This window comes from Microtus pennsylvanicus, chromosome 11 (assembly GCF_037038515.1).
Source record: "Microtus pennsylvanicus isolate mMicPen1 chromosome 11, mMicPen1.hap1, whole genome shotgun sequence".
NCBI lineage: Eukaryota > Metazoa > Chordata > Mammalia > Rodentia > Cricetidae > Microtus > Microtus pennsylvanicus.
The window spans coordinates 102219874-102291962 of record NC_134589.1 but is presented as its reverse complement, the minus strand read 5'-3'; the positions used below and the strand labels follow the sequence as shown (position 1 = coordinate 102291962).

At 45.9% G+C, this 72089-nt stretch overlaps 1 protein-coding gene across 2 annotated transcripts; it reads right to left on the bottom strand.

Annotated features, from left to right (window-relative positions):
- Window positions 1-40291: 40291 nt before the first annotated feature.
- Window positions 40292-68652, bottom strand: Ercc4 (ERCC excision repair 4, endonuclease catalytic subunit). 2 transcript variants are annotated; one of them, XM_075942063.1, is made up of 12 exons: window positions 68410-68541; window positions 67335-67461; window positions 66862-67042; window positions 57792-57987; window positions 56812-57019; window positions 54787-54967; window positions 53740-53868; window positions 52835-52945; window positions 49547-50144; window positions 47581-47673; window positions 43581-43693; window positions 40292-42035 (listed from the first exon to the last, which is right to left on the bottom strand). In XM_075942063.1, exons 2-12 carry the CDS (start codon window positions 67374-67376, stop codon window positions 41302-41304), a joined length of 2586 nt encoding a protein of 861 aa, XP_075798178.1. In that variant the 5' UTR covers window positions 67377-67461; window positions 68410-68541; the 3' UTR covers window positions 40292-41301. The 2 variants fall into 2 exon arrangements, with proteins under 2 accessions (XP_075798178.1, XP_075798177.1); XM_075942062.1 differs by lacking the exon at window positions 67335-67461 and having other exon boundaries at window positions 68410-68652.
- Window positions 68653-72089: the final 3437 nt, after the last annotated feature.

Below are 72089 nucleotides of genomic sequence, written 5' to 3'. Positions count from 1 at the left end.
CAAGGCTCCTTGAAAGCAACTCAGAAAAAGTTGCAAGCAGATCCTGATGTAAACGGATCTGGCGCAATAACACCAAGCTAACCTTTGCTAAGGCAAGGTGGAAAAGCCCTTGCAATACATTATAAAAATACCCGACCTATTTATATTTGGGGTCGAGGATATGTTTATGCTTTTTTCACAGAAAGAAAATAAAAGCTGGATCTGATGCTGTCGAGGCTGGAGACATCCCACAGAGGAGTTCCAGAGGAGACTGGGGAGAGGTCCTTGGTCCGGCCTTTCCTGCCCCAAGGAGAGGAGTGCCTGATAACAGAACCTGCTACACCACTCTGCAGGGTGTCAATTCTGCCCCTAGAGAGTCCAGGGAGACCCGCCTGGGATAAGTGCCAGGATGAGCTTCACATAGCTGAATCCAGCTCACCTCACTCAGGAATCCCACCTGCCCTAAAGCACAAATGCTGAGCTGTTTCTGATGCGGACTAAACATCAGACAGTTTTAATCTTTGGGACACAAAACTCATTTTAATTAAAATATTAACCTCTCTTCACTTAAGAAGGGGGAAGATTAGGGTTCCTGTCACTGTTGCTCAGAGACTGGAACTGGTGGTATTTGGTAACAACAATGTATGTCATTGTGCTCTTACTGCAATTGATCTAATGATACTTATAACTGCTTATAGATGTTGGGAAAAGTTTGACACACGCTGTAAAATGTTTGGGTTTAATGCATATGTTAAAAAATTTTAGATTTAGATCCCTTTTACACTGCCCTAATTATTGGCAGGCAGCACTCATAATCTTATTGTGGAGTAGGCATTTAGGAAGGAGGATACCTAAGGCCAGATAAAAAGGTGAATACTGGGTTTGGAAAATGCCCTTTCTTCTTGTCTGGAAGATGGAGTTATTGGTGCCCAAAATTATATCATTATATTTTGTTTGAGGAGCTCCTCATCCTCACAGTCTTTTCATTGGTGATAGACACAGGGGCCCAATGACGGGAGTTAGTGTGGACTCTCGCCTGAACAGCACACCATACAGAGGCTGTACTGGCCGGCTCAACATGGCATGGTGCCAGGCACGAGGAGTGCCCTTCACATGGCCTAAGACAGGGTGACCTGTGATCTGTTTATTTTAAATCTCTCTAGATACCTTTCATTTGAGGAGCTCCAAGGACGGGTGACTTGTGGCAGGAAATCCCCCAACCTAAGACAGGATACTGGGAATCCTAAGAAGGGTAAGGGGGATAAAGACCTGGTCCCCACTAGACCTAAGAATCATAAGGCACCCCTCTGTTCCCAGGAGAGGTAAATTGCTTCACCATTCGAGAGGAGGGTCTCTCCTTGTCCCAGTCCCTTCTCCTTTAGATCTGACACCATGGTTGGACTCTGACCTGATGCCCTTCACTTAATAGCTGCCTGTCTTTATAAAAGAAAGGGGGATCTGTCAGGAGCCAATTTCCTCCTAAAATCATTGCAGGAACCATCACCCTGGGGAGTCTGCAGAGAACCCCACACCCCTAATTGTGTTAAGAATGGTTCTATTGACAAAGCCTACCCTACACCCAAATTGGCTGTTAATGAGAGCTATCTGTTAGCGGAACCCACCCCACATTCCAAACTATCTAGGGAGATAGGTGTGTCAACTTCCAGGCCTACAGTGACCTGACCGAAGGTAACCTGGCTACGTGATCAACGAGAACCATGTGACCAACGTGAACCACGTGGCAAGAGCCCAGAACCCTGTGCCCATTCCCCAACTCTTTACTCTATATAAGTTGTCCCCCATCTGTAATAAACGGAGGCTTTGACAAACTTTGCATGGCCTTCTTCCTGTCTCCTAGCCCATATCTTCCAGGTAGTGCCTCTCCGTGACCCTGGAATAACTGAACTGCCAGGCGGGCTACTAACCCTAGACTAAGTGGCCCGCCAAGGCAATCGACAGAGACCACTTCTTGAACAGAACACCAGTCTTACAGGCACTAAGATCAACAATAAATGGAACCTCATGAAACTGAAAAGCTTCTGTAAGGCAAAAGGCAACATCAGAAGGACAAAATGGCAGCCCACACAATGGGAAGATCTTCACCAACTCCACATCCAACAGAGGGCTGATTTCCAATATATATATATAAAAACCTCAAAAACTTAGACATCAACAAACAAAATAATACAATTAAAAATTGGGGTATAGATCTAAACAGAGAATTCTCAACAGAGGAATCTCAAATGGCCAATAAGCACTAAAAGAAATGCTGAATACCCCAGTGGTGGTGGCACACGCCTTTCATCCCAGCACTCAAGAAGGAAAGGCACATGGATTTCAGTGAGTTCAAAGCTAGCTTCATCTACAAAGTGAGTTCCAGGACAGCCAGTACTGTTGCACAGAGAAATTCTGTCTGGAAAACAAAACAAACACCCCAAACAAACAAACAAAACACCCCAAACAAACAAACAAACATCCATAGCCATTAAGGAAATGAAAATCAAAACAACTTTGAGGTTCCATCTTACTTCAAAAAGACAAGCTCTACTGGAGAGGATGTGGAGCAAGGGAAACACCCTCCATTGATGGTGCAAACTTGTACAGCCACTTTGGAAATCAACATGGCAGTTTTTCAGAAAATTGAGAAACTGCAAGACCCAGCTATACCACTCCTGGGCATATACCCAAAAGAAGCTCTACCATACCACAGAGACACTTGCTCAACCGTACTCATAGCAGCTTTACTTGTAATAACCAGACCCTGGAAACAACCTAGATGTCCATCAGCTGAAGAATGGATAAAAAAAATGTACACTTACACAATGGAGTATTACTCAGCTGTTAAAAACAATAACACCATGAAATTTGCAGGCAATGGATGGAACTAGAAAGATCATCCTGAGTGAATATTAACCATAAAGTAAAGAATAATCATGCTCCAATCCATAGACCCAAAGAAGCTATGTGACAAGGAGGGCTTGAGTGGGGGAAAGAATGAATCTCATTGTGAAGTGGAAATAGAATAATCATCACAAGCAGGCAGGGATGGGGCTGGTAGGTGGGGGTGGGGAAGGGTCTGGAGGGTGGTGTGTGAGCATGGGAACAGGAGGGACCAGGTGAGGGGAGGATGGAGGGAGAGTACTGGGAAAGACATTTGGAATCAGGAGCATCTCTAGGATGAACTAGAAACCCAGTGGAATGGAAATTCCCAGGAATCTACGAGAGTGACCCTAGAGAAGATTCCTTGTAATGGGGAGATACAGAGCCTGAACCCACCATCTCCTGTAACCAGGCAAGACTTTTAGTACTAGGATGGGACACCAACCCAGCCACAGAATCTTTGACCTACAATTTGCCCTGCCTACAAGATATACTGTGAAAAGGTGGCACAGAAATTTTGTGAGTGACCAACCAATGACTGGTCCAGCTTAAGATCCCTGCTGTGAGCGGGAGCCCACCCTGATACCAACCAGAGAACCAGGACTCCGAGGCTGGATGGCCCAGAGACCTAGGCGAGACCCAAACATGACTGGAATAAAAAGTCAATGAAATGATACCCTGCTTCACTCAGCGCCTACCTAGCCCAGCTGTCAACACAGAGGCTTCTTCCAGCAACTGATGGGAGTAGACGAGAGACTCAGAGCCAAACATTAGGCAGAATTTGGGGAATCCTGTTGAAGACGGGGAGGAAGGATTATGGAAGTCAGAGGGGCCAAGGACACCACAAGAAAACCCACAGAATCAAGTACCCTGAGTTCATAGAGGCTCACAGAGACTGACGGCCAAGCAGGGAGCCTGCGTGGGACCGACATAGGTCCTCTACACATATATTATAGTTGTGTGTCTTGGTCTTCTTGTGGGACTCCTAACAGTGGGAGACGGGGCTGTCTCTGACTCTGTGACTTGCTTTTGGGACTCTTTCCTCCTACTGGGTCACCTTGTCCAGCTTTAAAAGGGGAGGCAGTGCCTAGTCTTACTGCAACTTGACATACCATGACTGGATGATATCCTAAAAGCTTTCCCTTTTCTGAAGAAAAAGGAGGAGGAATGGATGGGAGTGGGAATTGGGGTAAGGACTGGGAAGAGAGGAGGAAGGGAGGGGAAACTGTGATTGGGCTGGGAAAAAATTAATTAATAAAAGAAAACCCATGGTTATCTTGACTATAGCAGTATTTGTGGAAGAAAAAGGCATAGAAAACTATATCTAAATGGATATGTGACTCTTCTGCCCATAGGACAAGCTCTAGAAAAAAAACCCAGACAATATCAGGTAATAGTAATGATATAGAGAAGCCTGAATCCTTGTGCATTGGTGCTGGGACTATAAAATTGGGTATGGTCACTGTGCAAAAGATTGACAGTTTATTTAAAAGTTAAATGTAAGTTAATTATACAATCTAATAATTTTGCTCAGAGGTTTCTATCCAGAAGTGAAAACACATACCCACACAAACACTTTAAGGCAAATACTTACAGTAACATTGTTCATAATAATTAAAAAATTAAAATGATCCAAATGTTCATCAGTTTATGAATGAATCCACAATGAGATATATTACTCAACAACAAAAATAGTTTAAATACTGATACATTCTACTACATGAATGAACCTCAAAACCAGTCTACCAAGTGAAAGAACCCAACATGGATACAAAATACTATATGTTACATAATTAAATCTCTATGAATTTTCCCATGATGATAAATATGTAGAGAGGGAAGACAGATGGACGACTGCCTGGAGTTGAGAGTGGGCTATGGGAGTAATGACAAACAGGCCTACGGGAGCGTGGGGAGGTGGTGACGTAATCTAAAATCAGACTATGGAAATAGCTGCCCTACTAACTATACAATTCTTTCTGAAAATCAGTGAATCAGACATTTATTGATTGTTTTTTTGAGAAAGTGTCTCTCTACAGAGCCCAGGCTGTTCTGAGGCTTGCTATATAGACCAGGCTGGTTTCTAACTCACAGAGACCCACCTGCCTCTGCCTCCCAAGTGCTAAGATTAAAGGCGTGCGCCACTACACCCAGCCTGAATCAGATATTTGTAATGGGTCAATGTTATGGTATGTGACTTCTATTTCAATAAATCCATTTAAAAAGAATACAAACACATTGTTTGGTACATATTAAAAGCCCCATGAATATGGAATTAGTTTGGAAATGAGGTAAAACTGAGGATGATTTTGCAATGATTGCTTAAAAGTGAAGCTTCAAGTGTTCAGAGATGACCTGGAGTTTAAACTGCTTTTCCCACAAGCAAGAGACCTGAGTTTGGGTCACCACGACCCGTGTAGATGCTGGGTGGGCATCATGACTCAGTCCTCATCCCAGCTCTAGTCTTCAAGCAAGCTGGCTAACAAGATTAGCCATGTTAGCGAGCTCTGGGTGTGGAGGAAAGGAAGGCTCTACCACAGTGGAAAAAGCGGAGAACAATTGAGGAAGACGCTGGACATCAACCTGAGGTCTCCATATGAACACACGTGTGTCCACACATACAAACACACACACTACACATGCTGCAACACACAACATGTGTATGTATTCGAAGAAGAAAGTAAACTAAAAATCTACCTTCTATAATACACAGATGCCTAGTTACGGGGATTGGCAAATTCCCTGTCTCCACCCACCAGATTTGAATTCCCTTTATGCTGCCTTCCATTAAAAAGAGGCCAGTGGACAGTCACATCATCTTGAATGGGTTCTATTTAGAGGCTGGGGGTCAGGAGGTCCCAGCATGGCTCCAAAGAGGGCCTCCCAAAGCTCCCGCCACACTTTGGCTGCTCAGGCTGAACGTGGGTGCTGCTTCACTTCCCACCCCATCCCCAATCCTATCCTGACAGGGACCATGTAACATTTCCCCCTGCTTTTGTAAAACTGTCTGAGTAAGGGGTATGGGGACAGCTTTTCCAGGCAAGTTTGACAGTTTAATAATTTCAGCCAACTCCCATCAACTCCTCCTCTTCTTTCTCTTCCCCTTCCTCTTCTCACTTCCCCTCCCTCTCTTCTTTCTCTTTCTTCTTCTATTTCTCTTCCTCCTTTGTTTTTGACAGGACCTCGCTCTGCAGACCACTCTCGACCTCATGCTCCTGCCTCAGCCTCCCAAACCCTGGAACTGTGTGTGTGTGTGTGCCACCCTACCTGACTGGTAAACCTCCTTTATGCTCCTCAGTGAGACTCTTGCATAGCTTGACCAGGTGCAGGGGTGAGGAGGGACAGCTGGGAAAGTTCAGGGAAGGTTCCACATGCACAAGTGTGATCAGTCCTGTAAGAAACAGGCGATTAGTAAGGTTGCCTGCCATTTACAGTCATGTCGTGCTCAGGCTGCTTCTGAAAATCCCCAGACAATGTCACATTAGCCCCATGTTCCCTCAAACAGGAAACCATCTGGAACGAGATACACATGGAAGGGCCGGTGTGTCCACGGCTGCTGGGAAGATGGAGGCGTGCCTCCCAGTGCAGCTCTGGCTTTGCCATCACCCACTGGAGGATCTCAGGTGATACACACCTCTGTGTCATCTGTGCTCCTCCAGAAGCAGTTCCAACACACGCACTGCTTTGCCAAGCTGGATTCTGGTATACTTATTACTTTGGGCTGCTTCCAGCACCCTATCTGGGGTGAGTGGACATTTATGTCACATCTCCCCATGAAAAGTCTCACTCACAGCTGTTCACTGGAGCTAGCCACCTTGGCTTTGTGCTTAAGGAGGCAAGAGCTAAAAGGGGTGGTTTAATCTGAAAAACTGGCATGTAGGTGCACAGCCAGGTCCCCTAGGGGACGTCTCTTCTACAGTCTTCTCAGGCACCATTACAATGGCAAATATATGGTAGAGAAATGGAAGAGAAAGAGAAACATGGTTCATGCTGTGGAGACAGGTGGAACTGAAAAGGCTAAGGTGGCGAGGAAGAGGCTGATGCGACTGGCCTGTGCAGCCACCAGGGCCATGGTGACATCCAGACCTCGGCTGTTGCCGAGGACCATGTCTGGGTCTGTGTGAATGTCCGTGGCTTCCGTTACCACTCAAGGCCACATGGATGCCTAGGGACTAGGCTGCCACCTGAGGCCAAGTTGGTGTGTGAGGGCCATGCTGCCACCATGCCATGCTAATAAGTGGTCTGTGTTGCCACCCAGGGCCATGGTGACATCTGGGCCCAAGCTGTTGCTGGGGGCCATGTTTGGTTCTGTGGTCCTGCCACAGCTGGGATCTGTGTTGATGCCTGTTACCTGTGTTACAACCAGGGGCCATACAAAGCATGTGTGTTCAAATCCAAGGACTGTGCTGAGCTGGCATTACCTTTGCTGACCCTGGGAGATCTGGTCCTGCTCTTCATGCATGGGAGAACTGGCTCTGAACTCTGGAGAGCTGGACCCAGCCCTCACCACAGTTGTGGAAGAGCTGACCCCCCTCTCGTGGGCACAGGAGACCTGGCTCCACCACTTGCCTGAAGTAGGTGGTACTGGTAGAGGCCGGGACTGATAACTCAGCTACCACCAGGCCCACATTCACTGCCCTGAGTTGGCCCACCCCAGCATCTACCCTATCTGTGAGATGCTAGAATGTGTAAAAGCACTGGTCCTGGGGAGCAATAGCGCCATGACTCAGAGCAGCAGCAGGATGTCTTGAGAGGAGTTTCGGTCCAGTATGGATGGTGTACCGGAAGCCAAGACCTTGAACCAAACCATTAACTCATTACAATGAACACTTGCAAGTAGAGCCACGTGGACAAAGGGTCTACTGCATGCCACATTGCAGCTCCCAGTGCTGCTGAGATGAAGGGAGAGGTGGGAAAGATGGAGGAGGGGAGTGAGCTTTTTCTTTTTATTAATATTTTTACTTTTAAATTTTTCTTTTGTGGGGTCCTGCAAGGGTGAGGGGCAGATATGGAGGGAATGAAAATGAGTGGGATTGGAATGCTTGATGTGAAATTCCCAAAGAATCAATAATAAAAAATATATTGAAAAATGGAGATGGTAACAGATGGTAGAAGTGAAAAAGTGAACGATAAAGAGAGCAAAGTAAGCTGGAAACCAGAAAGTTGCTGAATTGATAAGATAAACCAAAGAGCAGCAAGCTCTTCTAAAAAAACAACAACAACAAAAAAAAACAATAAAAGGAACAGACCTTTACAAGGTCACCCATGAAAAGAAAAGTAGGACTAAATAATGCTAGAATTCAAAAGGGCTTCCAAACAGCTGGCACTTGAAAAATGGAGGCAGTAGTTCATGTTCATTTTGGACTATATTTGAGACCCTGACTCAAAAAACAAAACAAAAACTCAGAGCAGGAAGTGGGTGGACAAACCCCTCACATAAAGGGAGTAAACATTTTCTCACGGGGTTAATCAGTTTCAGAGTATAAAGAAAATAAAACTGTTCTAATTAACTTTGTAAAACAAACTCTACCCTGGTAATCAAATGTCAAGGAACAGAGAAAGGCAAACACGAACAGTACCTACTCAGGACTAAAGTGGTGAGTTAAGGAGTGTCCCCACAAGTCCACGTCCATCTGACCTTCAGGCTATGGCTGCATTTGGAAATAGGATCTCCGTAGATGTAAATATGAGGAAGACATCCTCTAGGAACAAGACAAGGCTGTCCACTTTCTCTACACCTGTCAGAGACAATGGAAATATACAACACATGGCAGTTGACAATTCAGGTGTCGACCCACCAGACTCTGAAGGAGATAATCCTGTCTGGCAAGGCTTACAGAACCACTGGCCCTGAGAACCGGTTGCCTGTGTCATAATTTCTCTGATGAGTCACTCCATTTCTTCCTCAAGAGTAGCTTTGGGTGTATTCCCACTGTTTTGTGTTTATCTCATGAAAATATTCCATCTGCTGGGAATGTGTACCTGTGAGTGGTCAAAGGGGTTACTTTTCTTCTAGCTACATAGTTTTGATATGTAGAATATATACTGGGACAAGCTTTATAACTGGATCTATTTGTCCCACAAGAACTGTGGACACTTATCAAACTGCTTGTTCTTTTGCTCAAACTAACCACACATAATTAACTCACTTTTACCTCAGAGCAAGTTCAGACTAGACTAAAGACTTTCTGTAAATAAATCTTAAGTTTAAAACCCTACAGCTGTGTATAGAGCCTCAGATGTCCAACCAAGGTTACTAAGAAAAGCATGCCAATTCTTCACTTGTCAGTCTACTACAATGGATCTGTGACTCAAAGTTGTCATTGGGCACTGTGTCCCCCAATCTGGCCATGGTTTTCCTCCTACGGCCTTGGGACCTTATGTTGCCATGGCAATGGCTCAGCTCTCTAAACATTTATCTTAAAAACGTGCTTCTGACCAATGAAAAGGTGGCTCTTGTAATTTCTTTATTATTCAAGACTGCTGTAGAAGAAGTTTGAAGAGAGGAAGAAGTGAGAAGTAGGTAGGAAGAATTATAAGTTGCAATTATTATTAGAATAGAAGCAGAACAATAAAGAGACTGGCATGAAAAAGTACACCCTCTTGCTTGATGTAGCATGCTCTCTGAACCCTTAGAGAGAACTGAGGCAGGTACTCAATAGCCCTTGCTATGTACCTATTCAATCTAGTACTTGAAGTTCTAGCTAGAGCAGTATGACAACAAAAGGAGATCAAGTTGATACATATTGGAAAGGAAGAAGTCAAACTTGTGCTATTTGCTGATGATATAATAGTATACATAAGTGATCCCAAGAATTCTACCAGGGAACTCCTACATCTAATAAACACCTTCAGTAATGTGGCAGGATACAAGATTAACTCAAAAAAAAAATCAGAAACCCTCCTATATACAAATGATAAATGGGCTAAGAAAAAAAATCAGAGAAACATCACTCTTTACAATAGCCAGTAATATAAAATATCTTAGAGTAACTCTAACCGAACAAGTGAATGAACTGTATGACAAGAACTGTAGTCTTTGAAGAAAGAAACTGAAGAATATATGAGAAAATGGAAAGATTACCCATGCTCTTGGATAGGTAGGATCAACATAACAAAGATGACAATCTTACCAAAAGCAATCTACAGATTCAATGCAATCCTGATCAAAATCCCAACATAATTCTTCACAGACCTCAAAAGAGCAATACTCAACTTCATATGAAAAAACAAAAAAACCAGGATAGCCAAAACAATACTGTACCGTAAAGGAACTTCTGGAGGCATCACCATCCCTGATTTCATACTCTACTACAAAGCCATAGTCATAAAAACAGGTTGCTATTGACATAGAAACAGACACATGAACCAAGGAAATCGAATTGGAGACCCTGACATTACCAACACACCTATGGACACCTGATTTTTGATAAGAAGCCAAAACTGTACAATGGAAAAAAAGAAAACATCTTCAACAAATGGTGCTGGCATAATTGGTTGTCAACATGTAGAAGATTACAAATAGATCCGTATCTATCACCATGCACAAAACTCCAATCCATGTGGATCAAAGACTTCAACATACATCCAGATACACTGAACCTGGTAGAAGAGAAAGTGGGAAGTAGCCTTGAACATGTTGGCACAGGAGGCCCACTTCCTAAATATAACACTGAGAGCAACAATCAATAAATTGAACCTCCTGAAACTGAGAAGCTTCTGTAAGGCAAAAGACACAGTGCCGGGCAGTGGTGGTGCACATCTTTAATCCCAGCACTCGGGAGGCAGAGGCAGGTGGATCTCTGTGAGTTCGAGGCCAGCCTGGTCTACAAAGAGCTAGTTCCAGGACAGGAACCAAAAAGCTATGGAGAAACCCTGTCTCGAAAAATTTTTAAAAAAAGACACAGTAAATAAGACAAAATGGCAGACTACAGAGTGGGAAAATATGTCCACCAACCCCACATCTAACAGAGGGCTGATCTCCAAATGTATAAAGAACTCAAGAAACTAGACATTAAAATACCAAATCATCCAAATAAAAAATGGGGTGTAGTTCTAAACAGAGAAATCTCACATGTAAGGAATTGCTCAACATCCTTAGCCATCGGGGAAATGCAGATCAAAATGACTCTGAGGGGGCTGGAAATATGGCTCAGTGGTTAAGAGCATTGCCTGCTCTTCCAAAGGTCCTGAGTTCAATTCCCAGCAACCACATAGTGGCTCACAACCATCTGGAATGAGGTCTTGTGCCCTCTTCTGGCCTGCAGGCATACACACAGACAGAATATTGTATACATAATAAATAAATATTTAAAAAAATTACTCTGAGATACCATCTTACCTCTGTCAGAATGGCTAAGATCAAACCACGACTACAGCTTATGTTGGAGAGGATGTGGAGTAAGGGAAACACTTGTCCAGTGCTGGTGGGAATGCAAACTTACACAGCCACTTTGGAAATCAGTATAATAGTTTCTCAGAAAATTGAGAATCAGTTTATCTCAAGACCTAGCAATACCACTCTTGGGCATATACCCAAAGGATATTTAATCATACTACAAGGAAACTTGCTCAACTATGTTCATAGCAGCATTATTTGTCATAGCCAGAATCTGGAAACAACCAGATGCCCCTCAATGGAAGAATGGATAAAGAAAAGGTGGTACATTTAACAATGGAGCATTACTTAGCTGTTAAAATTTCAATGACATCTTGAAATTTATAGGCAAATGGATGGAACTAGAAAAAAATCATTCTGAGTGAGGTAACCTAGACCCAGAAAGACAAACATGGTGTGTACTCACTCATAAGTAAAACAAAGGATAACTAGACCACATCCACACCTCCATAGAAGCTTGGTAAAAAGGAGGACCCTAAGAGGGGCACATGGATCACTCTGAGAAGAGGAAACAGATGAGACCTTCTTGTAAACTGGGGGTGGGGCAGTAAAGTGAAGGGGAGAGGGGATGAGAACCTGAGGGAGGGAATGGGATGGCTGAGTAGGGGAGGGATGGAGTGAGAGAGCTAGGGAGTAACCTGATGCTAAGGAAATTCCCAGAAATCCACAAGGGATGACCCCAGCTAAGACCCCTACCAACAGTGGAGAGGGTGCCTGAACTGGCCTTCTCCTGTAAACAGATTGATGAGTTCCTTAGTTGTCATCAATGAACCTTCATTTAGTAACTGATGGAAGCAGATGCAGAGACCCACATGCAATCGGCAGGTGGAGCTATGGGAGTCTAGTCAAAGAGAGGGAGGAGGGACTAAATGAACAAGGGTGGCTTCAAAATCATGACAGACAAACCCACAGAGACAAACCTGTGGGAGCTTAGGGACTCTTAGCAGCCTGCATGGGACCAAACTAGGTCCTTTGTATGTGGGTGACAGTTGTGTAGCCTGATCTGTCTGTGGGACCACTGGCAGTGGGATCAAGATCTATCCCTGATATGAGCCCACACCATAGGGTGGGGTGCTTTGCTCAGTCTTGATGTGAGGTGGGGTGGAGGGACTTGGTCCTGCCTTAACTGAATGTGCCAGGCTTTGTTGACTCCCCATGAGAGGCCTTGCCCTTTCTGAGGAGTGGAAATGGGTGGGCTGGGGAGAGGCGGGGAAGGGAGCAGGAGGTGGATAGGAGGGGAACTGTGGTTGATATGTAAACTGAATAAAAGAGCACTGGCTGCTCTTCTGGAGGTCCTGAGTTCAATTCCAGCAACCACATGGTGCTGACAGCCATCCATTATGAGTTCGGGTGCCCTCTTCTGGCCTGCAAGCATATATATAGATGGGTACACCCACTGAAACAGCTTACCTGAGCTAACAGGAGCCCATCAACTCTGGCCTGACAGTGAGGGAACCAGCATAGGACCAAACTAGCCCTCTGAATGTGGGTGACAGTTGTATGGCTGGGGCAGACTCTGGAGCCACCGACAGTGGGACCAGGATTTATCCCTACTACTTGTTCTGGCTTTTTGGAACCCATTCTCTTTGGAGGGATACATTGATCAGCCTATAAATAGGGAGAAGGGCCTTGGACCTGCCTCAAAGCAATGTGCTAGGCTTTGTTGACTTCCCATGTGAAGCCTTAACCTCTCTGAGAAGTGGATGGGGGGAGGTAAAAATTAAAAAATTATATTTTTTTTAAAAAAAGAACACTGTACACATAATAACAAGTAGAATAAATGTTTAAGGAGGCCCAGTTAACTAATAGGAACTTGAAGGCTATTGTGATATAGAGCGGTCTCTCCTCAGCCAATGATTCACATTTATTGCGGATGCTTAGCTTTGTCAACTCGGCTAGAGTCATCTGGAAAGACAGTCTTAGGGAGGGACTGTCTACATTGGGTTGGCCTCTGGGCATGTCTTAACCCAGCCTGCAGCAAGTGGCGCTATTCCCGAGGTAGGGGTGTCTTGAACTGTATACAGGCGGAGAAGTTGGGACTGGAGAGCAGGCTCAATGGTTAAGAGCACTGGCTGCTCTTCTAGAGCACCCAAGTTTGATTCCTAGCACCCACATGGCTGCTAACAACCATCTGTAACTCCAGTTCCAGGAGATCTGATGCCCTTTTGGTACCAGGCACACAGTGGTGCAGAGACATACCTGCAGACAAAATACACATAAAATAATCTTCAAAGCAGAATTTTTAAGAAGTGAATATGTGTAGCTGAGCACAAACAAGTGAGCGTGTGAGCGTCGCTTTCCTGTGCTCGGGACTCAGGGTGCCTTAACGACTGATCCTAGCTCCTGCAAGTGCTTCCTTACATGGTAGACTTTGAGAACCAGTCTGAAATCAACTCTTGCTCACCTGGCTTGTTTTTGTCAGGTTGTACCTATCACAGTGACAGAAATGAAGCCAAAACAAAGAATGACCATTAAATGCAGGAGTTCAGAAAGAGAGGGACAGAATGGAAGGCCAGGGACACACTCAGCTGTGGATGTCAGTGCAGCAGGACAAAGGTGTCAGCTGAGATCGACTGGCCTGGGGCTGTAGCTCATGGTCCACGGTCGAGCATGCATGAGGGCCTGGGTTCAACCCCAGTTCAGTAACACTTCAGTTAGTGAAGGAAATGTTTACAGCACAGGAAGTTAGCTCACCATCCTGAAAAAGATCTGTGCTTCACAGGACACACTGATGTGTTATATATGTCAGTGTGTGTGTGTGTGTGTGTGTGTGTGTGTGTGTGAATTCCAAAAAAACTGGATGTATTTTACATATCAAAAAAGTAACTAAGAAACAATAAGATTTAGCAGCATACATGTTTAACAGGAAAGGCAAAACCAGAAAAAAACAAGTAAGACAAATTTTTAAAAAGTTTGGAAGGTTTAAATGGTATTCTCAATGGACATAATACTTACAAGTAAATAGATGAATGCACAGTTAAAAGTGAAAAGGAGGAATGACATCATTGGGCTGTACATCCCTATGTCCACACCACACTCTCACACTCCAAAAACAAGCGAATCCAAATGGTCAAGAGATGTGAAAGTTGTAACATACTGAAGCCATTACAGACTTGAATAATGAGCAATGTGACCTTAGCAATGATGAGAGAGAATGTGCTGAACACGGAGCCAAAACAGAAGTGCTTACCCACGACGAGAGGACATTAACAAAACCCTTCACACATCGATTGCATGTGTGCAGGCTGACTCTTCCCTCACGTGGGTCCCAGGGACTGAAGCTTTGTGGACAGAGTCTTTACCTATTGAGCCTTCTTACCTGCCCAGTATAAAACCTTTTTTGGGAAAGTGTGATCTCATCCTTGTTTGGGAATTCTCACCTCCCCTGAGAAAGTGATCACGATGTGCACAAAGGTTGGCTGCAGAAGATGTTCAATTCATCTGTTTCCAGAAAGAATAGTCCAGAAGTGCAAACTCAACAGCCTGAGACTGGTGGAGCTGGGATAAATCACTGTCAATAAAGTGCTCACAATGAGTCGCAGGCTGCCGAGAGACCATGTTTCCAAACAACAGGTGGATGGTACTCAAGGAAAGATACTGAATATGCATGCACATTAAAAAATAAGTTCAAAAAACTTTCATTCAAGACTGAAAAAAAATCAACAGTGGTAGATGCCACTGCAGGGTCAAGAGTCTGGCCAGGGGGAGGTGAAGTTAGTCCTGGCTTACAGTGCTTGGCCATGTCAAGGGTTCTGCCTTTCAGGAGAGTGAGCACTATTTCAAGAGACGAGATAATTAATATGCACAGTGAATAACTATGACAGCACTAAGTTTCATTCTCTTTTCCAGACTTTTGTCCATAGCCCAAACTCAACGAGATAAAGTTATGCTTATTCTATGCAAGGAAGAAAAAGCAGACAGCTAATAAATAGAAAACCGTGCTCTGTGGAGCCCCAGACCGTGGGCCCTGGATAGTCCTTCTTCCTCCTCCAGCCATATGACCTCCATCCTGTTGTTCCCTGATTCCTATTTGTGTCCACACAGCTTTCTGACAGGATGGCTTTCTCTTCTTCATGTTCAGATCTGACTGTGGTAAAGTCATCAAAATGCCCCCACCTCCAAGTTGGCTGAAACAAGGCAGTTTGCTTATCTCCTGAAACAGGAAGTCTCAGTAGCTGTAGATAGACCACTGAATGTGGGTTCTTATATGGTGGACCTTCAGTGATTTTTAATTTTTTGAGACTTTATTTTTTTTATATGTATGAGTGTTTACCTGCATATATGTCTGTGCACCATGTGTATAGTGTCCATAGGAGCCAGAAGAGGGCATCAGATCCCCTGGGACTGGACTTACAGGGAGATGTGAATTGCCATGTGGGTGCTGGGAATCAAACCTGTGACCTCTGGAGAAGTAGTCAGTGCTCTTAGCCACTGAGGATTGCTCCAACTCCTTCTAGTGTTTCTTGCAGGATATTTTGCTTTACCTGACTTGTTCACATTCAGATTTCTTAAACATGACATGAGACTCTCCCCAGCTGGATGTCACTCAATCATCCATGCCTGTCTATCTAATATGTGTGCGGTCCTGAGTTCGACATTCAGCACCCCTCCCCAAATACACGTATTCCAGCAGGCACACTGATGAAACTAGAGCAGCAGACTTCACTCGTCTTACTGGAGAATGGTTTAACGTTGGCATATTATTTTATGGAGGGACAGGAGTGGGCATGCCACACCATTGCCTGCTGATCGAGAGACCGTTGGTTCTCTCCTCCTCTCGTGGGTCCCGGGGATTGAGGTCCAAGTTGTTAGATTCCGCATCAAGTACATTTACCCATAGTGCCATTTTGTTGGATCAATAATGATATTTTTAAAATAATGTTTTTTTAATTTTTGTTTTTGTTTTTTGTTGTTGATTGTTTGTTTTTGTGTTAGAGATGGAGTCCAGGGCCTTGCTCCTAGTCAGCAAGCACTATCCCAGCTGTACCCCAGCCCGGGACTAAGGTCTCAGTATGACTTTTGTTCAAATCCATTATCCACCCCTTAGGTCAAAGCAATCTTGCAGGCCACTTCTCCCAGGTCTCTACACTGAACCTCACTGATTGACTGGAGTTGCTGGTGAGTAAACTTCTGGGTTCCCCCCAACTTGCTCCCACCCCCTAGTGCTGGGGTTTCAGGCGTATGTCACATTGCCAGACTTCTTCCATGGGTGCTGGGGATGCAAACCCAGGTCCTCATGCAAACGCTTCACCAAGTGAGCAGTCTCCCCACTCTGGTTGGCTTTACAGGTAACTTCTTCACAATCTCCTCCTTAGCAATATCTTGATATCTTGATGATATGATCCACTATAACAATTCATTGTGGGGAAATTAACTTTCCCTCCTTTGAATATCTTAATATGTTTCATGTCAGTCTTGAATGTGAACTGCTGCTCACTCGTTTATCCCTGAAGAAACCAAAATTCTAACATTTTCCAGGAAAGCAGTTTCAGTGAGCCAAGCCTTCTTTAGTCTGTTTTCATGTTTCATTAAGAGTTCATATTTCCTTGCTATGATGTGTATTGAAACTTAATATATTTTAAATTTAATTAGAAATAAATTCAATTTTAAGTTTAATTCATTTAAGTCTGATATAACATGAAAGGAACAGAGAAGAGAGCATTGCCAATGCTTACACCGTGAAAAACGGAAGACGCTCAAAAGCATCAAAAGGAATAGAGAAATTGCAGTTAATGGCATGTGATGCCTCAATGTTAGTAGGTAGGGGCCAGCAAGATGGCTCAGTGGGTGAAGGTGCTTGCCACCAAGTCTGGGGACCTGAGTTCAATCCCAGGGCCCACATGGTGGAAGGTGAGAACTGACTCCCGTAAATTGACCACTGAGTTTAGTTCAAAGTCCATTAAGTTGTCCTCTGACCTCCACACATGCTCAGTGGAATGCACACACACATATACTCACATTTGGAAATAAAATAGAAATATCATAAAATAAAAATTAAATAGTAGGTAAACAGCATTTCATTGTAAAAATGACTTATTTTTACTTTGTCATTTTTTCCCGTTGTCTAAAATTTAACTGAGAGCTTCAGACATGCCACTTGTTTAAAAATATCCTTTAAATGTTTTATGAATTAATTTGTTACACACCAGATGAGTGTGTGCACATGATGTTCATTCACCTTAGCACTAGTGTGGAATGTGGGTTCCTGTGATCCAGCTGAGGTTACCAGACATAGAAAACACTTTCCTTATCGGCCTCACACTTGGAGCGGGGTCTCAAGGGCTGGGGACACAACAGCAGAGCAGCTGTCTGTGTGTGCAAAGCCCTGGGTTTCCCTTCAGCACCAGGACTCTGGAGAACACAGGGGTAAAATGTAGTCAGGCAGAGTGGCTCTTGCCTCCAGTGACCAAGAGAAGAGCGAGCACATGGCAGGAGGATCCCAGAGGTCTGAGGCCAGTCTTGGCCACACAGTGAGTTCCAGGCTGGTCAGGGCTGCATAGAGAGACCCAGTCTCAAACAGTTAACAACAACAATGAAAAGTAACCAAGTAGCAGACTACACATGCGCCGGCTGCGTCACCTCTTGACCATCAGCCAACTGAGTCAATAGCCAGAAACCACACCTCTCACTTATAGACCAGACTTGAATATTCCAATTAAAACCACTTGGGACCTTGCAGATTTCAGTAGATTGGTCATTGAGTAAACTGAGTTTCTGTAAATTGATTTTCTGTGAGTTAGTCATAAAATGAGTTGACTAAGAGCTATATTAACCAGCATATCATTTAATTTTTCTAATAAGCTTATGCTTTCTGTACTATTATCACCCTTTTAAGAATGAAAGCAATGGGTGCTTCCGTGGGTGTCTGCCTTGCCAAGGTACTGGGAGTTTGTGGGAGATAGGGTCATTACTCCTTCATTGTGGTGTCTCTGGCCTAAGTAAGCACTCCTCCAGGGGGCACCTGAGGCAGCAGAACTCAGAGCATACCCAGCCTCATGGACCCAAAGTTAGAAGAATAACTTCATTTTGCACTCGTCACCTGGGTGAAGATATAGTTGGCCTGGCACACCCAGACGGCTATTGAATCAGGGCCTGCAGCTTTATCTGAGCGTGAGTTCTCACTTCCGCTTTCTCCACAGTGAAATCAGTCCCTGGTGCTTTTGTTCCCTCCGTCCTTCCTCTTGTGAAGAAGGAATTTCTGGAAAGTTTTATATTAGTCACTAGGATTAACATAGTGGGCAACACAAACCAATTACTTCAGAGAAGTGGATAGGTATTGAAGAAACTTGTTATGGAATTTGCCTTCAATGTGGCAAGGCTAGCCATTTGGGCAAGAAACTGCTCTTGCCTTGACTGCTTAATGGAATATTGTATGAACTGGACATGAAGAACCCACAGAAAAGTGACTGCTAAACTCCCCAAAAGATAGGATGGTCCTTCAGGGTCCAGGAGAAACTGCCAGACATTCTGCAAGACACAGAAGAAAGTGTCTAACAAACTGTCAATACAGACAAAGCAGTCTTTTAGTTTCCTGCTTCATGGAGAAGTCTGCCAGATACTGTGGGCCTGTGGGCTGAAGATGGGTGCCCAACAGTACAGAGGAACTTTGGGTGACTGTCCAGGCAGCAAGATGTCTCTGTTATTTCTATAGTTTTGGAAGCTGCTGACAATGCATTTCCTGTTTACTTAGGTAATATTATATCCTTCTGGGGGTTTTTGATGGAGCTGAAAACAAATAGTTATAATTATAGTTTCCTTAGTTTTGATAAAAGATAAATTAGATATGAAATTTTAGACTCACAAAGATAAAATAGATAAAGTATTGTAACTGTAATTCTTGCTTGATACCTGTTTTGTTATATGTAATTTTACTATGTTAAAGCTAAAAATCTTCCTTTTTATTTAGCAGAAAAAGGCAAATGATGTGGGATGTCCTTCTATATATGTGTTGCTTTTATTGGCTGATGAATAAAACTGTTTTGGCCAACGGCTTATCAGAGTAAAGCCAGGCAGGAATTCTGAACAGAGGTATAGAGAGAGAGTAGGCAGAGTCAAGCAGAAATCATGTAGCTGCCAAAGAGAAGGACACTGGAACTTTATCACAGATTAATAGAAATGGGTTAATTTAAGATGTAAGTGTTAACCTCAAGGTGCCTTTTAAGACAACCAACAGTTTGAAATCTAAAGCTTAAGGACAATTATGCTTGATTGAAAAATAAATAAGTAAAAAAAAAGATGTAAGTGTTAGCTAGGAATTCACCTAAGCTATTGGACAAACAGTGTTGTAATAAATATAGTTTCTGTGAGATTATTCAGGTCTGGGCGACTGGGAAACATAAGTGTAGCTTCCACTTACAATTGGTACTTCTTTTTCTTTAGCCCAAAAGGTGGAACTGGCTGTTTTGATTCATCTATTACAGTTAACTCATAAACGTTTAAATACTGTTTCAGATTCTGCTTATGCCATAGGATTATTTCCAGGAATAGAAACTGCTTTGATTTTGTCTTCACATTCTGTTATGCTTCCATTACTAGTGGAATATAACACCTGGTGAAAACCTGCACACATTTCTTTATTACTTATACTCATGCACACTCTAACCTTGTTTTATTGCTGAAGGAAATAAGGAAGCCGATGTATTAACCTGCCCTAGTTTAACTTCTCCAGAAGTCATTGCAGATGGAGCCACTGAGGCCCTAAGGATTCATCTTGGCCTCCTCTGGCCCCAAGTCACATCCCCAGAAGTCAAGTCTGCCCACCTGGGGCCAAGTTCAGGTCCTGTGCACTAAAGGAGGAGATAATCTACTACTGACTCTGTTTTTATGAATGGACCTTGGGACTGTAATAGACTCACTCATCCATCTGGAGCAGGGACTGTATTTAATTTTCCTCGGGATTTAAATCACGTCCTATTTGCACAGGGCATCACTTTTGTACTTCTATTAAAGCCAAATGTGAGCTTACATTCTACAAGAGGTCAGAATCATGAGTCTCTTTTCGAGCTAGTCTCTAGATTTCTCTGATCAATACAATGACGTAAGCAGTGGTACTGGACATGGTTTGGACCCCTGTTCTTGGCAGAGCACTACACACAATGCATTCACCGTTCTGTTATTCATTATGTTTCTAATTTGCTTGCTTATAGGATACTCAAGCCTCAAATGACAATTAGATCTATTTACAACATCTTAAATCAAACCACTCTACATATCCTGCTATTAAAAAGTAAAAAGGAGGAGATGTTGGGTCATGGTCCAAGACTAAAGTCTTGTGAGGAGATTTCTGAGTGCTTGAGAGAAAACTAACAAACAGCACAGCATTGTTCTAGACCTTGCGTTCCTCCTGTCCCAGGTGTGGCGAATTTACTGCACATTACCCATACAACCGGCTATAGTTATTCGTTTATATGACACGATGGAAAAACACGTTTCTGTGAGGCGCAGCTGATACCACGTGTGGCTTGCCCTTGAGATTGTCCACTTTACTCATGTGATTTCTCTTAACCCTCAGAATATAAACTGTCCGAGGCTTAGAATAAAGTTTGCTACTGCAAGACTTTAGCCACCTCATTTATTGGCCCCGCTTTTCCAGGTTCCACTCCTCCAGAGGGGTGACATCCATAGATCAGTGTAATTCTCAACCCTCATCAGAGAAGCTTCTATTTGCAAAGACGCACAACTGGCTGAGGGGCAAAGAATAGGGAATAAGAGCATGGAGACTGCTTGCTCATAAACAGAACACCTCTTTCACGCCTCCTCCCTCCCCCCAAGGTCATAGCTTATTCCTGAAGGGGCGTGAAGAGGCGGTGGCTGCGGCCAGGAAAACAGCGTCTTCCAGACACAGCTGGGCAATTACACATGTGAACTCACTGCAGACCAAATCCCAGCATGTAGCTATGAGTCAGGTGCAGAATCCCATCCCTAGAAAGGAGCTGTTGGCAACTGTAGATGATGAGAGAGGGAGTCAGTTTCCTCTAACAATGTGTCCTGTGATAAGTCTTCCATGCTCCAGTAGAAGGCCACACACCCAAGACTATTTGCATAGCACAAAACAGCCTTGAAGGATTTAAAAAAAAAGACACAGTTGGGTGAGCAGAGAAGAGGGACAGATCTGAGGAGAGTTCGGTTGGTGGGGTAAAGGCCGTGCCACCATGATGATCTGAGTTGAGTCCCTGAGACTGGCATGGCGGAAGGAGAGAGCTGAGTTTCACAAGCTGTCCACATATGCTGTGGCAGATGTGTGTGCACCTGTGTGCACATGCACAAGATAAACAAAACAAATAAACATAACAGAGATGAAGGGCACATGGGAGAAAGACAGCAGTAGTAAGCACGCATCGGGAGGTAGGTCAGCGATGGCTTGGCAGGGAGCAGGAGAAGGGATGGACCATGGACACACGGTCGCGTGTAGCTTGTAATCCTGTCCACAGGGGAGAGGTAGCTTCATGGGTATTTTTTGCATTATTAAAAAGCAACTACTAAATTAAAGTCAGTCATGCTTGGATCAATGGTTTGCTTCACTGAACCCAAGAGTGTGATTACTGTAATTCTATGCACTGGAGGTCAAACCAAAAATTGCAGAAGTGAGAAACCAAATGGAATGTGGGTAACAGCCAAGGGGCCTCGCAAGCTTTCTGTGGTCCAGACACTGAGCATTTGGTCCCACAGCCCCACCAACGAAGTTATAAAGGTGATATCCGGAGCAGCTCCAAGGAACAGATGTCACAGGCCTACCTGGGAATCTTCTTTTCTTTTAGGAAAAGCCTCTTTCATCTTACCTTTCTCTGCTGCTCTCAGGAGAGATCAGCGACTAGTACTGAGCCCCCAGAGAACCATGTTATTCTCCCACTGGCTGGAAAACACATCGTGTGGTATTTTATCCTACACAGCGTTAGGTGTGAAATGAGGCCTTGCCTGGCCGTTCGCCACAGAGAAAGATCCATTTTCAACTTTCGAAACCTGTCCTCACAGCACCCTAGAACCCTGTACAGCACATCAAAACACTCTACAGTCTGTTAAAGGAGTTGGGAGGCAGAGGCAGGAGGATCTCTGTGAATTCAAGGCTAGCCTGTCTACAGAGTGAGTGTGGGGACAGGCTCCAAAGCTACACAGAGAAACAGTGTTTCGAAAAACCAAACAACCAAACCAGAGTGAGACCATCCTTGCAGTTGACTTCTCCAAGGCCTGGAGAATATCACAAACCATCACCAGTGTGCAGGCTGCGTTCCACTGCTCTGGCATGTGGTAGCCAAACATCAGGGTTTATTGAATAACTGGCATGGTTTTCTGAATAACAGTTGTGAAGATCCCGGGTTTGAAGAGGACTAGGAAGATGGCTCAGTTGGTAAAATGCTTGCTTTGTAAATAAGGATTTGAGTTTGATCCCAGAGCCCAGGTGAAAAAACTGAGAAAACAAAACAGAACAAAAATGGCCCTGTGGTCCCATTTGTCACCTCAGCACCGAGTCCCGGGGCTGCTGGCTGGATGTCCAGGCTGTACAGACGAGCAATGCTGGGATGCCCCCTCAACCCTGCTCCTCTCATTCCAGACCCAGCCCCTGGCCGCTCCTTTCCTGGAACTTCTCAAGACCGCATACAGACTTCAACCGGCCTGCAGATCTGCCACACATGTTCTCTTTCCTGCCTTCCTCAGAGCTGCCTGGGGCTGCTCTGCTTGGCATTGCCCTGTTTATTAAATCTGGATTTATTAATTCGGTTTGATTTGGCATATTGCATCGGTGGTGAAGGAGCCCAGTAACTGAGGATCTAGTACCTAACAAGCAAGATCTAAGAAATGACACTTGAAGTCGAGCTCTGGCCTTCACCAACACACGCACACATGCACGCATGCACACACACACGCATGCACACACGCATGCACACATGCACGCATGCACACACACACGCATGCACACATGCATGCACACACACGCATGCACACATGCACGCACACACACACACACGCATGCACACACACACACGCATGCACACACGCATGCACACACGCACACATGCACGCATGCACACACACACGCATGCACACACACACGCATGCACACATGCACGCACACACACACACGCATGCACACACACACGCATGCACACATGCACGCACACACACATGCACGCACGCACACACACACACACGCATGCACACATGCACGCACACACACACACGCGCATGCACACATGCACGCACACACACATGCACGCACGCACACACACGCACACACACACGCATGCACACATGCACACACATGCACACACACGCATACATGCATGCACTCACATGGGACAAAGGTTACAGATTTGAAGACAAAGGCAACCAACTTACATAAACAACTTTCTTAGGTTGGAGATGATTCTGCGATTAAGAACACATACTTTTCTTGCAAAGGGCTGGAATTTGAGTTCTCTACACCCACTTCTAGGGGTTCACAACTTTCTGTAACTCTAGCTTTAGGGAGTAGGCATCTACATTCACACGCATTTATCCTGATCTAGACACACATATAGATAATTAAAAGTAAAATCTCTTTTTTTAAATGTGCATATATATGGTGAATGTGCTAAAAGACAGTCACAGGAACAGACAAAGGCCACATCAGAAACTGCAGGGAAAAAATAAGAAATCCTTAAGTCTTTGGGTGTAAGGTTAGCCATCAAACTGAGAGCAGAAAGACCCTTTCTCATAAGGTTAGCCAGCAGAAGCACATGTCCTAAAGAAAATACCTATTTAGAAAAATAGAAAAGGTACCTAGACATTGAGGGTGGTTTACCAAAAAGCAAAAAAACCCTACATAGTTTTTAGAAGGTCATAAACAAGCCCATGTGTAGACACATACTCATATTTTTCCAATGAGAGATACTTACATTAAAAAAAAAATCTGGGCCAGCCCGCCCCTGAGGCTATGTGCTCTTTGATTAACTCCACCTGCCAAGATGACTTTTTTTTTGCCATTTTAAGTGAATGTGTGTTCATTTCCCCTGCTTTAATTGTCTTGCTTGTGTACAGGCCTCCACATGTTTAGTAGTTTCACGTGTGTTTCGCAGCGGCCCTCAGGTGTCTGTCCTCTCTATCCTGTGGCTGAGGGGTGGAGAGGGGCGGGGTTCGCTGAAGGTGCCCTGCTTTTCCATTGCTGCTTTTCTACCCATGCTGACTACAGAGCTGTTGCTCCACGGCTTCCCTTGGCTTCCATTCCCTCCAGGCCAGTGAACAGGAGTTGACTGGAAATGAGTATGGCGTCCACCAACACACACTCTGGAGGGCTAAGATGGGGTTACACACTTTGGTGTTGTGGTTCCTGCATGCTGCTCATTTTATACGTCTGCACTAAATATAGTCAACACATCCCAAGAGAAAGGCAAGCGAGTAGCCATTGGGAGTGTGCAATGAATACAGCATGTTGGGCCGTTGTTATAACACTGGGATGAACATGCCAGGAGATATGCATGCTGGGAAAACAGTCTTGTGCTAAGTTATATATCCACAGCCCTCTTTTTACTTTTCATGTTGAGACAGGGTCTCATCAAGTTGCCCAGGTTGGCCTTAAACTCAGTCTACATCTCAGTTACTTTTGATTTTTTCCTTACTGCTGGGGGTTACAGGTCTGTGCTACCATGCCTGGCTAACTGTATTTCTTCTTGTAAAATAGACAGACAAAACAAACAACAAACAAACAAACAAAAAACACATTCAAGTTTAGTGTGATGGTCCACGCCTAGAATTTTAGCTCTCGGGAGGCTGGTGAGGAGGATTTTGCATTTGAGGCTAGTTTGGGCTACATTTTGAAACTTTGTCTTAAAAACAAAATAAATATCAACAAAATAAAAACCGCTGGTCCAATTTGTACGCAGGAAGGTGAGCACGGTCAGGCGTGGCTTACGGATTTGTGTGTTGTAGAACTATTACTGCCACGATCACAAATCTTTTTACCTATTCTTGGTTTCTTTGTGGAAGAGGCCAGTTTTTATCTTCAATCTGGAAGTCTTGTTTCTGAGGGATGTGACGTCACCTAGACCAGGGTTTGTCATGGGGTCACAGACAATATTAAGAAATCCGTAGCACTTGCCCTAAATACATTTCTCCCTCAAGGGGGAACATGCTCTCTGGCGGAGGAGACTCAGGACTTCTGGTCTGACTCAGGCTTGTCCTGGGGCGCATTGGAGCTCTGATAAGAGTCTGCCCTTAGTTTGTTCATAATGAGTCATTCTGCAAATCAGGAATCTGTTTTTTTTTTTCTTTCCCTTTCCCATGTCATGCTTAGGCAAGAACCAGAGGCAGATACGCCCTATTCAAAGTGCCGCCGTCCTTAGGGTCCGGAAACCCCAGCGCAGCTTAAGACGCGTGACTCAATGCGGTCCCCTACCGGCGAGACCCGGGAGGACGGCCCGAGCGCGGAGGTCGGCTTGGAGCATCACAGCCTGTCCCCGCCTACCCTCTTCGGCAAAGCGCTCACATAATTTTGTTAGTTTTGTTTTGAAAATGTTGTTGTTTGAAAATGTTCTCTTGTCCCTCCTTTTTCCCCGGAAGATCTTCCTTGTCTACTGTCATGTCACATACATTTGTATTTTAATTAATTTTTTTTAAAGTCTAGATTCCTCACATGATAGAAAAGTGATATTTGTCTCAGTCTGGCTTTTTTTTTTTAAACACAATTGTCTCCAGTTCCACCCATTTCCCTGAATTGACAAGATTCTTCTTTGTGGCTGAATAAAACATCACATTCTCTTAATGTGCTGATGGCAGAACCTGGCTTTTGTCAACAGTGTAGCCACGAATGTGGATGGGCAGGACCTGCTGGGTGCCACTCCAGACAGGTCTTAGTAAGTCATAGATCTGCAAGATGTCCCAGAAGCAGCAGCCAGGTCCTCAGGACAGTCCTACACCCCCCACTCCCTCTCTCAGTGACAAGACTGAGGCCGAGGTCTCAACTTTCAGCCTATATCCACAATGGAGCCATTAATCACATGGTTGCTTCAGGGCCGAGCCTTTCCCGAGCTACGACACCCTCAAGAGCTCCAGGCTGCGAGCCGATGGTTCTCAGGAGTGTGAGGACTGAGAAGGGCCAGGTCAAAAAAAGCCCAAGTTGCAATTTTTTTTTAACTAATGCTTTTTTGGCTCTGACCCCAAATTTCCCTTCATAAGTCCTGATGGGGGATGCAAGTAGGATGTTGCGACCATGTCAACCTGGGATTTATCTGCTGTGATGTGTGGAAGCAGAGGGCTCTGTTTTGAGAATCAGTCACCATAGCAACCCAGCTGCCCCAGTTACAGTACTCCCATCACCACCAAAATAAAAATCCTCACCGAGCTGCTGAATGCCGACTGAGTTTCAGGTGACTCTAGCCAGTACATATTTTGATTTTATAAGTTTGCAGAAGGTAATAATAAACCTATAGTGTTGGGTTTCATATACGAAGGAGTTCTAGGCTGTTCCTCAGTCACCTTCCAACACCTGCAGACTCCACAGCCAAACAGCAATGCTGTGCAAAATAGCAGACACAAGCAAGTGGCTCGCTGCTATTTACTGGGGCTTGCAGCTCCATCACAGGCTGGGGTACGCACGAGAATATAAATGCTGCTCTTGGAAGACACAACTCAAATACGTTTCTGTAGGTGGGACATGTTACAAAAGCAAAATCCATCTTTATTTATTCTATCTGTGTGTGAGATAGGAGGGGGGAGAGACAGAAAGAGACAGAGAGACAGAGAGAGACAGAGATGGGGGGAGAGAGAGCGAGAGCGCACCCATGTGTGCCTGCACCATTGTATTCCAGCCTCAGAGCACATGCGGAGTTTGGGGGACAACCTGCAGGCTCCTGGTTTGAGGTCGTGAATGTACTCGCAGCCACCCTCACCAGATGAGCCATCTTGTATGCCAGTATCTTTTCAGTCAGCTCTGCTCCTTCATCATGGCCACAGCCAGCAAGACGGCCTTTGCACTGATGCTCACTGCATCCCTCATTCTGGCCCTCACCCTTTCCAGAGTTTCTCAGTCTCCCGAGCAGTGGTGCGCCCCCAGGTTCTCCCACCTGTCACCCCTGTAATTCACCCGCCTGTTTCTGGTCGCAGTGTAAGGTGCACTCCCGGCTAGACCCTCTAGTCATGTGCTTGCTGACTCAGTTCCTCCCCCTCTAAAGTGTCTACTGGTTGTCCTGTGTTTTTTACATTTATCACAGGTCTCCAGCCCTGTTCCAATGCTAGCATTTGCTACATCTCCATATGACACTGTCCCACCTCCGACTTACAGTCAAATAATCAATATGGAACTGTCCTTTCTCCAATAAAACCAAACCCTCTCCAGACTTGCTTTCTTTGGCATGTGTGTGCAGTGCACGCATGTGTGGAGACCACAGCAGAATGTCAGGTGTCTACTGTTCTCAAGCCTTGCTGCCTTGAGGCAGGGTCTCCCAAGGAAGCAGAAGGCTCAGCTCTATGCCTGTGCTGGGTGCAGGCACATGCAGCCATGTCTAGCTTCTCACACGGGTACTGGAGATTTGAACTCTCCTGAGTTCATTTTGTTTGTAGAGCAAGTGGGCCTCCTTCCCAACCCATCATGCTTCTTCCATTTATAACTTTTCTTTCCATTTCTGAAGTCACTACACATTCATGACTCTCATTTCCTATTGTTGAGACTGTTATGGTGATTGTGGAAGTCTCAACCCCCCACTCCTCCAGTGTAGCCGGAAGGGGTGATATAGCCGGAAGGGGTGAATGGGCTTCCAAGATTTTGATTGTTAAAAATCTTTTATAGTTTAAAATGACTCTCAGTGTTTTAGTTAGAATTTTATTGCTGTGAAGAGACATCATGACCATGACATTTCTTTAAAGGAAAACATTCAGTTGGGACTGGCTTACAGTTCAGAGGTTTAATCCATTATCTTCATGGTGGCACACAGAAGAGGTAGCTGAGAGTTCTACATCTGGATCTATAGGCAGCAGGAAGTGACAGTGACCTCAAAGCCCACCCCTTAGTGACACACCTCCTTCAACAAGGTCACACCCACTATAGCAAGGCCACAGTCCTAATAATGCATCTCCATATGGGGCCATTTGATTCGAACTACCACAATTGGATACTCAGCACACTAAGTACGCAATGGTAGTTTCTTTCCACTTAAACTCAGTTTCAATTGATTTCATTTTATTTTGAGACAGTGCCCAGGATGGTTTAAAACTCACTAGTACTTGAGGATGATCCTGAACTCCCGATCCTCCTGCTTCGACCTCCCCCAAGTGCTAGGATTACAGCATGAGTTACCACGCTTGATTTCAATGAAAAGAAAGTGTAGGGGTGTTTTGTACACTATGTGAATGCCTGGTGCCAGAGAGGCCAGAAGAGGATGATGAACCCCTGAACCTACTGTTACAGATAACTGCAGCATGCTTTCTTGGAATGCCAACCCCCAAATCATGACAAGTGCTCAGCCTCAGCTTTGTTGTTAACTTAAATCACCTCACTTCTATTAATCACGTGCTGCCCGAGGCTCACTTACCTCATCTACGATGTCCGTCCTGCTTTCTGCTTCCTCTGCGCCTGGCTGGACCCTGACTGACCGACTGGCTCTCCTTTTTTCTCTGTCTGCCAATCCCTCCTCTGCCTAGTTTGTGTGTGTGTGTGTGTGTGTGTGTGTGTGCGTGTGCGTGTGCGTGTGCATGTGCGTGTGTGTGTGTGTGACAGGGTTTCTCTGTATAACAGCTCTGGCTGTCCTGGAACTCGCGCTGTAGACCAGGCTGGCCTCGAACTCATAGAGATCCGTCTGCCTCTGCCTCCTGAGTTCTGGGATTAAAGGTGTGCGCCACCACTGCCTGACTTTAAGATTTTTATTAGACCAATGAGGTGTCTTAGGCAGGCAAGGTGAAACAGCAACACATCCTTCCATAGTTAAACATTTGTCCTGCAACATGAACAACTGTAGCACATCTGTGCATAGTTAAACAAATACTCCACAATAGATGACTGTGAGACCACGCTGGGAATTGAACCTAGGTCCTCTAGGAGAACAGCTAGTTCTCTCAACCACTGAGCACATCTCTAGCCCCGTTCCTACACTTTTAAAACAGGATCTCCCTATGAAGCTCAGGCTGGTTTCAAGCTCGCTCATTATTAAGTGACATGAAACCTGTGCTGTGTCTTCTTCAGCCTGCTGAATGAACCGCCAGGGAGAACCACAAGCCAAGGAAAGAGATCTCCCGATGACACAGAAGCAGCCCCTCCTGCTAGGCTCCTCTGGCAATGCAGCCATGCAGCTTCTGCTTTGCTGTCCACTACTCCACAAACGGCACAGCTCAGTTCTCATCTGCTCCACAGCTAATCCGGTTGACTGGACCAAGTGCAACCTCCACATCTGTCTGCCAAACTCCCAGCCATTTCCCTGCTCAATTTCTGTCTGCTCTGATGCCCTGGCTGGCCACGTGTGAGTGTTACTTCTTCCTCTGGTCCCTGGAGCCCTTTCATATCTCCCATGGCCTTCTCTGCCTTTGAACTCTTTGCTGCAGGACTGAGTGAGTGTTGGTGACCTGGACGGTGACAGCAGAAACAGAGAAGGCTCTGTGCCCTCTGTGATAAGTGCCTCATGCAGAAAACGGACTTGCTGCCCACGGCTCTCTCTCCTCAGCGGCTGCCCATGGCTCTCTCCTCAGCTGCTGCTCAAGGATCTCTCTCCAGTGCTGCCCACGGCTCTCTCTCCTCAGCTGCCACCCACGGCTCTCTCTCCAGGTGCTGCCCACGGCTCTCTCTCCTCAGCGGCTGCCCATGGCTCTCTCCTCAGCTGCTACCCACGGCTCTCTCTCCTCAGCTGCTGCTCACGGATCTCTCTCCAGTGCTGCCCACGGCTCTCTCTCCTCAGCTGCCACCCACGGCTCTCTCTCCAGGTGCTGCCCACGGCTCTCTCCTCAGCTGCCGCCCACGGCTCTCTCTTCAGGTGCTGCCCACGGCTCTCTCTCCTCAGCTGCTGCCCACGGATTTCTCTCCAGGTGCTACCCACGGCTCTCTCCTCAGCTGCTGCCCACGGCTCTCTCTCCTCAGCTGCTGCCCATGGCTCTCTCTCCTCAGCTGCTGCCCACGGCTCTCTCTCCTCAGCGGCTGCCCATGGCTCTCTCCTCAGCTGCTGCTCACGGATCTCTCTCCAGTGCTGCCCACGGCTCTCTCTCCTCAGTTGCCACCCACGGCTCTCTCTCCTCAGCTGCCACCCACGGCTCTCTTCTCAGCTGCCGCCCACGGCTCTCTCTCCTCAGCTGCCGCCCACGGCTCTCTCCTCAGCTGCCACCCACGGCTCTCTCTCCAGGTGCTGCCCACGGCTCTCTCTCCTCAGCTGCCGCCCACGGCTCTCTCTCCAGGTGCTGCCCACGACTCTCTCCTCAGCTGCTGCCCATGGTTCTCTCCTCAGCTGTTGCCCACGGATCTCTTTCCAGGTGCCGCCCACGGCTCTCTCTCCTCAGCTGCTGCCCATGGCTCTCTCTCCAGGTGCTGCCCACGGCTCTCTCAGCTGCCGCCCACGGCTCTCTCTCCTCAGCTGCCGCCCACGGCTCTCTCCTCAGCTGCTGCTCACGCATCTCCAGTGCTGCCCACAGCTCTCTCTCCTCAGCTGCCGCCCACGGCTCTCTCTCCTCAGCTGCCGCCCACGGCTCTCTCTCCAGGTGCTGCGCACGGCTCTCTCTCCTCAGCTGCCGCCCACGGCTCTCTCTCCAGGTGCTGCCCACGACTCTCTCCTCAGCTGCTGCCCATGGTTCTCTCCTCAGCTGTTGCCCACGGATCTCTTTCCAGGTGCCGCCCACGGCTCTCTCTCCTCAGCTGCCGCCCATGGCTCTCTCTTCTCAGCTGCCGCCCACGGCTCTCTTTCCAGGTGCTGCCCACGCCTCTCTCCTCAGCTGCTGCTCACGGCTCTCTCCTCAGCTGCCGCCCACGGATCTCTCTCCTCAGCTGCCGCCCACGGATCTCTCTCCAGGTGCTGCCCACGGCTCTCCTCAGCTGCCGCCCACGGCTCTCTCTCCAGGTGCTGCCCACGGCTCTCTTTCCTCAGCTGCCGCCCATGGCTCTCTCCTCAGCTGCTGCCCATGGCTCTCTCCTCAGCTGCTGCCCATGGCTCTCTCTCCTCAGCTGCTGCCCATGGCTCTCTCTCCTCAGCTGCCGCCCACGGCTCTGTCCTCAGCTGCTGCTGGGTGTAGCTCTGCCCAGATATAAAGCTTCCTGGAGAGACGGCTCCCGGGCAAGACAAGAGGTGGTCTCTCACTGACACAGACTCTGGACCTTTAAATGATGGGAGAAGGATTCCAAGTGCCCTGTCAGATAGGCTTGGCCAACATTTAAATATTTTAAAGAATTATATTTATTTTGTGTATGGAGGTCAGATTACAGCTTCCAGGCATTAGTTCTCTCCTACTATGTGGGCACCAGGGACTCATCAGGTCATTGGGCTTGGTGGTAAATACCTTTGTCTGCTGGCTCTTATCTGCCATTGTCTGGAATCCTAGGAAACCCCTTTTGTCTAACAGCAAGAATGGATTTTGTTTAGCCGCCAGTCCTCAGTAAGCTGTGTTTTCTAGGAGAACTAGATCCTGGAACTAGTTAAAATTCTTTCTTATTACCTATGAATCTGTCTCTTTAACATGGAGTACCAAGTGGTTTCACGGAAAAGGACCCCAACCAACGCTGAGTTCTTGCAAACACAACAGAGATCCCACTGACACATGCCACTGAGCAAGCATCACGCCGGCATTTTAAAACTGACCATTGAAAGACCCTCAGAGAGGACCTTTTCCTCCAATGAAGTCCCCAGAACCAGGACACTCCGAGTCCAGACCACAGGATGCAATTAGCAAGAGGTTTATTGAGTAAACACAGGTACCTGTGGGCAGCAAAGTCTTTCGGAGGACTTGCGTGCCTGCCAACTGGAGAGCGGGCTTTTTATAGGGAAGAGCAAAAAGCAAGTTTACAGAAGCAAAAGCGTGGTTATCAGTCGATCGGAATGAGGCGGGGTGTCAGCAAAAAGCAAGTTTACAGAAGCAAAAGCGTGGTTATCGGAATGCGGCTGGGGGCATGACTGTTCCTATCTCATAGATATCCTGTTTTGCAGTCAACCTGCTTTGTTGATGTCCTATCTTATTGACATCCTGCCCTGCAGTCTTCCTATCTCATAGACATCCTGCTCTCTCAAGCACATGGGATGTTCTTACGAGAGCAGGCTGGCTGCTGATCCGGAGAATTTTTTTAAAGCAAACAGGACATTCCCCCGGGAGCATGCTAGCTGCGGGTTTTGAGGAGGGGGTCTGTAGGGTCTTTCAACCATATTCTTAAACTCGGCACCACTGGGCTGCAGAGAGGGCTCAGCGATTGACAGCCCGCATTGTTCTTCCAACCTGAGTTTGGTTCCCAGCACCCATGACAGGCAGATGACAAGTGCCTGGAACTTTAGTTCCAGGGGGATCTGAGGCCATTTTCTGACCTTGGACACTGCACTCATGTGTATACATACACGCACGTGTGTTACACACACACACACACACACACACACACACACACAAATCTTTAAAAATAAGCATTAACTTGCAGTTTTAAATATACTAACATCTTAGCTCTATAATACTGACAGTCACACCCTGAAAACAGAGGGGGTTATGTGGGAGAGGGAAGAGGACCCAGAGGAAGGAAAGATAGGTATGGCACAAATAGGAACAAATTATATTATATATATACATATAATATCTGTTATATATAGCAGTAGTATAATGAAATATTCTATATGCTGACAAAAGCATTAAAATGTTTATTTTACATATTTATTTTAAAATTATATATTATATATTTTATTATGAAAATATACACATTTATGTATTCATACATTTATTTTAGTTATATGTACTTTTGTATATAATAAATTTACATATAAAATACATTTTATATTTAAGAATATATATATATTTATGTAAAATACATACTATTTATTATAAACATAAATATAAAATATATAATTATATATTTACTGGAAATACATAATATTTATATATATGCATTCAGCATATGTATATACATCCTCGTTTTAAAAAGTACATTTTTTGGGTTAAATTTTATGTGTATGTGTATGTCTGTGCACTATGTGTGTGCCTAGTGCAGAACAGGGCATCAGATCCTCTGCAACTGGAGTTACAGAGGGATGTGAGCCAACATGTTAGTGCTGGGAATTGAACCCAGGTCCTCTCGCAGAGCAGCTAGTGCTCTTAGCTGCTGAGCCACCTCTCAGTCTGCTGTGGGATAACCCTTTTATACACTGTGAAAATATGTTGCTCTCATTGGTTGATAATAGGAGCTGTCTGGCAGAATATAGCTAGGCAGAAAAGTCAAACTGAATACAAAGAGAAAGGAGGGCAGAGTGGGGAGAAATTCCGGTCATCTGCCCAAAAAGCAAAATGCCAGACTGGTAAAAAGCCAGGGCCATGTGGCAATACATAGATGAACAGAAATGTGTTAATTTAAATGTACGAGCTAGTTGGTAATAAGCCCGAATTACAGAATAAACATTAAGTCTGAGCGATTATTTAGAAGCTGCTATAGGGTAGGGTGGAACAAAGAAACTCCATTTACACATGACACTCACACGTTTGGCAAGAATTTCCTCACAAAACCCGAGAGAGCTTAAAAAAGAGGATCCTTAACACACAAAAGGACAGAGTCAAGCATGGCATCTTGGTAGCAACACTTTCTCAGGTAGGCTGTTTGCTAGAGGCAAGCAGAGGCGCGGCTCCTCTAAGGTGCGGCTTCCTGGTTCTTGCTGGCATAGCTTGGCCAGCTCTTTTGGGAGGTCTAAAAATTTCTCAGGGTTCCCATAAGATTACCAGTGTCCCAATCAACAGGAAGCAGTCTAGAAAACTATGCCCAAATTCCCAAAATATTGTTTATGAATGTTTTTTTCCATTTAAGGGGACTTGGTTATAAATTGTTATTAGTCATAGCCAATTTCGTCCTAAAGAAGAAAGGGAGATATGATATAGAAACATGATAAGAGGGTAGAATATTGAATCTACTTTAATCCAAAATACAACTGTTAATCTCAACATACTCTACACTGGCATGGATTTTAGTTTATTGCTATAAATTAAGGTTAATTTTGTTATACTATATATGTATTATTTTACATTTGTTTAAGGTATTGTGTTTATGTAGCTCAATTCAAAATGTAAGGTATAATTAAAAATACAAATTTACAAAAACATTGTTATAATAATCAAGCATAGTAATGTTAGTTAGGTTTTCTAGATATACAAAGATATATTTCAGATAGATAGGTATTCTTTAAACATTTTAAAGACCTATAGCATATGGCATTTAAAATGTTTTAATAACTTAAATGACAGTGGGACACATCTGCTCCTGGCAGCACCAACTTACTTCAGAGAAGATGATGGGCATCCAAGCAACTTCATATGGAGTTTGTTCTCTTTAGGTAAAAGCAAGTCATGTGGGCAAAGAAACTGCCCTTGCCTCATTTGTTGACAGTTACTGTCCAAGCCGCATCAGAAGGACATAAAAAAGGTGATTGCTAGCCAGGCGGTGGTGGTGCAGGCCTTTAATCCCAGCACTCGGGAGGCAGAGGCAGGCGGATCTCTGTGAGTTTGAGACCAGCCTGGTCTACAAGAGCTAGTTCCAGGACAGGCTCCAAAACCACAGAGAAACCTTGTCTCAAAAAACCAAAAAAAAAAAAAAAAAAAAAAAAAGGTGATTGCTGAGCTTTACCAAGACAAGGTAGGAGTCCTTCAAATTCCTGCTTCACAGCAAAGCCTGTTAGATACGCTAGGCCCATAGGCCAAAGATGGATGCCCCAATGTTACAGAGGAACAGCTGTCCAGGCGTCAGCTGTCTCTGTCATTTCTCACATTTTTTAGTGCCTGCTTCACTTCCTGCTTACTCAGGTATTATTTCCTTCTCAGGTCTTTGATGGAGTTGAAGATTAGATAGTTAAAATTATAGTTTTTCTCAGTTATGATAAAAAGGTAAATTAGATATAAAACTTTACATTCACCAAGTAGATAATAGAGTATTTTCTCAATTAAAAAAATAGATATTGTAACTGTAATTCTTACTTGATAACTGTTTTGTTGTCTGTAATTTTACTACGTTAAAGTTGAAACCTTCCCTTCTGAATAGACAGAAAGGGAGAAATGCTGTGGGATTTCCCTTCTGTATGCTGTGTTGCATTCTTTGGTTGATAATAAAACATACTTTGGCCTGTAGCAAAACAGAATATAGCTAGCCGGGAAAGCCAAACTGAATACAGGGAGAGAGAGGTCAGAGTGGGGAGAGACACAAGCCAGCCACCCAAGAAGCAAAATGCCAGCAGATTAGTAAAAGTCATACCCACATGGCAATACAAAGATTAATAGGAACAGGTTAATTCAAATGTAATTAGCTAGTAATAAGCCTGAGCTATAGGCCAAACATTTTGTAATTAATATTAAGCCTCTGAGTTTTTATGTAGAAGCGGCTGCACATGGGATGGGACAGAGAAACCTCCGTTTACACCAGCAATACACTTTTTAAATGAGGTGTAACTTCTGGATGTATGATGCTGGAAACAGCCTTTATCCCTGGGAGTCATGGGAGCTGGGCTGAATACTATCAGAAAGGATAGTTTTCAAAGATTAAAACCATGATTCATAGAAAAGAAAAATAAGGTAAACATTTTTTTCATAAAATAATTTTGGATGTATGCACACATATCCATGTACCTGCATGTAGAAGATGGGGGAGCCCGAAACTTGCCATTTCAGATAGGCTGTCTTCACTCACCAACACTGAGGTTACAAGCACGTGCAGCTATGCCCAGCTGCTACTTGAGAGCTGGGGATTTGAACTCAGGACCTCTTACTGGAGCAGCAAACTACTCTCACTCACTGAAGTCCTCTTTCCAGACCTGGACAGACCAAAGCCTAGGGCAGAACCAAACACGACTGTCAAATGAATAAATCAATGGAGAGATCACTAATGACATTCTGCTATATTCCTGGATCCCTGCCTTGTACAGTCATCATCAGAGAGGCAGCAAATGGGAACAAATGCAGAGACCAACAGCCAGGCTGGCCTGAATCCCATCATCCTGCCTCAGTCCCCATTGTATTGGTGTTACGATTACAGGCAAGCACAACTATATCTACCAAGAATCTGGGTTTTTTTTTTTTTTTTTAGTTTTTCGAGACAGGGTTTCTCTGTAGTTTTGGAGCCTGTCCTGGCACTAGTAGACCAGGCTGGTCTCGAACTCACAGAGATCCGCCTGCCGCTGCCTCCCGAGTGCTGGGATTAAAGGCGTGCGCCACCACCGCCCGGCGAATCTGTTTTTTTTTAAACATATTTTATTTTTATTTTATGTGCACTGGAATTCTGCCTGCTATGTCTATATGAGGATGGTGGATCCCCTGGAACTGAGGTTACAGACAGTTGTGAGCTACCATGTGGATGCTGGGAGTTGAACCTGGGTTCTTTGGAAGAGCAGTTAGTGCTCTTAACCACTAAGCCATCTTTCCAGCCCCCAAATTCCTATGTTCTTTATAGAGCTGCAAACAGCCCTCTTAATCATCCAGCGCAAGATACTCAGCCCTACAGAGCTGGAGGTGACAGGTGGCTGTGCACAGGGGCTCTGAGCATTCTTCTATCCTCTGCCCAGAGCCGCGTTCATCTTGACTAGGAAACAGGCAGGTCTGCTTTTCCTTTAGTGTGTGGAGTCACAGGCATGAGAGTGGACACACACACGCGTCCCCCAAACAGTCATTTTCCAGGTGTCCTCCCCCACCCATGCTTCCTTACGGCTCTGAAGCCCCACCATGTGGGTTTCAGTCACGGTTTTATGAATCCTGGATGACACCAGGTGAGCTGCTCAAGCCCTCCAGTCTCTTCGTCACCGTGAAGGAGACTTACACGGCGGCACCTGCATGGTCTTGTGCTGGGGGTTGAGGGGATAAGGCACGAGGGTCAATCAACGCGGGACAGCACTGTTGAAAAGAAAAGGTTTGCCAGTCTTCATTCAGAGGGGGGAACATCAAGAGCGGCTGCCTCCCATCCATTACAAAGGCTGTGCACTGCACTCTTCAAAGCAGAGGCAGTAACCAGGACACCACTGTAGTGACCCAATTTAAACTATAATTAAACTTGCTTAAGAGATTATAAATTCCATTGCTATTGAAAGGATAATTTACCTCTTCCAACTTTTGAGTTAAAAGGAATAAAAAAAATACAGGATATGCCTCTTTGTTTGGATGCTCCATACCACCAATTGGCGTCCTTTTCTTCTCCACCTCCTTTCATAAGATGTAGAGAAGGGAACGACAGAGGAAAGTGTGTTGATGACCCAGAATGTGGATTACGGTGAAAGACCCTACAGGCCCCTTCCTTAAAACCCGCAGCTAGCATGCTCCCGGGGGAACGTCCTGTTTGCTTTTAAAAAAAAATTCTCCAGATCAGCAGCCAGCCTGCTCCAGTAAGAACATCCCATGTGCTTGAGAGAGCAGGATATCTATCAGATAGAGATAGGAAGACTGCAAGGCAAGATGTCAATAAGATAGGACATCAACAAAGCAGGTTAGCTACAAGATAGGAACAGGATGACTGTTGCCAGGCATCCATGCTGAGAGAGGAAACCATTCATGCCCCCGCCTCATTCCGGTCGACCGATAACCACGCTTTTGCTTCTGTAAATTTGCTTTTGCTCTCCCCTATAAGAAGCCCTCCGAAAGACTTGCTGCCCGCAGGTACCTGTATTTACTCAATAAATCTCTTGCTAATTGCATCCTGTGGTCTGGACTCGGAGTGTCCTGGTTCTGGGGACTTCAATGGAGGAAAAGGTCCTCTCTGAGGGTCTTTCAACGGCGCTCCAGACGGGAGTAGAAATTCGGAGCAAATGCACTTAAACCATGTATTCCGTATAACGAAAACCTTTTTTGCCCATGAAGCTGAGGAAGATACTGAATAAACACACAAACACACACAGATATTTCAGTTTTGACTCCCTCTTATCGAATCTTGGCTTATACAACCATAAATTAAAACAGACAGACAGACAGGAACAGCCGCCCAGCAGTCCAGGGGTGCAGCTACCAAGTGTCACTGACAAATATGGACAATCATGTGATGAAGCTCGGGACCAGACAGGACACAGTTAATCAACATCTAAATGAGGAAAGTAACAATTCTTGTCAAAGCCTGGCTGGCTACACTTTCTTAAGATTCTTTTGAGTGAACATTTCTAAGTTAAACTAACAGAGAATTTCCCTCAAGATGTTCTCTAAGGCAACATGAAATCAAATTCTGCTGGAAAAACAAAAGGAAAGGCCAGACTTGAGCCTCCTTCCTCCCAGTCCCTATATCTCAATACTTTCTGGACCTGCTGGGGCTGGATGAGGTCATTTCCAGTACTTGTGAGTGAGGATTGCAACATGGGGCACTCGGACATCTGCAGTTAGTCTGGTGACTGTCCACCAAAGGGGCAGCCAAGACTACTTGAGGACAGTATTGACGGCTACCACTTTTAGTTTTTTTTAGATCAACCTGCCTCTTCCTTGCCAGAGCCGGGATTAGAACTGTGTGCCACCACGCTCTGCTTGGTGGCTACTATTAAGTATGATATCTCCTTAGATAATTTCAAGAAAACACCAAGAGAGGCGCTAGGATTTAAACAAGTCAACCCAAGGGTAATTTCCTGTAATTTTGAGGCTCAAGGCTTTATGTAAACGGCTGTAACCACAAGGCTGACCCAGCCTGCAAAGGCCTTTTAAGAGCTGCCCCAGGCTCATCAGTAAACTGGGTATTTACGACTTTGAGCAACAACAAAAGTCAAAGGCAGCCAAACGTGCTTGCAAACCAAGTCGGACTCGCAGTTGGCAGCTTCCTGTTCCTTTAGCACAGATTCTAAACATGTGTAAGAAAGTCCGAGAAAACCAAACAGCTCACGGATGTACTGGAAGGTTCCACAATGGAAATCCGAGAGACAGTCAGGAAGAGGTGGTGGGCTATCATCGGGACAACCACTTATGGTTAAGTAGAAACCACCAGTCATAGTCAAGCCCAGGGGAGACTGTGTGGCTGCTTATTCCCATGTGCGCCACAGTGAACAGCTGATGCGGGGAGCAGACGGACCTGGAAGTCAATGTGTTAAAGACTATTGCACTAGGTAACAAGGACGTTTAAAGTGGCGGCTTTGAGAGGAGCTGTGAGAATCTGACCTTGAATGAAATGTCCATCAGAGTGGTGATGTGAGAATTCAACCCTGAATGAAATGCCCATCATAGCGGCGCTATGCCAAGATTTTTGGTTTATGGAACAAAACAACAGAAAAGGGAGGTGGAGTTCCTGCACCACGAGTGGAAGAGACACATCAGTGTCAGTGAGCTGGACCCACGCCAGCACGTGAGTGCGGCTCACCAGGCAGCGCTGCCCTAGTCCGGAAGGCAGATATGTTTCTATCCCGGGAAGAAACAAGGAGCTCAGATTTCTTTTCCACCTTGAACTCACTTTTTCATCTTCCCCCTATTTCCCACATCACATAATAGAAGCCTCCAATAATCGACAGGGTTTTGACACTCTCAACTCATTCCTGACAGGCCGGGACAGAACACCAGATCCTCCTGAGCGTCCACCACATCTTCCGATTTAACCAAGGATGGGGAACACAGGAAACAAATGCACCCCTACTAAACATGCAGACTCTGTCGTTAGCCCTGAACACCCAGGGGACAGCCCCCCACAAATGCACCCCTACTAAACATGCAGACTCTGTCGTTAGCCCTGAACACCCAGGGGACAGCCCCCCACACCGCCTATGCTCCCTTATTGCTGTAAGCCACCTAGAGATGGTTTGAAGTTCACAGGAGGAGGGGTTTATGAGCAAATGTCACTAAAGGCCAGCAGCATCTAGACTCTGCTCCATCAGAGGGTCCTGGAAGCAACCGCCCATGGACACTGAGGGACAGCTGCTCTCTTAAGTACCAATAAATCATGATGTCAACAGGAAATTTCAGTTCAGAGTGCTTTTGTTAAAGTAGGAGACAGTATTTTTGCTACAAGGTCCACTTTAATCAGTTTGGCACGACAAACCCAAAGATGGCTGACACTGATGACGCAATCAACCGTGTGCGGCAAGGCTAGAATTCATGTCGGCATCAGCTCCTGAGGTGGAACATTTACTACTTGTCACTGCACACATCAACAGCTAGACTAACATACCACAGTTTGCAAATGGCATGTGAACTCCACGTTAACACAGAAAGGTCAGTCTAAATCAACCATGAGATTTGATCTGTGGGTCTTTAAACAGCTACGCATTTCTTCTGAATTCATAGGCACTCTCTGCACTGACCTTGCATTTACTGTTTAATGTGAAGAAATGTGTCTAGAAAGCACCTGGGCCTCCTCTGCTCGTGTCTGGTCAGCACGGGGGCATGGGCAAGATGCCGTGCCTCTGGTATGGCGCCGACGTTACTGACGTGTGAATGATGTCAGTGACATGGGGTGGGAGGAGGCTGCGGACTCTTTGATGTGATTTGGGCTTAGAGTAGGAATTTGGAGGTCAAACATTGAGAAAACCAAGATTTCTGAGGAATCCTTCATGACCTCATCAAATCTTGTCAACAGTTTTTGCCAAAGCACCGGTTTAAGCAACCACGTCACAGCACTTGCTACATATCCGTGGTGACCGGAAGACTAGTGGGCTGGCTTGTCCCGTGGCTGGCAGGAATGTAAGAACATCGGCCCTGTCTCAGTTCTGCCACACCCTGTGTACACAGTGCCAGGAACACGATGGAGGATCTTTCACCAGCCTGAGCAGCACACGCTGGCACTGCCTGCTTCAGGTGGCACAATCCTGCCACACCCCATTTAAAATAAGCACTGCAAACCTAGTGCAGACAGGGCACAGAGGGGCCAGAGCCAGCAAGGGAAAAGAAGGACACACCTCAGCCCAGAGCTCGGGGAAATGGTGGGGACAGAAGGTCTGTCCCTAAAAGCCCTGGGAAAGAATGAACTGCTAGGCAAATGATTAATGAACAGCATCTGAGCGCGGGGCTCATTTTCTCACTCTGCCTCCCGACACCACGTCTGCATAAGCGGTGTGGAGGAAGTCGTGCAGCTGTTTGGCGTTTCCTGCATGCCCCAGGATGCTTGTGAGCCGCTCCTGGGACAGAGAGGCCAGCTCTGCGATGTTCTTCACTTGATTCATCAGGGAGCGACAGTTCTTGGCATTGATCCCTGGCATCTTTAGCACGAAGTCTTGGGGACCAGGGTTATACTTGTCCGACTCAGGCAGCGTTTCCGAGTCTGCGGTGATGGCCATGGCTGTGGCCGCATCAGGCTGTGGCTTGTTCTGCTTCAGCTCCTCGAACAGCTCGGCTGTGGCATGAGGTGAGGGGCACCAGAGCAGCCGCAGGCGTGGGAAGTGCAGAGTGAGCAGTGTGAGCTTGGAGCTCACATCGCTGCTGCTTATCTCCTGGAAGAAGGCACCACGTGGCGCCAGGGAGAAGGGCTTGCCCGCGTCGAATTCGATGAGCAGCACTGGGCGCTGGTAGTAGCGTGACATGGCGAGGCACTGGCTGTACAGGCGGCCGCTGTGCAGCGAGCCGATGAGGTCGCTCACACTTTTGCGCTCCACGCACAGCTCGGGTGTTAGGATGTAATCGCCCACCTCCAGTGTCACTGGTTCAATGTCGATGCCCCTCCGATGGATCAGGGATGGTAGCTCACTCCGGAACTCACGCATGTCCACCACGATGCTGGGCTGGGTGCCATTCCGCTCCTGACCACCTATGAAAAGGGTTATTTAGGTCATGTCACAGGGAAGAGTGCTATAACACTTTCAAATAGTCTAGAAAATAGTATTTGTAGAGAAAACAGGTAGTTCTCCCCGAATGAAATGGAATCAAGTTTGTGTAATTTTTTTTCAGCAGCAATGGGAAACTCAGACAGACGTTTCCAAAGGGCAGACCTCTACAAAGTGCTCTGTGTGTGGCACTATGCTTGGCCCTCCCCTCTTCACCCGTTCTTCCTAAAAGATCACCAAGCTAGGCAGAGCTAAGTATCCGCCTCAAAAAAGGCACGGACATTCTGAAACAGTGCTTCTGCGGTGCGCAGTCCAAGGTCCTTCACCATCAGATGCTCCCACACAGAAACAGAATCTGTTTGAAGCCAGCGGGCCATACACGCACAGCTTATGTGTGGAGTTCAGAGGACAGTTCTCGGTAGTGGCTTCCTTCCTGCTAGCTACTGGGGTGGGACATGGGCCTCAGATTGTTAGGCCTTCCTCAGCCATTTCCCAGCCCTCTCTTCCGATCCCTGGCAAAGCCCTGCGTGAACAACACAAGGAGAGGAGTTCACTTTGGCTCAGGGCCTCTGTGCACTGGTAGCTGCTCCACTGTTTCTGAGCCCGTGGCAGGCAGACTGCCACAGGGAAGGCACAGGCACGAAAGCCTCAGTCCACTGGCCCCAGAGGCTAGGTCAACTTTAACCCTCTCATGTTGCTTGGCTGACAACCGCTGCCATGGGATGGGGATCTATGAATAAGGTTCACGTGGAGGCCAGCAGGCCTTGGTGCATGCCAAACACCTGGACTGGAGAGACAGCAAGAAGCAGAAAATGCTTCAGAGCACGAAGGGCACATGTGTGCCCCAAGAAGTCCCAGCAATGTATGACCCCGAGAGGACAGGCAGAAGAACTTAGAGAAAGCTTCCTTCAGCTACCTTGTGAATCTTCGGGTTTCCCTAGGTTACAGAACCTACCCGGCTCTCCCAAGGCTTCACTGGTAGAGTTCATCTGGAATCTCCCCCAATCATTTCCTTTTCTTTTTTTTAAAGATGTATTTATTTATTATGTATACAACATTCATTCCATGTATGCTTGCATGCCAGATGAGGGCACCAGATCCCATTATAGATGGTTGTGAGTTACCATGTGGTTGCTGGGAATTGAACTCAGGACCTCTGGAAGAACAGTCAGTGCTCTTAACTTCTGAGCCATCTCTCCAGCCCCTCATTTCATTTTCTTTATAAAATATTTATTATTTTCATTTATTTGAAGTGTGTGTGTGTGTTTGCATGGGTTATATATGCAACAGGAGAGCAGGTCCTCAGAGCGGCCACAGGATGGGGCTGAAGTTACAGGTGGCTGTGAGCTCCCTGATGTGGGTGCTGGGAACTGAACTCAAGTTCTCTGCAAGAACAGCCAAGCAAGCGCTCCTAACAGGTGAGCAATCTCCCCAGTCTGATTTGTGTTTTTAATATTTTATCTAGAAAAACTCAGCTATGTAGCCCTGGGGCTTCACAGCTTCCTTTACTAGACCCAGGCAGGACTTACCAGCTTTCCGAGTGTCAGTGGGAGCATCTGTGGACACCGTGCCTCTTGCTAAGTCCAGGTTGGTTTCATCTCTGCCTTCCCGTTCTTCAGGGACAACCATACTAGCCTTTTCCCTGGGGGAACAAGTATGGTAAGCATTACTTGACTAATTCCAACATTCTAGATGAATCTTTGGAAACGTCTCATCTCTACGGTGGCACTAGGGGTGCACTCCTGCGATGCTAGCACTCAGGAGGCTGAGGCAGGAGGATTGTCTATGACATTGACTGACAAGGAATGCATCAGAAATAAATAAGAAAATTGAGCAGGAAGAGTCACTTGGCTGTGCTTTCCTTTCACACCCTCCAGAGTTCAAATAAGAAGTTCTTTAGTTTCCATTATGTGATTGAGATTGCCTGAGCCTGCTGCAAGGTTAAGGCAATATCAATAATGAAAAACAAATTATTTAAAGTCTGATATTTTTTTCAGGGTCGTAAGTAGGGAGGGTTCAGTCAACGACTGAGAAAAAGACAATGGAAACAGACACGACAGGACTCTGGATAGAAACCCTACAGGTGGGAGGTCCCACCAACTACCATGAGCTTCAAAGGAGAAGCAAGGCCAATCCAAGGATAAGATTTCTGTCAGGGATCAAACCGATAACCAACATCTTGGGAAAGAGCTGGGAACAGCAGTCACTCCTCGTGGGTTTGCTTGAAAGCAATATGGAGTGCCCCCTGTTCTGTGTAGGTGCTCATGATATAAGTAATCACTGGGCTGCCAAGATGGCTCAGTGGGCTAAGGGGCTTGCCACTAAGCATGACTATCCACGTTTAAGCTCCAGAACCCACCTGATGGAAGAGACCTGACTCCCGCAAGTAGACCTCTGACCCCACATAGTATACACACATACATGAATGAATACAGATACAGACATGCAAGAAACAAGTAAACAAACATAATAAAGATGACCATATAATCCTTCTTCTAGTCTCTGGAATAACCCAGTATCTCACACACGTGTGTTAGAAGGACTGTGTCATTGCTAAGACTTGACAGACATCATGATGTCAAGTAAGTCCCTGATCACCATGGTGAAACCACTAAGCCTGGGACGGCTAACTCACAAGACTGAAGTACCAAGTGTGCCTGGTGTGAGAGAACACGCACACCTGGACCTTTTCTCTTGAGGCTGCAGTAGTGCTGAGGACGTAAATCAGTTCTGAACTCACAGCACTGACAGCTGCAGCAGGGACTGGGGCTAGGGAAGACAGGAGGGGCTGCCGGGGCACATGAGTCTCCACCGGCGCCAGCAGGGCTCCACTCACACACTATGCAGAGCAGGATGCTGTGATCTAGGTGAGCAGAAGTGAGCCAGAAAGTATAATGTGGACTCTACATGATGCATGGTAACCCCAGTACAGAGCTGGTCCTGGTCCACAAGTGGGGATGGACAAGGCTTTGCTTGGTCTCCTTGCTGTCTTGTAGGCCAGGTCAAGGGCTCTTTAACGTAAACCCTTGACCAGCTGCACCTCCTGGCCATACCCAAGGGACCCGAGAGGACAGCCAAATACTCAAGGACACTAGGAGATCTTCAGTATCTTTTTCGCTAACATTTTTTGATTTTTCCTCTTTGTTTCTACTATTTTCATATGTTAAGTTACAGGTCACTGGTGTGTGTGTGGGGGGCGGTGCCCCAGCTTCCTGACAGATCTGCTGTTTGTGGTTAGATAGTGTAGTCAGTAGCAGGGACCGAGCCCTTATTGGCAGTGTGACCCAGAATAAGTCATTCAGTGGCTCCTTGCTTCAGTTCTTTAAGAATCTGTAAAATGGAAACAATGCTGACGCAATCTACCTGAAAAGACCGACTGCAGGATGCGCCTATTGTCCCGAGAGTAGTTCCTGCACCTCACCCCTGCTATGCTCAGTGGCACTGGCCTGCCTCCCAGTTATCCAGGGTTAGCTAAGAAGCTGACAGTCTACTTTCAAAGAAGGCTGGCGCTGTTTTCCCTCCTGAGCAAATTCGCAGCCCAGAAAGGAACTGGTAACTGTAAAAAAAGTTAGTCTCGTTCAGCAGACACAAACTTGTTTAACAGACATTTCTGCCACCAAAAGCACCGTCCCTTCCTGGCATTGCTCAGCACAGCTACTCTGGCTGTCCCGGAACAGACATGAGATGTTAAAGTTCCAGACCACTGTCCACTCCACCCTCAGTTACTGACATTTTCCAGCGTTGCAGTAAAATCTCCAACGCTCATTTTCTTACTACGTAGCTCAGGCTTGCCCAGGGTGCTGGGATTTTCAGTGGTATGTGCATGGCTTTAGTAGTGATATGATGATGTGGGAAGAAGGAGTCTCTGGATGGCACACAGGCCAGGCCTCTTTGGCAAAGGCACGCAGTCTTGACCCTTCACTGTGAACCGCTGACCCGCCCAACAGGTGGCATCTTGCCCTTACTCTCCAGCAATTAAAACTACTCATCTCTAAGGCAGCCAAGCAGTCCTCGCTCACAGCCCGAGTCATTCCTCTCTGGTTGTTTTCTTACAACATCACCCTGGAGGTCTTGTTACAGCAACCGTTCTCCTGGCTCAGCTGGAGTGCAAACACCCTACTGGCAATGGATCCCAAATGTTGTTTTATGTTCTTAAAGACAAACACCACTCAAATCCTCCAATCTTCTAGGAAAGTAAGTCCTAAGATGCTGAACAGTATAACTGCTAGGCTACCAGGCAAAGTGGAAGACTTTATTTATAATAAATAGGTCCGAGTTTAGAAAAAAGTACTTCTGGCAGTGAGTTCGAGGCCAGCCTGGTCTGTGGAGCGAGTTCCAGGACAGCCAGAGCTATTGCACAGAGAAACCCTGTCTCAATAAACCAAAAACAAAAAGAATATACAGAGGATGAGAGAGGAGAGGATGAGCACCCACAGCTAGTCCTGTGGGACACTGACCACTCTGAGATTCTGTCTAGCTCAGAGCTAGGCTTACTGCCTCTGCACACTGCCAATGTTCAAGGCATGGAAAGTCAGTTAAGAAGATGTAGGCCATTGCTTTCTCTGGGTCAGGTCTAGGATGGTTGGTCTAACCCTGGTTTCTTAGTCCATGGCAGTCTATTGGTATGTTTACTGGTGGGTCATCTGAGCTCCTCAGGCGCTTAGGGGTGAGAGGCCAACAGTCGGTTTGTGACTGTCCATAACAGCTCATGTTAAACCGAAAAGCATTTCCTACCAGGACTGGCAACATGATATCCACTCTCAAAAACATACACACGTTCAAAAAACAGCACACCTTTTTAAAAAAAATACCACCTTAGAGTGATTCTAGTTCCAGTGGCCAGAAATGGGAGAGCAGCTACCTTAGCATCTGCAGACAAGCAGGCTTGTCTAAGATGGGAAAATCCACAGTTCAGAGGGTACAGGCTGGAGAGCCGTCTCCTGGGGAAGCAAATGCATCTGGTGGCGCACGCTATGGATGAGAAGCAGTTTCCTTCACACATCTCTGATAGAAACTCAAAGTGCTATGAAATGCAGAGTGTGTGGCTGCTCAGCACAGCAGGGTGGGAAGGGAATCCCACACCCAGTCCTGTGCTGAAGGAACCCACAAACACAGCAGGGCGGGAAGGGAATCCCACACCCAGTCCTGTGCTGAAGGGACCCACAGTCACGCCCAAATGTTGCCTCCAATGGCCTCCAGGCCACAGAACTAACAGACACACTACCTTCATGTTCAAGACTGGATCCTGTCACTAACACATCTTATTACGCATAGGAAACTATTACAAATTTTAAAATACTTCTGGTTCCAAGTATTTCAGGTAAGGGATACAACTTAGGTTCTACTCACTAAACCCACACTAAGCTCCTGCAGGGGTGAGAGAGGGAGAGGAGGGGTGTGTGAAGCAGGCCCCAGGGACCAGCCTCCTCTTTCCCTTTTCTCCTGCCTCTTTTCCTAAGGTGTCCGACAGCCGTCCACTGACCCTGGGAAGGGCTACTCTAAGCACGGCGCTGTGGGCCACCATCTCACCGGATGAGCTTCTCAAAGGCCTCTTTCTCCTTTCGCAGAGCCGTCAGGTAGCGCTGCTCTTCTGTGGAGCCTCCATAGATAAGAAAGTAAACCCTGTGGGTTAAGACAGAACTCGTTTAGGTTGCAGAACCATAGCTTCTTAATCCCTGGGGAGACAGCACAGTGGAGAATCTGAGAAAGGGAGCCCTGGACACTTGAGCAAAGAAAGGCAAGTAAGAGCGAGGCCTGCTCACGCGCAGCACATAGGCTCACGTGGAGCTACACGGACCCCGCCTCCTAGGGCTGGTACCCGCGAGGCTTCCTTTTCTTTTCAACAACTGGAGGAACACAGCTTAGGTAAATACTGAAGTATAACTGGATGATAGAACTCTTTCTGACAACTATAAACAAATAAAAACCCCATACATCTCTTAGAGGCTTCTTTTCTCAACGTTTTTCTTTGTACTGCTGCCAAACCATAGCTTAAAAGTTGGACAATCATCATCAGAACCAGCTTAGGACAGCTCACTGCTGGCGACAAGCAAACGCATTAAATATTTAAAGCCTTCACCTCACAGTACTTTCTCAGTTCCTCTGCTCACGTCACAACAGACCAGAGCTAAATATGCTTTACACAAACACACGGATAGCATCAGGAATCTCACTCTTTCGATGTATTTTGTCTCTAAAGGGCTCTGTTCTGGGGCTGGAGAGAGCTGGTTAAGAGTGTTTCCTGCCCTTCTGGAGGGCCAGCATTCAGCTTCCAGCACCCACACTCGGTCTCCGGCAAATGGTGCACGCGTACAGATACATCATTAAAAACCAGACAGCTTTCTTTCTGTGGCTGAGGTTGCGTCCTGTGCCTCATGCCACCCCCACCTCACCCTGTTAGAGGTGCATCCCTCTAAGTGCTTTCCTTCGAGCACTTCCCAGACTATCTTACTTTGAGGCGCAGAGGGGGGACAGGTCGCTGGGTGAGTTAGAAGACATGAGCTGCTCCGTGGATGTACCACGTTGTCTGAAGCCAAATCAACTTCTATTTCTGGGCCTCAGTTTCCCACCGACAAGGCGAACAGCTGAATTCCCAGGTCTCTTCTATGTTTGACATTTTGATTCAAACAAGACAGGGTTGTGTTCTTGGGTAAGAAGCTTGGTGCACATACAGTACCTGGGAGCCCCTGGCTGAGGGTGGGTAGCTGACTGGCTCGCAATGCCGGCCGGGCTCCTGAGAAGGCCTCTGCTCTAAAAGGCTGCCTTAGTTACCCTGCTACAAAGGTTTCTCTTGGCTCTGTTTCTGGTTCAGACTGAGTTCAAGATATTAATTTTGATGTTTATTTCCCCTGAGCTAGCTGGAGAACGAGAACATTGTATTCTTTGGGAAACATCACTTTCTCATCTGATAGACTGATAGATTTTTAAGAGATATTTCTAGAAACCCAAGAAAACTTGGTACAGTAATTCCTAAAACACTTTGGTTTTTATAAGAATAAAACCTAGAGTCATGTCTTAATGTCTGTAAACTGGGCAATGGTGAGGGGGCTCAATAGATAGAGACTTCCTATCTGAGTGCAATCCCTGGAGCCCACAAGAGGGAAGGCATTGACTAGCTCCTGCAAGTTGTCATGGTGTGTACACACCAACACACAGTGAAGAACGTTTTAAACTTTACAGGGTGTTTTAGGAGATTAAGAACATTTGGCTATGTCATTAGCACAGTCTCTTTGATATTACACAGAACGTCATAAATTTCCTAGACTTTACAGATAGTGTACCCTGGAAGAGACACACTCAGACATAAAGACAGCCATGAACAGGGCAGGAAAAATGCTAGAGGTGCTGGAAGATTGTAATTTAACAGGGGTGGCTGACTTCCTCATGCCACAAAGCAGGGACAAACCAACCTCACGGTGGATTAAAGGTAAGAAAACTCCCATGCAGGTCAGTCAGCTTTTGTCTTAAAGCCCACAGAACCACCAAGCAGACTTGCCTCAGCGGTTTCCCCGGCCTGCTGGCCCTGTAGATCTCCAGCTGGCGGACGAAGGTGAGCTCTGCATCGTACAGAACCACGTATCTGGGTTCCACCTCGTGCAGAACCCGCGTCAGGGCATAGGGGTCGCTGCACCCCAGAAGCGGATGGATGATGGTCAGAGGCTCTTTCAGGATGCCATAGGCTGCATCAGATGACAAATTTAAATCAAAAGCTTCGTGCTGAACTTCCCCTCCGCAGCCTTCTGGGCTACTGGCGACCTGTCTGGGATGGCCTTCCTCCGCAGCCCTTTCCTCTGGCGGCTCCTCAGCAGTCCCCATCACTTGCGTCAGAGTCAGCTCTCGCTTCTTCCTTCTGGGAGCCCCTTTTTTGGTAGTGGTGTGTTCTTTGTTCTGGGCATCTTTGGGTCTCTTGTCAGACTTCTTGGTTCTCTTTGCACCATCCTCCTTTCTAAAATTCACCCACACTTCTTCAGCTTTGCTGTCCTTCTCAAAGGTTTTCCTGTAGAGCCGCAGCAGGAAGGCTTCCGCCCCCATGGTCAGGTAGTCTCTGAGCTGGCAGCATGTGCGGTCATCACTTGCACAGATCAGCACCTGGCCTGCAATCAGAGAACGCATGCTTGCTTGCTCACTCCCATTCTCGGCTCTTTTGGGTCACCCTGGGTCCCCTGTCCCCTTCTAGAGAAACCCTTGGTAAAGAACCCAATTTATAAATTTCTTAAAAAAGGGCTGGGGCCCCAATCCCACACTGTTCCTCCAGACTGAGTCACAGAGTGATGCCCAGGCCAGGACTAATCACTCTAGTGAAAGCAGAGCCGAGGTAGAACAGAGGCTTTGACGAAACTTCTAATGACTAATTTTCTAGAGGCTTCTAGATGCCAAAATACAGCCCAAATGGATATATTCAAATGTCAAATCTTAAATCATAAAAAAGAATGGCTTGCCTTCACCCCCAAGATGGAGGTGATTTTCTATCTTTAAAGTAGAAAAGTAAGCTCTGGGAATCCAGTCGAAGAGAGGGAGGAGGGAATTTATGAGCAAGGTAGGTTAAGATCATGAAGGGGAAATCTACAGAGACAGCTGAATCAAGCTGGTGGGAACCCACAAACTCTAGACCGACAGCTGTGGAGTCTGCACAGGACTTAAGCCCTCTGAATGTGGGAAACAGTTGTGTAGCTTGGTCTGTCTGAGGGGCCTCTGGCAGTGGGACTAGGGGCTAGCCCTGGTGCATGAGCTAGTTTTTTGGAACCCATTCCCTATGGTGGGATGCTTTGCTCAGCCTTGATGCGGAGGTGTGGGGGGGGAAGAGGAACTTGGTCCTGTCTCAACTTAATGTGCAAGGCTTTGTTGACTCCCAAAGGGAGGCTTTAACCTTTGGGAGGAGTGGGGTGGGCTGAGGGGATGTGAGGGGAGGGAGGGAGGAGGGAGAGGGAAAACTGTGATTGGAATGTAAAATGAAATTCTTAAGAAAAGTAGGAAAGTAGTTCACAGAGAAGATTATATCTAAAGGTTGATTTTAGAGCAATAAAAACAGCGTTGCAAAGTCTGGAGACATAATCAGCTGATCAATGTCACTACCCTAACTAACAATGAGCTGAGAAACTGGTGTAGTTTAAGTTCCAAGCAGCTAACATGGAAATACAGCTGAGAGCAGGGGCTTACTCTTAACAACATTTAAGATGTCTTCTCGAGTTAGTAAAGTTGTTATGCATGTGTAAAGCGTGGATACAGAGATAAAAATGAGAGAATTTCCAGTTAGTTAGCTGAGTCAAATGAAAATGATTGTCATAAAAACCAACGCTATGACAGCCTGTAATCCCAGCACTTAGGAGGGCTGTTCCAAATTCAAGGACAGTCTGGATTACAGAACAAGTTTCTAGTTGAGCCTCTTGAGAACTGTGTAACAAAGTTACAAAACCGCTCAGTTGTTTTAACTATAAGTTTTGGTTAAATTTATTTATTTAGTGTGTGTGTGTGTGTGTAGGTCAGAAACCCTGTTCTCCTCCACCATGTGGTTTCCAGGGACTGTACTTAGGTTGTCTAGTTCGGCAGCAAAGGTTGAGCCATCTCACCAGCCACTCCTAATGCTTTAAGTGTAAGCCCTTGTGTTGGTCCATAGGCCTAGCTATCCTGGCTGCAGAACAAGGGTTGGGCACATCTGAATGACTTTAACAACCATGTGAAAGAAGCCTAGAAGGAGACAAACTGATGTCAACATCACATCATCTGGTATTGGGAAACCTCACCCCACATTTTATCAGTCTTTGTACCTTATCTAAGTGAGCATTTGAGACCTTGGATCTTAGATCACAGTACTGTAAGTTTTGGGTAATTATCACCAGTATCTACTAATATAAGGATCAAATGCCTTTTAAAAAAAGATTCATTTTTTATTTGTGCATGTGATCAAATTCGAGTGTGAACATGCAGATGCCTTGGAGGGCACTAGATCCCCTGGAGCTGGAGTTACAAGTGCTCATGAGCTGCCTAACATGGGTGCTGGGCCTGAGCATCACACTGCAAGAGCAGCAAGGGCTCTAATTGCTGCACCACCCTGCCAGCCCCTTCAGCATTGTTGGAAAGACTATCCATTTAAGTAGTGCACAGACTAATTGGTTTCACCGCGGTACCGTACAGTGCCATTGTGTCTTGCTCTCATCTACCCACGGCCCACTATATCACCCTGCTTGCCTTTATTACTTTGCAGTACTTTCAAACATGTGGCTTTGCTCTTTATCTAGTTTTACTTTGAATTTACAGTTCTGGCGTAGTCTGCTGTGTCATCTGTTAGCACATGTTTGCAGGTAGAAGGCCCAGAACTCGGAATTGTTTTTTAAGGGCTCAGTTAGTGGAGGCATTCAAGCTTCTTTGGAAAGACACTTGGCTAGGGATATAAAACAGAAACACCACTAACTGATTCCTTGGAGATTTGAGATTTGAAACCTGGTGAATATATACATGGAAATTTGCTGAATTTTAAATAGGTCCCAAGAAGCCAGGCAGTGAAGAATGTGCTTCGTGAATACAGAATAACTCAACCCGGAGAAAAGCACAACAAATTGAAGTGGCCTTGGGAGCCATGTGATTGACAGCTAAGGCCAGTGCGCTGTGTGGGGTCTTGTGGCACCTGCCCGGAATCTAATACTAGGAAGTATAGGGAAGAAAAATCAGAAAGTCAAGGCCAGCCTCAGATGCACAGCAAGCTCAAAGCCAATCTGGGCCAATGGGTTCTTGTCTCAGAAACAAAAACAAAGATCAAGCCAATGTCACCATCTCCCTGTGCTCCTACCTGGACCTCCAAGGGCTTCACTCCCCTCATTTTCAGCTTCGATTTCTTTCAGGATTTCACTTAATGCCTCCCACTTTGGGTTGCTTTCTAGGACCAGTTCCTTTTTTGTTTCTGTATAGAAATAAAATGTAACCACATCCTGTATGATTTGTAGCCAAACCACGCCAAAAGCTTTCCCACAACAGAAAACTAGCATAGCTGGGAACAGACATGTCCTTGGGTGTCTAGCATACTACACAGGAGCTGTTTCCCTGGAAAAAGCTGCTGCCCAATATGCCGGAATGTGCAGAGGTGACGGCATGCATGGATAGGCTGTGTGCATGGCCAACAGAGACAGCTCTATTGTCGCTTGTGACACTGTAAAGCAGCTACACAAAGCAAGGACTAGAGGCCATCAATATTTATTATTTCTAAAGTGCCTGTGCTTTCTACAATCCCGAACATGGCTAAAAGCAGGTAACAACTATTTTTTTTAAAAGCATTCAAACAGATTATGAACATACTACTTTGAATAGATCTTTAAATTAGGTAGAAATAAGTGTTAACTATTCCATCCCAGGCCTTAGAAAAAGTGACACTTGGCACTTAGGAGGTATAAACTAGAATACAGACTACAGTTACTTCTGGCTAGCATATTTATAATCTTTAAACGTTGCAAAGAATGCTATAATGTTTCATTAAGACTTTCAGTGCCCAAAATAGTAATGGCTGAACTGTTTCTTATGTAGCAGTAAGAAGACTCTTGACTGACGCCTGGCCTTGACCCCGGCGCTCTCTGGCAATGGCGCTCAGCCGGTCTTCATGCGTGCTCTTCCCACACACCACAGGCATTCACATGTGTAACAGAAGGTTTACTCTTGCTCCTGCTCCCACACCAATGGAGCAGAGAGGCATCTGAGCCTGACCTTGAGCTTCTGCACTCGCCACCTTCTCAGACATTTTGGCCTTTTTGTTCAGTTTGGCATCTGGAACACGGTAAACTCGTGCACGGGCATTCACAAACATGGAGGTGCTAGCATCCAGGAAAAGCCAACCTAAGAAAATGGTTAAAAAGAAGGGCTTCAGTTAGTGGTAGTTTTAAACACTCTAACGGCACATAACCCACCTGGGCCACTCGCTGCAATCTTGCTTTCACAGCAGCTGTGCCTTAGTGTCTCTTACTGCTGTGGCCTCGGCTCGACTAGACCAGTGGTTTCAAAGTGTGGCCGAGGGACTCCTTCAGGGCTCCCCAAGAGGTCTCCACGGGGTATGGGATATCCAAACTTTCTTTACAATAATTTTAAGACAGCTGTGTTGACATTTTCATGGCTGGCTGGGCAGGAAGCTCCACTCTGAATAGCCTGAGGCAGGGGTACCGGGTACCACTAGCTAGTGAAGCCTTTTCTCGTGTACCTTGTAGTTCACAGTTCATTGCTTTTGGGTGCACACAATACTAGGGAACATACACATGCTATGTATGTGCTCTACATGGTGCATATCCCTATTTCTGTACTCTGTTACTTAAGAATGTCCAAAGAAGCAGTAAAAATTATCGATTGCATAAAATTCGACCTTAGGACCCTTAGTATAACGTCACTGTATATGGATATATTTCTAAACAAATCTCTTAGTGCTTTGGCACTCTAGTAGATAAAACCCATTTCTTGGGGTCTCTTTGAGTAAAATTAATTTTAAATTCCTACCAACTAAACTTCCAGAACACAACCTATTTCCAAATTGGAGACTGTCTGTACTACAAAGTCTTTTCTGGAAATAAAGCTGCCTGGAATGGCTATGAATATTTAATATACAGAACAGAAGTTAAGTAGGCGGGAGCATTAGCTTTCACTGAAGCTCTACATCCTTGTGCAGTGAGATGGGACGCAGTTTATAACGTGCAGCTGAATACAGCATCCTCCCGCACACCTCATCCCAACCACTCCCAGAATAACATTAGTGTTTCCATCTCCCACCTGAGTTCTGGCCAAACACTTTCTCTGTTGCTCTCAGAGATTCCAGAAGATTGAGAAATGTCACACAATCATACTGAGAGAGATACTGCAGTAGGGTCCTTAGTATCTTCAGATCCTGCACTAAGGATTTAGTCTTGGCTCCAAGCTGGTGCCATAAAGGGTCCAAGTAATGGCGGATTGTCTGAAAAAAGAATATAATTTATTATTGCTAAGATATATTCATTATAGCTTTTCTCAACACAGCCATGCTTTCAATAAGGGTTATTCACTAACCTTATATGTATATGTAAAAGCATATTTAAAATTCTAAATATTTTGTTATTTATATTTTACTAATATTTCTTTACAGGAAAGTGGCTAGAACACTTCAGGCCACCAAATCCTACTAATATTTATTTTTTTTTGAGATAGGGTCCTATTAATGTTTTAAAAGTATATCTTATTACTACTATTTTTATGATGGGATGAAGTTAATCTCCTTTAATTCTTATTAACTGACTGTCAGATGGCTCAGGAGGACCTGAGTTAAAATCCCCAGCACCCACATAAGAAGACAGGCATATGCCTTATAACCCTGGAACTATGAGGGGCAGAGACAGAAAGATCTCTGGGACATTCTAGCTGTCAGCGAAAGAAGTGATAGAGAAGTCGCCCTATGTCCTCCGCTGGCCTCTATACATTCAGAAGCATGTACAACACCCATACACACACGTGTGCACAACACACAGACATAACACACAGTGGCACATGTATGCAGACATACACAAACACACTACAGACAGAAAAGGTCTGCTGAGTACCAAAAGCCAGCAACTTGTTAGAAACAGAAATAGTAGCTTCACCTGACAGCTCACACTGAGCAGACGGGGTGCCTGAGGGATGCATGTGACAGGGTAACAGGAAGGCAAGAGCCATTCTACAATGGCAACTTCTCTTAAAGATGCACAAGTTTTTGTTTTACCTGATGCAAGATCTATATTTAGATGTGATTAATGTGAGGATGTCCAAACCAATCCTTGATTCTCCCCAGCTAGCGGCATCAGCCAGCAATCAGTGTTCAATAAAGCATTCTGCGTTTCTAGGACATATCTACTCTATTAGAACAATAAGATTTGTTGTCACCACGCACACAGCCCCCACACACTGTTCCCAGTGACACCAAGATGGAGTCACAGTTCAAAAGACAGTAGCATGTTCTTAAAAAATGCTACTTGGGGGCTGGAGAGATGGCTCAGAGGTTAAGCATACTGACTGCTCTTCCAGAGATCTCAAGTTCAATTCCCAGCAACCACATGGTGGCTCACAACCATCTGTAATGAGATCTGGTGCCCTCTACTGACCTGCAGGTATACATATAATATATATATTATCCATGCACTGTATACATAATAAATAAATTAAAAAAATGCTACCTGAACTTTTGAAAGGTACCATTCTGGACTGAACACTTACATACCTAATATTAAGCTATGGTGAAAAAACAAAAAAAAATTCCTTGTATTGAAGACTTAGCGTTTTCTCTGTTCAGAACATAATTTTGAAGACAGAACAGAGGTCTCAGTAATAAAAATTGCCTTTAGTCCCAGCACTTGGGAGGCAGAGGCATGCATATCTCTGTAAGTTCTAGGCCAGCCAAGGATACACAGTGAGACCCTGTCTCAAAACAAAAATAGAAATACCTTCCATCAAGAAACGCACCTAACTTTCTATTTTTAAAAAGATGGTAAATTCAGGAATGCATAATTATGAAGCATTCCCTTATAGACTCCGTGTCTCCAGATACCCAGCTCCAGTCATCGTGGAACAGAGAAACTGATCATATTTCCAATAGGACATTTACTCACCATGTAACAGAAAAGTCAGCCATATGCTGACATGCCAAACACAGATGCCTCTAAATTACTATTTCCCAGTAGGTAAAGCAGCCCCGCTTTAAACCAGGACAGCCGAATATTAAAATGCCGTGTGTGCTTTAAAATGACAACCTAACCAGCTGTGCAGCGGAAGGAAGGGAAGGAAGTGGACCTTGTCAAACGGCTTCCCGAGAGCATTTTCTAACGACAAATCTTCCACTTCTAGAGATGGGTTGTGGCACTTCAGCTCCTTCAGACATGCGCTTAAGATGTCTAGTATGGCTGTTTGGATAGAGAGCATGGCAGGAGTCATGGACACGTGGATCTCTACCACTTCAGGCTTGTGCTGTTCTAAGAACGAGTTGACTGCTACATGGAACCTAAGGAGACAGAGTTTCCAAAATCAATAGCTACAAACACAACAGAAGCAAAATGCCAGGACTTAAGAACACACTGGGTCTTGCTGAAGAGAGGCGTTACTAAAGCAAGACAGGCTCAAAACCAAGTGTTGGTGAGGGAGCACGGCCCCAGCCACTGAGTTCCTACTATCTACAGCCAAAACAACCAAAAAATAACAAAAAACCAATCACTCTTATTTTGTGTGCATGAATGATGCTCACAGGACAACCGTGGGTTCTGGGGACCGACCCGAGGCATCAAGGTCAGTAGCCAGCACTTTTACCCACTGAGCCATCTTGCCACCCTTACTCCAATTCTTTTCAAAGAACATGGTTTTTATTTCCTTGTGAACACTCAAAGCTCAGAAGACAATAGTCAATTCTTTCTTTCCTTCCATGTGGGTCCTCAAGATTGAACTCAGATCCTCAGGGTTTGGCAGCAAGCACCTTTACCCCTTGAGTGGTCTTGTTGGCTCTGCCGTGTGCTTCTAACAGCAAGGCTGAGCTAACTGTGCCTCCAGTACCAAAACACTTACTATTTGGTCACTTATTGGTGGGTTTTACTTCTGAAATAAGGAACAATTAAACAAAAGAATAACCATACAACTAGTATTCTTCACAAAATTGATACACACATGCACAAATGTATTTACAAAAACAGAATAGCAAGTTTCACATGGGTTTTATCAACCGCAGTAAAGTGCAGCCAAGTTACGGCTCTTCTGCTCACAAAGCAGTCCCATAATGTCATTACCTTGGCCACAGGTAGAGCTTCCTCACAAAAAGGTTCCTCATCACTCTCTCCACATGACAAAAACCAGTGTCAAAAGCTACAGCGTTGTCTGTGAAAGCTTTGATGAAGCCACGCTTGTTTTTCTGGCGGAAAAGACGCAGGATGAAGGCTTCTTGGCAGGACTCAATGATCCTGTGCGCTCTGTACACAAGGATGCCTGTGGGGGTGGAGTGGTCAGGCTCTGTAAGTGACAGAACTTAGAGGTGAAGCTCTGCGTATAGAAGGGAGATGTAGTAGAGTACAACAGTAACTCTGGAGAAGACAGGGGTTGTGGCGCACGTGGGTGATGCCACGCTTACTCCGGCTCATTCCCTTTTTCTGGAACGTGTACTTGAAAACAGGCAGGCCCTGCTCTAGGATGGGCACAGACCTAAGTCATGTTCTTTTGCGGAATTTGAAATAACTTCAGTAAAATATTTAATGTTACAAGTGGAAAGGAGAAAACCATTTGGAGGGAGGAGCCTGAGCAAGGGTGGCACCCTAGCCATGGTTGCACTGCTGTGATGGAATACCACGACCAAAAGCAAGCTAGTGAGGAAAGTGTTTACTATGCTTACACTTCCACATCACTGAACAGGAAGTCAGGGCAAAAATCTGGAAGCAGGAGATCATGCAGAGGCCATGGAGGAGTGCTGCTTACTGGCTCATTCCTCCTGGGTTGCTCAGACTGTTTTCTTAAAGAACTCAGGACCACCAGCCCAGGGGTTGCACCACCCACAATCCTCCTCCATGGAGACCACTAAGGAAATACCCTACAGGCTTGCCTACAGCCCAGGCTTACTGAGGCATTTTCTCAGGGGAGGCGTCCTCCTCTCCAAAGACTCCAGCTTCTGTCAAGTGGACATGAAACTAGAGTGCACAGGTGGTGATCTGTGTTTGAACTTCAGTGCTGAGTGTGCAAATGGCAAGTGGAGGGGAGGGAAGGAGTCTCCTGGGCATCTGGACCACAAAGGGGTCAGGCTGAGCGAAGATAAAGAGCAGACAACTTGAATGGCACACAGGTGAACGGATGGACTACATAAAACAGCTCCGTTTTATAGTCAGGGGAGCATCTACATCCCATCAGATAAAATAAAGAGGCAAATCACATGAGTTAAAACAAAAACCTTTAAGGAGCAAGCTTAACACAACATTTTGTTTTGTTTGTAGAAGCAAGCACTTGATATTTAACTTAGCCTGGCCTTAATTAAACTCACGATCCTCCTTCCTCATCCTCCTGATTACAGGCGTGTACCACCATGGCTTTTGTGCTCTGACTAGTATGATACCTCTGCATCTTAAAGACAAGAATGAGGGCTGAAGAGATGCTCGGGGGATAAAGCACTTGTCATGGACACCTAGAACCTGTATAACAGCTAGGTCTGTGTGGGGAGGCAGAGGATTGGCAAGCTCCAGCTTCAGCAAGTGCCCTGTCTCAATAAATAAAGGAGAGAGAGAGAGAGAGAGAGAGAGAGAGAGAGAGAGAGAGAGAGAGAGAGAGAGAGACCTGATGTCAATTCTGGGTTTCCACACATGTGCACACCTACACACGTGAGCACACACACACATATGCATGTAGAAAGACAGTGATAAATGTTTCTTAATTTTAAACAGATCTTGAATGCACTACCATTCTGATTATTTGCTACTGTGCATGAGCGTGTGTGTGTGTGTGTGTGCGTGCGTGAGCATATGTGCGTGTGCGTGTGTGTGTTTGTGCATGTGGCGTAGCACAGGTAAAGGTCAGAGGACAACATCCGGGTTGGTTCTCTCCTTCCACTGCACAGACTCTGGCTGGTCAGGCTGGGAGACAAAGTACCTTTACCCACGGAGCCATCTCGTTGGCCCTGTTGGTACCATGTGTGTTTAGTGACAAAGAGAAGCAGGAGATATAACAGAGAACAGACATCATTTCTGGGTCGAACTTACCATTCTGTAATGATTCTCCGTCTTTTTAGACCTAAATCAAGCTGCATCAATACACACACGCACATACATGCACATACACGCACACACACGCACATACATGCACATACACGCACATACACGCACATACACACACATACATGCACTTGTTTGGGGCCTGCTCTCCCCACTAATCGGGTCCTTCTTGTCATTCAATAACTCACAGATTCTATTACTTTATTTTGAAATTCCGGACCAAGGTGGCTGGCACTACAATTTATTCTCCCTAGCCAAGGAAAATTTATTTACAAATTTATGGACAAAGACCTTCCAATCATACTGGTGAATGTGGTGGACTCACTTATTGCTCGGAAAATATTCTAAACTTAGCAGGTGGCCTTCCCAAGGATCCTGCAGCCTGTGTTGAAACATTATACCAGGGGCTGGGAGGTGGTCCAGTAGTATTTGATGCATGAGAATGGGAACCTGAGTTCAAGTCCTCAGCACCCATATAAAAAGCCAGGCATGTCCACCCTGTGCACACTGGCTGTAGAGCTGTAGGAGGCAGAGATGGCAGGATCACTGGGCTGCTGCCAACCTGCCTTCAGCCCATGAGACCTTGTCCCCTGGGCGTAAGGCGCACAGTGATATGACAGGATGGTCACTCTCCTCCTCCGGCCCACACAAGTGCACACAACAGAAGTAGCACACAAAACTGAAAACAGTATGACAAGCCACGCGCTCCAAGAGGGGGAGGAAAGCTGACCCCGACTCCAGGCCCAGGCCCAGCCAGGCTTGGCAAACAGGATTCAGGTAAGCTCTTTGAGGCTGGGCCACTCTGGGCCACCTGATATTATGACTTGGATAGGAAATGTCCCCAAGGGTTCATTGTGCAATCAAGGCTTGCTCCTACAGTCGTGCTCAGAGGGCTTTGTGCGTTTTCATTTTATGTAAGGATTATTTTAAGATTAAAAAAAGGAGAGGGAGGTGCGATCATATGAGCAAAGGAGTCATGACCATGATGGGGAAATCCATAGGAACAGCTTACCTAAGCTAGTGGGAGCTCACTGACTGCACAGATAGCGGGGAAACCTGCATAGGACAGAACTAGGCCCTCTGAATGAGGGTGACAGTTGTGTGGCTTGGCCAGTCTGTGGGGCCCCTGGCAGTGGGGCCAGGATTTATCCCCAGTACATGAACGGGCTTTTTAGAGCCCATTCACTATGGTGGGATGCCTTGCTCAGCCGCCACACAGGGAGGGGCTTGGTCCTGCCTCAACTTGATATACCAGACTCCCCATGGGCCTTACCCTCTCTGAGAAGTGGATGGGGGGGGGGGTTGGGTGAAAGGAAGGTGGAGGAGGGAGTAGGAGGAGGGAGGGGGAACTGTGGTTGGTATGTAAAATGAAAAAAAAAAAACTTAAAATTTTTTTACAAAGGCAGTGGGGAGGAAAGCTGACCAAGATCATCCGGAAGTAGGGCTGACAGAGGCTCTACCACACGCTTCCTGCGAGTGAAGCCCCTTGGGGTCCTAGAGTGTGTGTGGAGGGGGCTTCAGTGCCACAGGAGCCTCTCATGAGACAGGACAGCATAGACCAGGATGGACCTGATTCTGGCAGTTTCAGGCTGAGCCGGGAGAGGGCGTTAATTCAGACTGTGCAGGCCCAGGCAGGGCAACCTGACATCTAGTATGGTGCAATACTGACATCTAGTGGTAGTTTCTAGAAGATGTTTTCATGTTAGCAACATATTTACACAACATAAAGCAGAAAGCTTTGGAAGGACAGATATCTCCAGCTATCAAAGGGCAACACTGGTACTAGGGGTTTCTGTGTGCAAGTGGCACAACAGGCATTGTTGTTTTGGTTTTTCGAGACAGGGTTTCTCTGTGTTGGTTTGGAGCCTGTCCTGGAACTAGCTCTGTAGACCAGGCTGGCCTCGAACTCACAGAGATCCACCTGCCTCTGCCTCCCAAGTACTGGGATTAAAGGCATGCACCACTACTGCCCAGCCAGAGGCACTGTTTTTTAAATATATATATATATATATATTTATATTTTTAAAATATATATTTAATATTTATTATATATACATATATATAAACTTTTATGTGTATGGGTGTCTTGCCTGCTTGTATGATAAAGAAGCCAGAAATATACACCAGAAAAAAAGACAGCACGTTCAATAAATGGTGCTGGTCAAACTCTATGTCAGCATGTAGAAGAATGCAAATAGATCCACATTTATTACTCTGCACAAAACTCAACTTCAAGTGGATCAATGACCTCAACATAAAACCAGATACACTAAACCAGACAGAAGAGAAAGTGGGGAATAGCTTGGAACTCATTGGCCCAGGAGACAACTTTCTGAACAGAACAACAGCACACTCACTAAGAACAACAATTAATAAAAGGGACCTCATGAAACTGAAAAGTTTCTGCAAGGCAAAGGACACTGTACAGAAACAGCTTAAGGAATGGAAAAAGATTTTTTACCAACTCCACATCTGATAGAGTTCGAATATCTAAAATATATAAAGAACTCAGGAAAGTAGATTCTTTTTAAAAAAATCCAATTAAAAATGGGGTACAGATCTAAACAGAATTCTCAATAGAGGAATCTCAAATGACTGAGAAACACTTAAAAAAATGTTTAACATTCTTAGCCACTAGGGAAATCAAATCCAAACTACCTTGAGACTCCATCTTGCACCTGTCAGAAGGGCTCTGATCAATGACAGAGCTCATGCTGGTGAGAATGTAGCACAACGGGAACACTCCACTGCTGCGGGGAGTGCAAACTTGTACAGCCACCATGGAAATGAATATGCCAGTTCCTCAGAAAAGGGGACTCAATCTACCTCACGACCCAAGGTTGCTCCATCCTACCACAAGGACACTTGCTCAACAATGTTCACTGTGGTTTATTCATAATAGTCAGAAACTGGAAACAACCTAGATGCCACTCAACTGAAGAATGAAAAGAAAACATGGCAAGTTTACACAGTGGAGTATTACTCATCAGTTAAAAAAAATAACATCATGAAATTTTCAGGCAAATGATCCAACTAGAATTATCCTGGGTTAGGTAACCCAGACCCAGAAAGACAAATATGGTTGTGTTCACTTATGAGTGGATACCAGCTGTTAGTAAACAATGAAGCTACAATCCATAAACCCAGAAAGGCTAGGCAAAGAGGAGCACTAACGGGGTGGGGGCGTGGATCTCCCTGGGAAGGGAAAATAGAATAGATTCTGTGGGCAGACTAGGGGTGGGTGAGGATGGGAACAGAAGGGTGAGGTGAAGGGGGCTCCGCAGCTGGAGTGGGGTTTTGGGGTGGCAATGGGAACTTTCTGGAATCTGTAAGGATGACTTAGAGAGGACTCCTAGTACTAAGGAGGATACGGAATATGAACTGGCCATCTTTTGTAGCCAGGCAAGTCTTCCAGTGCTGTGACTGGATGTTGGCAGAGGAGGTCCCATGGAGATCCCCAAACAACTCAGACTGAGCCAAGCCGTGGCATCATTGTCTTTAATCCCAGAAAGACAGAGGCAGGTGGATCTTTGCAAGTTTGAGGCCAGTCTGGTCTATAGAGCAAGTTCCAGGACAGCCAGAGCTGTTTCATAGAAAACCCTGTCTCAAAAAAACAAACAAAACAAAAATAACAACAAAATAACCCAGATTGACGTTAGGACAGATGCAGCCTTCTGAAAACTGACAGTAGGGTCTCATTGCTGAGGACAACTTCTGCTCAGCCCACTGAACACAGAGAGGCCAAGCTGGTGTGGGCTTGGAACTTTCACCTCTATGCTCTAGTCTCTTTGACCTGGGGAGGTACAGGCTATGGGAGGAGAACCTGGACATGAACCCAGGACCAAAGACCTTGACCTACAATCTGTCCTGCAATAGTGGTGAAGAACTTGTGGGAGTGGCCAAACAATGTCTGATTTAACTTGAGACCCATCCTGCAAGAGGGAGCACATGCCTGACACTGCTGAGATGGGTGGAGTCTGGGGACTGAGATGGGTGGAGTCTGGGGACTGAGATGGGTGGAGTCTGGGAACTGAGATGGGTGGAGTCTGGGGACTGAGATGGGTGGAGCCTGGGGACTGAGATGGCTGGAGTCTGGGGACTGAGATGGGTGGAGCCTGGGGACTGAGATGGGTGGAGTCTGGAGACTGAGATGGGTGGAGTCTGGAGACTGAGATGGGTGGAGTCTGTGGACTGAGATAGCCAGAGTCTGGGGACTGAGATGGGTGGAGTCTGGAGACTGAGATGGGTGGAGTCTGTGGACTGAGATGGGTGGAGTCTGGAGACCGATATGGGTGGAGTCTGGAGACCGAGATGGGTGGAGTCTGGAGACTAAGATGGGTGGAGTCTGTGGACTGAGATGGGTGGAGTCTGGAGACCGAGATGGGTGGAGTCTGGGGACTGAGATGGCCAGAGTCTGGAGACTGGGTGGTCCAGAGAACTGCAGTAGAACCAAACAGGAATGATCTTTAAAAAATTAATGAAATGATTCCTAATGATGTTCTGCTATACTTGTAGATTGGTGCCTTGTCCAGTCGTCATCAGAAAGGCTTCCTCTGGGAGCAGAGGGGAGCAGGTGCAGAGACACACAGCCAGACATTATGGGGAGAGAGGAGTCTAAATTGGAGGTTTCCATTGGATCTCAGGCCTCAGAGATTGGGGAACCCCACGAAGAGAGGGAGGAAAGACTATAGGAGCCAGAGGGGATGGAGGACACGAGGAGAACACGGCCCACAGAGTTAAGCAGGGCTCACATGTGCTCACAGAACTGAAGTGGCAAACACGGGGCCTGCATGGGTCTGCACCAGGTCCTCTATGTAATTATTACGGCTGGTAGCTTGGTGTTCTTGTGGGACTCCTAACAGTGGGGTAGGCGTGTCTCTGACTCTTTTCCCCTCTCAGGTAGCCTTGTCCAGTCTTGATATGAGGGCGTTGCCTTGTCTTTTTGTATCTTGTTTGGCTGTGCTTGTCTGTTAACTTCTTGGAGGACTGCTCTTTTCTAAAGAGGAAATGGAGGGGGAGGGGGTCTGGGGAAGAGGGGAAGGGGGAGGGAGCTGGAAGGAGTGGAGGGAGGGGAAACTATGGTTGGATTTGGGATGTATTGTATGAGAGAAGAATCTATTTTCAATAAAAAAAATTTAAAAAAAAGAAATGAGCAAGTGAAATTCAGGAAAGCGAAGGATGTTGTTTTTAAGCACGTGCTGGTGTTTCTAAGTAAGGTGTGTCTGGCCAAGAGGCTCAAGTCACTGTCTGAGACAATAAAGATGCCAGAAAAGAACGACAAGACCTCCTTCCTCAGCCCCAGGAACCTCACCAAGCCTAGTCTGGAAAAAAGGTGGACATGTTGGGAAGTGTGCTCGCGAATCTGCGTTTCCTGCCTCCTATGCTCAGTGGCAGCAGTGTGCTCACAGGTCAACAGCAGGGGGCAAGTGTGTGAGCGGCCTGCACTGCTCTCCAGACCAGGACGAACAAGAGTTTCCCGGTGCAAAGTTGATCTTACGGGTGAGCCAAGCGCAATGAATGGTCCTGTGCACTCTGGGTAGAGAAGCCCGGGAAAGTTTAATGGCAGAGTGACAGGGCACTTAGATTAGCTTCAGGGAAAGCAGCCGTTTCTGAAGAAATAAATGATAATGAAATTGATTGCTTCTATACTACTCCTAGCTAAAATCTCCCACTCAAAGTATTAAGTAACTATGTAGGTTAATTTAAATCATAGGAAAAGGAAGGGCAACACATTCATTTAGAGATCTATGAAGAATATTGATAAACACACCGAGTCCGGCTATGCCCAAAAGGCAAATGCCTGCCAACTATAATGTAGCATGATTAATAAAAACCCAGAGACAGATATTGGGGTTCAACTTGAAGACCAGAAAAGCAAACCAGCCACTGGCTCTTACATCTAATCTACCTCAGTCCAGAAATGGTGATCCTGCCTTGAAGAATCCTCAGAATAAGACTGAGCCTAAAACCTGTCTCCTCCTGTCTTATAGTCAGTCCCCTCTAGTGCTATCAGTGAAAGTAAGATTTGGAAACAATAGGCTATATCTTACACAAAGTCACACATTGAACAATGACATAAAAGCTAAAGCAGAGCTGAAAGGTACCTGTGTGGCAGTAGGTGCACCTCTGTCAGATCATGACCTTTGACGGTTTGTGTGCTGACACAAGGCTGTGGCTGGGGAGGGAGGGCTCAGTGCTTAAGAGCACGTATTCTCACAGAGGATCCAGGTTTGATTCCCAGAACCCACACGTTGGCCCACAACCATCTGTAACTCCAGTTCCAGGATTCTAATGATCTCTTCTGACCTCTGCAGATACCAGACATGTATGTGGTGCAGGCAAAACATCATAAACATAAAAACAGCTATAACAAATACACCACTGGGCCACCAGACACATATAGCATCTGCAATTATGTGCTATATACATGATACTCGGTAATGTAGCAAATGACTGTCTGGTTAGTTTACTATACTGTGCTTTTCTTCCTTATTTTGGAGGTCCCCTTCTTATAAAAACAAATCAACCGTAAAACAGTGTGCTGTGCTAATGGCAGCATCAGGCCCAAACAGCTCATGTATACCGTGTCTTTTGGTTGCATCAAGAGGTCAATATCTGATTGAGTTTTGGCATTTAGGATTTTTAAAAAATTATATTTACTTTAAAAATTATGCATATGTTTGTGCATGTTGAGTGCAGTGCTCTTGGAAGGCCAAAGAAGGTATCAGATGCCACTAGAGCTGGAGTTATGGGTCAGCTGTGAGCCACTGACATGGGTGCTGGGAGCTGAGCAGCTGTCTTTTGCAAGAGCAGGATGCAACCTTAACCTCTGCTCCCCCCTCTAGCCCATCCATGCAGGTTTCTGTATGTATGTAGCTCTAAGGTCTTCATACAATAGCTAAATCACACAGCCTAAGAACCCGTGGCCATTAAGTGATATGTAGCCACACTTATATCATAAATATTTACTGAGCACCTACAACGTATCGGGTATTATGCCAACAGTTTGACAACAAGGCTGGACAATAAGAGCCAGTGTAGCATTTAGCAGAGGAGACAGGCACAAATAAAAATGCTCACATTGTAAATAAGGAAGATATCAAATTCTTACCAGTTATTAAATCTGAAGGTATCCTATCAGTCAAGAAATCAACCACAAGTATTCGACTTGTTGCGAATATAATACCACCTTGTGTGTACACTTCATAGCGACTGTTACTTGTGATTTCATTTGTCACACGTCGAGGGAGGTGTTCAACTCCTTCTATCTTCAACTGATTGATAAAATATTCCTAAATCAGAGTATACTCATTAGGAAGCTGTTTAACACAGGGCATCCTTTAAAAATAGGATGCAGAGATTTAAAATGTCTCCAGTCTCAGATTCCTAAATAACACAGCAAATATACAAACTAAGTTATTTCTTTATACCCGTCAACCAATTGAGTTACTTTAGTTAAGGTTTTTGTTTAGTTGTGCTTTGGAGTTTACACTAAGACATAATTGTGCTTCAGTCATTATTTCCATTCAACACAAACCCCCAAACAGAACCTTTTAAAACCTTGGGTTAAAAGTTTTCTACTACCTTGAAACTATTTCCCACCAAAGCCAGGTTTTCAGCCAACATATCTGTGAGGTAAGGGATTCCTCTCTGCAGACAATGCTTTTCACTGCTGGTGCTGGGTCATTAGTTACAGCACTATCGATGCATCCTAGAGAAATGTCAGAATGTCCAAAGGTCCCATGGCTGATAGTCTCTCCTGGGCATCTTACATCGCATGAAGTCCCATGCCAAGAAAAGGCGATACCCAGGGGAGTCCTACAAAGCCTGTTCTCGGATGGCATTTTCTTCCTGGCCACACCATCTAGAGGATCAGCAGATGTATCATGCTAGGCTGTGTTCTCATCTCTCAACATGTCCCACTCCACTGTCCTCTGGGTCACCTATTCTCCTTAACCCGGAGACCTCTCCTAATAGCCTTGGCTTCCAGTCCTTCCTTCCTGGCCTTATGTCCCTAGTCCCTCTTCTTTTGTGCATCCTTAAAGGTCTCCTTTTCCATCGTCTACTACACTCAGAGACCTTGCCATCCCCATCCCCATCATTGCCCTTTTAGGGACCCCACTCAGCAGTCACCAGAAACACCCTTAATACTTAACTTCCAGACTCAACATTATCCCTACAGCTTCCCTCCTTTGTAGAGCAATCCAACCCACTCCACTGATGTGTACCCTAGTCGCCTCTCTTTTTCACTGTCAAGAGTGTGTGGGACCCGTATTTTTAGTGTATTCAAGCTGTAGGCTCTGTATCTCTCCGGAAGAGCACTATTGAGTGCCCTCCGGGTCAAGAGAGGAAGCCAAGACTTCGCGCTGCCCTCCTTCGCAGGGTCCTCCCGCAGTGCCAGAGCCCTGCACTCAATGCCCTCGCATGTCCTGGCAGCTACTAGGACTTCCCTGGGGTTCTCTCCCCTCCTTCGCAGCGCCCTAGAACTATGTAGACGTTCTGAGTCTCCCCCAGGGATCTCAATTCATTCCCTTTCGTGTCCCGTTTGAGACCTGCGCTGGCTCGGGGCCCCTGCAACCTCACAGCTTTGCGTTCACGCCGCGCCGGACTCGGCTCGGAAGTCCCTACGCCCTCGAGAACACCCATCTCTCAGTCGCACCTCCTCGGCCGGCTGCGTGTTGAGCACCAGCACCAGGCAGGCCGGGTGGCAGTGCAACCGCAGAAAATGGTAGAGAAGTCGGTCGGCGCCAAGCCCGCGGGCGCACACCACCAACCCGTCGCTGTCGAGCAGTTCCAGTACCAGCTGCCTCTCGTACTCCAGCAGCGGCGCCATTGCTTTGCCTAAGGCCGGCAGGCACCGCTCCATTTGCGTCCTTCCGGGGTTGTAGCCGGACGAGAACGGAAAGAGCCGAACTGAGCCGAGCTTAGCCGAGCGCTGGCCGAACGCAGGGGCTGAACGCCGCGGCTGTAGGATCGCGGAAAGAAGGTTAACAGCAACAGTGGAGTTTGAGACAAGAAGAGGCCGGACATAGCCGAAGGGAGCCGAATCCAAGAGGAGAGTCAACCGATTGTAGCCGAAGAAGAGTCGAGGCAGGGATAAATGGGCCGGAGGTAGCCGAATTTAGCCGAGAGCCAGCAAAAGCAGTTGAAGGCATTAGCGCGCGGAAAGATGTTCTATTCAGGTGGTAACCGGGTGGCTTCGGAATTTGGTTCTCTAGACCTACAAAATGCAAAAGGCGTAACTCTCCAATATCCACAGTTCAGAATGTTAGCTCTTAATATTCCAAGCGCATCCAGAATCAGCACCGGGTAACAGCGTATAGTTTAGTCTCTGTTTTGTAATTATCCCGTTCAAAAATTTTAAATAAGCAAAATACTTTATGAATTTCTACTTCTTATTTGCAAAAGTCTTGAATACAATATACTGTTTCACAAAGTCACAATCAGGTGCCAACTGCAGTCGCGTTCCGCCTTCCACTAGAGGGACATCTTGGGTCGTGTTTGTAACTGCCTAGAAAGCTAGGTAAGAGACCTGTTCTCTCCCATCATCCTCCAATTCCCTTTAATGCTAGCCCATAAGAAATACAAATAAAGCCAAAATACTACAGTTCCATTATACAGGAATAACCTCGGTCAACGCCACGGAATTCATACGATGCCCCCCCCCCCATTTTATCTATGTGAAATAATAACCCGGATTTGAAACCCGAGGCTTGGTTTATACAGGTGGCACAGGCTGTAATCCTAGCTATTCCAGATGCTGAAGCAAATTCAAGGTCAGCCCGAGTTACGGATGCGGACTCTCCAACACAAAGTATAAAGAGTGCTGGGATATAGCTCAATGGTAGACCCCCGAATTTGTCACTAACATTTCACAAATCTCTGATATTTTAAAGTTCTTTTATGTGGCTGAGTTTTCTGTAGTGTGGATGCATATGTTGGTTAGCTCATTAATTAGTCTGCTCGCACTCCCTCCACCAGCGTCATACAGACCATTCCACGGGCTGCTTTGTAAGAAGCCCGACCAAACCCTCGAGGTCCACTTCTGGAAGTCGATGATTAGTGGGATAAAATGGAAACAGTTATCTGAGTTTGCATTACCTTTATTACATTGCCTTCCAAAATATCTACCAGTTTCCCTTGACATCAGCAGCCTATAAGAGGACCTGCTTCTCTTCCTCCTCTGCTTCCTCCAGTGTTCTCCTTAAGTTTAGTCACAGTGAAAACAGCATATAATAATTCCTGAATTCTCCTGAAGTGGAAAGCAATGCCTGCAGATGCTTTACTTACAGTGTCTCTGCGAGCCATGCAGTAACGCCTGTAGTTCTACAAGTAGGTTATATAACCAGGCAAGGCTACAGAGCCAGGTGATGTATTTCTTAGCTTTTGTTCGGGATACAGTAAGTAGGGATCAAACACACATTCAGAGGTAGGTAGGTGCGTGGGTGACAATACCGGTATTTACACCCAATTCTTCCTACACTGTGGCAGGCAGAATAATGAAACCCAAAAGATGCCTGCCCACATTAAATTCCCAGAATCTTTTACGTTATTTTTCAAGGCAAAGGGTACTTTGTAGGCGTGATTAAGCTAAACACTTTATAGATGGAGAAATGATGTTGAATTATCCAAGTGTGCCCAATAAAATGATAAAGGTGCTTAAAGACAGGAGAGTTAGCTTCAAAGAAGATGTAAGGGGAAAATGAGATCAGAGTGAGGCACAAAGAGCCGGGAACACAACCTTTAGAAGCTGGGGAACACATGGCATCTCTCCTGGTACCTCAAGAAATATTACAGCTGCCTTTCAAAACCCACTTTGCGTATCTGGTGCCCAGAGCTGGAAGGCACGGATTTGTGTTATTTTAAACTCTGGAATTTGTCACAACGATAATGGGAAATGAATGAACAAGCGTTTTTTATTTTGACTTCACTGAACTTTGAAGACGAAGTTCCCAGCTCTATCAAAACAAACCAACAAACACCATAGATAGGGTGCTGGAGAAATGGCTTAGAAGTTAAGAGCATGGAAGCTCTTTCAGAGGACCTAGGTTCAATTCCCAGCAACCACATGTTGGCTCACAACCATCTATAATGAGATCTAGTGCCCTCTTCTGGTGTGTAGGCATACATGCAGGTAGAATACTGTTTACATAATAAATACATGAATAAAATCTTTAAAAAACCCCTATAGATAGAAATATATAAGGAGGAAATATAAGGAAGCAACAGAAAAAAACCAATTGTTTAGAAGGTCAAGATTTACTGAAAGTTCAAGCCTGTGTATAGTGACTGGGGTCTAGCTAGTACGGAGGTGCTTACTGTGAAAGAAAAGGTATGATCCTAGGACCCGTGGAAAGAACTGGAGAATCCCGTTGCTGGGAGATAGTGACAGGTCAGTACTAGCGCTTGTCATCCAGGCTACTGAGGCAGCTTGTCTTCAACACAAAGTGGGTAAAGATGTTTGTCATTCAGTCTCAGGAAAGCACATGCTGGAAGCAGAGAACTGACTCCTGAAAGTTTCCCTTTGACCCCCACGTATGCACTGACCCCCCACGTGTGCGCTATGGCTTGCACCCTTTACAAATAAATGCATGTAATTAGAACAAACAACCAGGGTGACAGTTACTGAGAACTGACCCTCAAGGCTAGCCTCTGGTCTCCACACATGTGCACACAGTGATGTGGGAGTGTCATATATCAATCTGTTGATTTCATTGGTTAAGTAATAAACAAACTGCTTGGGCTCATAGCTTAGAACATAGGTGGGTGGAGTAAACAGAACAGAACACTGGGAGGAAGAGGAAGTGAGCTCAGACTGACAGCTCTGCTCTCTGGAGCAGAGACGCTATGCCCTGCTCCCGGGCAGACACACGCGATGAAGCTCCGACCCAGGATGGACGTAGGCTAGAATCTTCCCGGTAAGACCGGTGCTCACAGATTATTAGAGATGGGTTGATCGGGATATCAGAATTAGCCAGTAAGGGCTAGAGCTAAAGGGCCAAGCAGTGTTTAAATGAAACAATTTGTGTGTTGTTATTTCGGGGCATAAGCTAGCAGGCGGCTGGGGTGCTGGGGACGCAGCCCCGCCGCTCCTATTACTACACACACAGTACGTATACATGAACACGTGTGTGTCCACACATGTGCACACACAATAGCCATATAGATGTTTACATGCATTAGGATTTACTCTTTCAAAGAATGTTAATCGGACACACAATGTGTCAGGGCTAGGGTCTTACCAGGGAACAAAGCAGGCAAAATCCCTGCCTTATATTCTTCTGAGGAGCTCGTGCATGAAGAAGTCTATGATCATCTCAATATGTGAACTGTGATTAC

Excerpts from the sequence above, each read along its gene's own strand:
- Ercc4 (XM_075942062.1), bottom strand. The coding sequence starts at position 68,616 with ATGGAGCGGTGCCTGCCGGCCTTAGGCAAAGCAATGGCGCCGCTGCTG. Across the intron at positions 50,145-52,834 it reads TGAAGCCCTTGGAGGTCCAG|GCCAGGTGCTGATCTGTGCA; the intron begins GTAGGAGCACAG and ends CTCTGATTGCAG. Across the intron at positions 47,674-49,546 it reads AGGCCGGGGAAACCGCTGAG|GGTTTACTTTCTTATCTATG; the intron begins GCAAGTCTGCTT and ends CTTAACCCACAG.